At 41.3% G+C, this 72089-nt stretch overlaps 1 protein-coding gene across 1 annotated transcript; it reads right to left on the bottom strand.

Moving 5' to 3' along the window:
* Positions 1-41199: 41199 nt before the first annotated feature.
* LOC306789150 (dual specificity protein phosphatase CDC14AB-like) lies at positions 41200-60734 on the bottom strand (the record flags this gene model as incomplete). Its single annotated transcript, XM_079284956.1, has 17 exons — positions 60677-60734; positions 57511-57601; positions 53767-53842; positions 53493-53585; positions 53307-53386; positions 49555-49621; positions 49212-49274; positions 47541-47628; positions 47084-47314; positions 46761-46899; positions 45026-45230; positions 44761-44834; positions 43929-44060; positions 43339-43348; positions 42044-42120; positions 41602-41742; positions 41200-41380 (listed from the first exon to the last, which is right to left on the bottom strand). The coding sequence occupies exons 1-17, from the start codon at positions 60720-60722 to the stop codon at positions 41200-41202; spliced, it is 1794 nt and encodes a 597-aa protein (XP_079141082.1). The 5' UTR covers positions 60723-60734.
* Positions 60735-72089: the final 11355 nt, after the last annotated feature.

The raw sequence follows: 72089 nt of genomic DNA, 5'->3' as shown, positions 1-72089 counted from the left end.
GCGAGAGAACTAAATAGAGAACTTCTATTTACCAGCATCTGTTGCCTCTCACCCTATACTCAGTCAGTCAACCAGTGCATTAAACCAGCTGTGGCTGTATCCTTGCGTCTACTGACTTAGCTAGTTTAACTCGTCGGCTATCCCCGAGAGGTTGAAACGCAAGAAATTCCTGTGTTTCGTAGCCACCTGAAAGTATGCGCCCTTTGACTTGAAGATGGTGAAGGTGGCAGGGTTTGATTAACAAACCCCTCCATTTTTCTACCGTGAAACTTGTATACTTAGTTCATGCAACTGTTTGGAGTTTTGACCATACTAAAACATGCATGTCCACACGGGCATTTCAACGCCTGAAAACGAATATGACATGACTATTCACGTACACTGGGCATGCGGGTGGGTGCCGGTATAAACAGGAGGTAGATTTGTTGCTTAGTTAAAAAAAAGAAAGCAAAGCAGTCTTTAATAATGAAAGGTCGTGTTTGATACTTAAGATCTTCCTCTAAAATCTTCCTCTATAAACTCAAACAGACACATTTAGTGGAAAGTTTTAAAAGTAGAAAACATGCTTCCAATACAACTATAGTACCCCCAGTCAGAGTAAGCTCTGGCACAGAGATATTATTTGAATCTCACATGGTGGTTTGGTCAGAAAAGTTACAAAACTCACTTTATTCAAACAAACTTATTTGTAAGACATGTCTTTCACAACACTCTCTAGTCATTGGTATTGATTATGTAATGTTGTTTTACACTAATAAGAATAAAAAAGATGGTTCTGTCTATTTTGTAATAGGCATGCGGTTCTATGCAAGCCACTTTAATAAAACTGGGATCCTAAAAGCCACTAGTTGATTTGTATACTTGACCTGCAGAGTCCTTGATCAGTAATTTAATTGTTGTGTTATAAATGCTGAACAAGAGTAATATGTATCATCAGGACAAGGCAGCTCACTGACTGTGTCAAGGTCAAGGTTTAGGGTGACTAAGAAGCTGTTGTATTACTTTCTCAGTTTTCAGTTTCTTATCTGGTAATTATATAGTAGTCCGACCTTTGCACCTTTGTCAGAAAATACCTGGGTATACATTGGTAACCTTGAATATTGGCTTTGCATGCATCATTTAGAGTTGACGGGCTGTATGGTTCAGCCTTGGGATGCTGGATTACTGTAATGTTATTCTGTGTAGTGACATTTAAAGCTGGTTTCAATCTTGTGTTTGGAGCTTTGGATATAGGCTGCTGTGTTACTATGTTAACACATAGTTCATCCTTTATCTTAGTAACAGTAACAAAATCACAAAGTAAAACTATTTCATTAAAATTACTAGTGATTATTAAGCATTAGTAGCGTTTAGGCGGATTAGGAATTTGCAATTAAACCACTACATCTTCTGCCTTTCATTTAAATGTTGGGGTAGGGTAAAGGTGAAATATAACATGCAAAATTTACAACAATGTACACATAGAACTATTGAGGACAAATATATATATTTTTTGAGGATGGATGGTGTCATGTAATTTAATAATGATAATAATAATTGAATCTGGCTGACTGATTCAACAACTATCCAGTTGTTGTCCAGTTCAAATTAGTGTGTACTGTAGTAACCTGGAACTCCCCTTCCCTTTTCAGGTCACTACTGGCTACATGACATCTGGTACCACACATTGTTTGTAAGTTAGTGAAGTGTGGTGAAGAAATGTGGTTTCATGCATGTTGATTTATGCGTAATACAGTATGCCCATGTTTGCATACAAACCACTCATTTTTATGTGTATGCATAACGCCACACAATCACATTTTCAGGATTTCAGCATTTCCTCTTTTGGGTTCTGTCGTGACAGGCTCACATCTACTCTCACACTCAGACAAACACATAATAATCTGTAATAGCAAGAGGAGAGGTTTTTCTTTGACACAACTGCTGAAAATCAAATTGATAAAGAGATAATGAATGACCACATAAGGAAATACAGTAGGCCTTCAACTTTCCACTATGCCGACTTACATCAAACACATTTTTTTCTACAACAATTGTTGTTGCTATGCAGTTATATTTTTCAAATGTTCTCTCATTCAAAAAGTTAAGACATAAATGTCTGTTGAAGAAATCATTCAAGTCCAGTTCAGAAGTTGCTGTGGTGTTGTGAGTTTATTATAGCATGCCGGCAAACTGGTGACCTCACAGACACAGAGCAGATCTGTGCAGGTGGGTTGACCCTGAACAAATGAAGAAAGAAGCATTTTATGCAGGGAGCCAGAGCAGTGGTTAGACTACATGTCAATACTAGAAGATAGAGGTAAGGGGGGACTATGACAAAGGGCTGCATCCACACTAATACTAATACGAAAAACGATCTCCGTCCAGACTAAAACGCCTGAAAACAAATATCACGTGATTATTCACGTACAGTGGGCATGCGGGTGGGTGCTGGTATAAACAGGAAGTAGATTTGTTGCTTAGTTAAAAAAAATATGACAGAGTAATAAAGTAGTCTTTTAAAGGTTGTGTTTGATACTTTAGATCTTCCTCTAAAATCTTCCTCTATAAATTCAAACAGACACATTTAGTGGAAAGTTTTAGAAGTTTTATTTTTCAGACTTAGTTACAACTTCTTGCTCTATCTCTCTTTCTCTCACATCAAATATACTTTAAAATCAACACTTACACATAAAAGTTTACGAGATTATGGATCCATAAATGTGGTCAACACACGTCTCTCACTCGTTCCCTCAGTTTCCTTGTCTGTTCTCACTCGTAGCTCTGCTGGTGTCTGAAGTCTCTATCCTACTGGAGAGCAGTCAATGTTGTATTCCTTTACATTTTATCTGCGGACTTGACAATGGTTGTGAAGAACAAAATAAGCATTAATAAGGACAGGAAAGTCCTCCGTTTTGTGTCCATCACCCTCCCTAAAGCCGCTAACCGTGACTTCAGACGTCTGCTCAGTAGGTCTGATAACGCCGCTGGTCACGCCGCTCGCTAATCGCTCCAATAACAGCTGCTTCCTCTGTAATAATGCAGACTTTACCTGAACAACAGCTGCTAGTAAAGACAACAAGGTCAGCAACGCCTGTAATCAGTTGTCCATGTTTAATTAACCTGGTAGTCGGTATCAATGTTGTTGTTTGTGATCTTCCGGGAAAGGGTCACGTGATAGGGGTGTGACAAATCAGAGAAGGACACGTCATGACTGCTAAGAACCAATCAAGTAGCGAAATCAGGTGTGGGCGTGATCGTTTCCAAACATCCATTTTCGACCGTCCACACGAAGAGGCAAACTTATCTGACCTCGGGAGCGTTTTCAAACTCCTCCGTTTTCGGTGCTTGAAATCTCCGGCGTAGTGTGGACGCTCAGTGTAAACGTAGCAAAACATATGCGTTTTCAAATGGAAACGTTGTAGTGTGGACATGGCCTCAGACCTTCAGGAAGGACATACAGTTGGCATTTGGTCAATCAAGGGGTCGACACAGCAGGGGCCTGAAGTAGCACCTAGGCATCATTTGGTTCGGAAGTCTGGCCCCAATGTGTATTCTTCATCGTGTCGTAAAGTCTTTCTGAGGCCATGTCCACATTAATCCGTTTCCTTTTGAAAACGCATATGTTTTGCTACGTTTACACTGAGCGTCCACACCTAGAAGATCTGGGGGTGAAGCAGAGGGTGGGGGAACATCCGGAGGAGGCCGTCTCCCTCACACCACCTCACAAAAGTGTACGCTTGGATACGCTTGGAGAATTAGTCACGTTATGTTCACATTCTTTGTCATTTTCTTGTTTTCTGTCATTGTCTTGTCTCTTGTATATTGTCTTGTCTCTTGTCATTGTAGTCGTTTCAGTCTTTGTCTTTTCTGTTCCCTTTTTGCGCCTCTGATAACCAGATTTTTACTTCGGTTAAAACCTCTTTTCTTTCCCTTGCTTTGTCGCTCTATCTGATCAACCAAGAGTTGGCATCCCGTGACTGGCAACTTCTCATTGAAGCCATATTGCTCTTTCCATCTCTTTCCATATTTAATGCTATCCACATTTTTCATCTTCATGTACTTAGTCTCTCCCTTATAAGTCTCATCTTCACTGTCTTTGCTAGCCCCTGACCCCATTTTTCTCAAAATCTTTAATTATTATTATCTTTAAATTTTTTTTTATTTTTGTAAGAATAATCTCAAATCTTATCCTCCCCCCCTTTTATTTTTATTTATTTTTTATTTGATTTTTGTAGTAAAAAGGAGAAGAAAAAATCATCCTTAGTCCTCCCTCAGTTTTACTAATTTTGTACGCACTCTCTTTTTAGGTCTAGTGTCATAAAATGAATGCGTGTGTCTCAGCGTTCAGACTCAGTTTCTTCCTTTTTAGGTCTAGTGTCATAAAAAAGGCATACGTCCGTCTTAGTGGTGAAACTCAAGTTACCTCTTTTTTAGTTCTAGTGTCATAAAAAAGGAATACCTCCGGATTTTCCAAAATGAATGATTCTCACCAGTCTGGTTCACCAAAAAAGATCTCGTCACGCCGTTCTCTTCAGCAAAATTCCTGGCCTTTCAATTTACCAAAGGATTCTCGTGTGAGAATCAGACGGAGGTCTTTGTCAAGAGTCCTGGACTCTCCCGTGCACGGTTTCAGGTTCAAAGCTGAAGAGAACTGGAGGTATTGAGATCCGGCTCGAAGGACCATTATGTTAGAAAAATTCACTCGAGACTGGTGTAACAATCATTCATCATTGGACATTTATTCTTTGCAGAGAAGGAGACAGGGTTGATTCACATACAGAATGTACATCAAGACCGCTCGAAGATCTGTCTCCGAGTCTCTGGTATTTATACTCAGTAAACAACATGCAGTGGGCTGCACAGGGTAACACACACACATTTCGCGTTTTACACAGGCGTCTACGTATCTGGACACTTTAACTATTCATTCTAGTACAAAGGTCACTTTCTATCGCAAATGAGCCCTGCGTAAGTATTGACGCTTTCTACACGTTTGTCATCATTCTTATTCAGGACAAACAGCTGACGTGTTCTTTCGGCAATCAACTGCTTCTTAATAGACTAAACATTTGCTGAAGACCGAGTGTCAGTGAAAGTTCCCACAAGCAGAGTTTTAACACTAGCAGAGGACCTGAGCCTCTGTTTAAATGCACATATTCACTGATTATTTAAATGCATAGTAAGAGTCATTTAGATTTTTCCCAACAGCAGCATACTCCCATGCAGCCTCATTTCAAATCGTATGAATCAACATTTTAGCATGATATGCTTGTTCAAGAGGTGGCTGACACAACAGTGACACAACACAAAAGTGCATCAGTGGACACCTGAAGACTTGAGTGGCAGGATCAGTTGACAAGCTTTTGATCATGAATTTCTGCCATTAGATGATTTCTGCTGTTTTTATACAAATGCCAAATTCCACGTTTGCTTCCAGGACTGTTCTGTGATAATACTCTGGGTTGGTAAATATATTCAAGGTCCCTGCTCTTCTCCTGCGTGTGTGCATATGTGTGTTTGTGAGTGCAGGTGGGAGAGGAAATGAACATCATTATCGTATGGTATGTGACAACAGACAAGTATTACCTGTTAATACTTGCCGGTGTGCCAGTGGAGACGAAATCAAGTTCATCGAGAAATACAACATTAGAAAAGGACAACAGATTACATTATTGAGAAGCACCACACAGTGTGTGTGATAGTGAATCATCCACCTGGAGACAATTATTCTCCAAACATAAAGTATTTGTAGATATGAAATACCCGCATGATAGCAGTGATCAAGGCAGTGGCGTAAGTACAATGTGCCCCAGTGCAAACTATAATGATGAAATGCATGACTGCTTGCTCGGCTTGTCAGTCTTGACAGATTTTACACCTAAACTAGCCACAGTATATCATATCGTCTTGTCACACCATCAAATAGAGACTTGACATTCGACAACATCAACACACACATTACCCAGCAATCATCATTGTATATCTGTATATGAGAAAAATACCAAAGAAAATAAGTATTATGTATTTCATTGAATATTTTTGTTTTTCACAGTTGTTATACAGTAGTTGTTGAATACCCATATATAGATTGCTACTGACTATTTTACAAAAACAAAATCTAACTATTACAGAGATGGGTTTGTTTTTTCGAGGGTTTATATAACAAATGGCGTGTGTCAGTAAAATGGATACGTTTATTGACCACAGGGCCTTGCTTCATGGAGAGATCATAGTTGACGACCCCTGAAACAAACCCTCCAATCCTATTTAGTCACTGATAGTCTCTGAGTGGGCGACTGTGCCTCACCTTTTATTAAGATTTTATTTGGCTTTTAAAAAGCAGGAAATGTTTCGCAGACTGCACGGACCCCACCCGTTTACCTCTCAGTGGTTTCACGCCCTCTTGAAACCATTTTACTCCCCCGTGAGTTTGCTTCATTCATACTGGTCAGTGTTTACGTTCCGCCACAGGAGCGCACGCTCGCCTCCAGATACAAGGTGTGTCTCAATTCAGCGGCAGGAACAGCTGGTGACGCAAACAGGAAGTCCTCTGTACCGTAGACCGTCTCATTTCGGAGACTGGTCGGTCCAGCCTTCGCGGTCCTCAAAGGACGCGGCTGACGTAGACCGCAAAGGCTGGTTCCTCTGAAGGATGCAGCCGCTGAATTGAGACACACCTACTGTGTGTGGAGCAGACCAACCTGAATTCTTTAGTTATTGTCCTTGGCGACTTTAACAAAAGAAACACCAGCCATGAACTCCCCAAATACACAGTTTATTAAATGCTCAACCAGAGAGGAGAACACTTTAGATCACTGTTACACCTATCATGCCGTCCCTCGTGCTGCACTGGGACTCTCTGACCACGTCATGGTCCATTTGATTCCTGCATACAGGCAGAAATTAAAGCTCTGTAAGCCTGTTGTCAGAAAATCAAAGCAGTGGCCCAGTGAAGCCATGGATGATCTTCGTACGTGTTTAGACTGTACAGACTGGAATGTTTTCAGGACTGCTACCAACAATCTGGATGAGCACAGAGGATGTGATACATCAGCTTCTGTGAGGACAGCTGTATTCCAACAAGCACCAGAGTGAGTTATAACAATGACACACCCTGGTTTACAGCAGAACTCAGACAGCTAAGTTTGCAAAAGGAACAGGCATTTAGGAGTGGGGACAATGAGATGTTTAAAGAGGCAACATACAGGTTTAGCAAGGCGGTGGGAGACGCTAAACGACAGTACTCTGTGAAACTGCAACACCAGCATGTGACTCTGCTTGTATCTGGAGAGGTCTCAGGCAGATAACAAACTACAAACCTTAAGCACCCCACTCCATGAATGACCTATGCCTGGCAAACAAGCTGAACGAGTTCTACTGTCGCTTTTATGGACAATGGGACAGTCCCGACTCCATTTGGCCCACTCAAAAAAGATTTGAAACCGAAAAAATAAGATTTTACCTGTAAAATCTCAATCTGAAAAATAGACCTCAAACATCTAAATATATATGAAAGTGAAAAATTTCAAGAAATATTTTATTCAAAACAATTCCAGAACTGATTCAAAGTTATATTTAACCTCAAAAACTTTTCCGACACTTATTTTTAGTCTGAATATAAGTTCAAGACCAAAATTTGGTCAGTTAAAATATATATTTTTTCAAATTATCAAACCTATTGGCTTGAGATATGAACATAAACATTATTTAATTTGTTCAGCATTGAACTGAAATAACAACATGAACGTTTAGAAACGTGAAAGGCTAAGGCATGTCTCTTTTGAACAAGTGTGAACCTGATATCACATGACGATGTCAGGCCCAACTTCTTCAGTATTTGTCTGAGGGATGTAAACCTGGTTTGGTGTTACAGGCCATTCTTTTAGTGCTCTCAATTATATCACCAGACTGCTTTGTCCATCAGTAGTAGTTTGGTGTTTAAACTATTTTCAAAGCTAAATATAACATGATCATCATCAATGTCAAGTGCTGCACATCTGGACAGATATGACTGTATCACACCTGCACAGAGTACAGAAAAGTACTCATTGTATTAAATGGTTAGTGATCCTATTTATATCTTTGCTTTTCATTCAAATATATATTATTAGGCTGAATAATAACTATGATGAACAATATTCACAACAGTTATATGTTACAATGCACTAATCACATACTTGCAGGTCTGTTTGGCAGTGTGTCACAGCCCTTCAACCGTACTATGGTGTGAGACTGTTTCAGATTCGCCACAGTTCTACTACTAATTGACATTTTGCAAAGCATTAATCATTTCTTTAAAACAAGGCATAACGGAGGATGGGTGTGCAAAAAGAATACAAAGTTTTAGTTTTAGAGTTGACGCATAAAGCCTTGCATGGCGCGTGGTCCTCCACCTAACAAGCATTTATCTACAAATATCATTCCCAAGCCTCCACTGGCATTCATTTGCTCTTTTGTAGTTGGACAGACAGCTGTTATTAAAGAATATAATTGCCACCAGAAGGGCTACTCCTGCTATCCTTCAAGCTATGTACCTCATGTGGAGGTGCGGCATGTGACTCCACTTGAAAAAAGACTTGCACATATGGTATACCTGTTTCATCAACCATTGGTTGTGGACTGCCATTTTAAAGCTCAAGCTCTGCATTTTGACCTTGACATCTTGTTTTTGGCAACTAGTAGTGATACAAAAAGGTGGAGCTAAGTACAACCAAATGGTGAATCAGACATTTTTAGGCGACCAAAATGGTTGCAATTATTTTTCATGAATTAAAAACCCACTGTGAAAGAGTTAAAGTTGTATGACGAACATGCGGACAACTCACTGGCCAGACCAGACAATTGCGTCATCAAACTGGTTCAGTATAGGCTAGCTGTATCAAACTCTCACACACATAATGCGTACATATGTGTGCTAACAAACACAGAGAGCGAGAGCGAGAGAACTAAATAGAGAACTTCTATTTACCAGCATCTGTTGCCTCTCACCCTATACTCAGTCAGTCAACCAGTGCATTAAACCAGCTGTGGCTGTATCCTTGCGTCTACTGACTTAGCTAGTTTAACTCGTCGGCTATCCCCGAGAGGTTGAAACGCAAGAAATTCCTGTGTTTCGTAGCCACCTGAAAGTATGCGCCCTTTGACTTGAAGATGGTGAAGGTGGCAGGGTTTGATTAACAAACCCCTCCATTTTTCTACCGTGAAACTTGTATACTTAGTTCATGCAACTGTTTGGAGTTTTGACCATACTAAAACATGCATGTCCACACGGGCATTTCAACGCCTGAAAACGAATATGACATGACTATTCACGTACACTGGGCATGCGGGTGGGTGCCGGTATAAACAGGAGGTAGATTTGTTGCTTAGTTAAAAAAAAGAAAGCAAAGCAGTCTTTAATAATGAAAGGTCGTGTTTGATACTTAAGATCTTCCTCTAAAATCTTCCTCTATAAACTCAAACAGACACATTTAGTGGAAAGTTTTAAAAGTAGAAAACATGCTTCCAATACAACTATAGTACCCCCAGTCAGAGTAAGCTCTGGCACAGAGATATTATTTGAATCTCACATGGTGGTTTGGTCAGAAAAGTTACAAAACTCACTTTATTCAAACAAACTTATTTCTGATATCTGATCCTGACCGCTTTAGCACGATTAACATAAATATGGTTCTGTTAAGGCAGGGATTCCCAAAGTGGGGTGCGCGCACCCCTGGGGGTGCGCGAGCTGCCTCTAGGGGGTGCGCGAGAGGAAAAGTGTAATGGCGGTCTGATGGTGTAATAATATTAAATATAAAAAAAAAGTAATTTTAATTTAAAAACTGTCAGGTGGGACATCTGAAGCTATCAGTCGTAAAAGAGGAGAGGGACAGAGAGAGAGAGAGGAATCGGAGGCGAGGGGAACGGAGAGGTGCGTTGGGGAGAGACCGGGAGAAGAAATCCAGCCAGAGTCAGAGGAAGATGAGACGGAGGAGACCGGAAAGGAGGAAGGGATAGCACAGACAAATCGGGAGCACATCGGCCCATCGCGGAGTCAAGGTGAAAAAAGAGGAAACGAGAGTGAGCATCAGACTGGGAAAAAAAGAGGAAAAATGATGAAAAGTATGTGTGTCTGGGCTTCACTTGGATTGGCAATGCAGATTCCCCAAAGCCACAGTGCGTGGTGTGCAGCGAGGTTCTGGCTAACAGTCTGAAGCTCTTATTTACGTCGCCACCTGAACACCAAGCATGCCAGTGCAAGTCAAAAGCCCCTTATATTGTTTATATCGAAATTGGAGGAGTTACAAAACAGCCAAAAACAACTGGAGTCTCATTCATGTGTTGGGTCTATAAATGACGCACTACGGGCTTCATATCTGGTTACAGAATAGCGAGAAAGGGGCTACCGCACACAATCGCCGAAGACGTGAGCTTGCCAGCTGCCAGAGAGATGGTGGAATGTATGATTGGGGGGAAAGAAGCAAAAAAGTTGGACATGATCCCGGTGTCCAACAACACTGTGTCGCCGCATCGATGCTTTGTCCGAAGACATCCTGGCTACATTAGTCGCTCATTAATTGTAAGTTAAATGTGATAATCTGCCTCTGAGCCTGTGCGTGTGTGCTCACATCAGTATTGCTCTTTAAAAGTGACGCCTTGTGTAACTGAAAGTTATTGAAACTTTGTTGCAGTGTTTCAGGGTGTTTTCACACCTTCAGTTCGTTTGCTTTGTTGCAGTTGCTCCTTTGCTCGGTTTGTGTTCACACTGCAACATTTAACAGCGGACTAAATCTTGTAAACAAATGCCACGCACGAGCAAACTGTTCCCTCATTGGTCCGATTCTTATGCGGCTATGAAGGCTTAAAAGGCTCTGTTGCTTATTTATTTATTTTTTTTAGTAAGGGGGGGTGCGCGAACCCGGTCGGGATGTAGAAGGGGGTGCGCGGCCTAAAAAGTTTGGGAACCGCTGTGTTAAGGTAACCCAAAGCCAAATAAAGATTTTTATTTGCCACTTGAGGCAGTACAACCAGCTGTAAATACAACATTCACTTGTTGTTATTACTTTAAATGCGGATTTGATTACAATTAGTCATCTGACAAATTGGAAATAAACAATAAAATACTCTGCAGCTACTGTATGTTAGTGGCTCTGTGCAACCATGCTATGACGGTGGCTCAGTAGTAGAGCAGGTCGTCCTTCAATCAGAGGATCAGCGGATCGATCCGCTAGTCCTTGTCAATGTGTCCTGGGGAAGACACTTAACACTAATTTGCTCCCGTAGTTCGGCCTACTGTGTGTGAATGTTGTATGAATGTTAGATAGTCCTGATGGGCAGGTGGCTCCTTGCATGGTAGCTCCAGTATGAATGGGTATGAATGGGTGAATGATGACATGTAGTGTAAACGCGGTTTGAGTGGTCGGAAGACTAAAAAAGCGCCATGCAAGTATAGTCCATTTACCATGCCCACAATTATTTATATTATGTAACAAAACCAGATATACTGATATCAAATGTGGCATGTGGAAAAGGTTCATCCAGCTTTAAACTACCTCTGTGTTGACCGGTATCAGTAGGCTGGTATGGCCTTAAACTGAAATTAACTGTGAAGGTGTCGATGAAGTTCAGCAGAGGGACCGTGACAGACAGAGGACGAGAGATAAACAAAGGTCAAGGGAGATAAGAAACTAAATGACAATCAGTAAGCCACAATTAACAAATACTTACCTATAATCAATGTTCGGTCTACACAGCCTTGAAACTCCTGATAAGCTGCAGTAACACAGTAATAGTGAATTGACTGCATGCTGCAAAAAGGTTGATAAAATATATTTGACTTATTTTAAGTTTGTAATAGTATAGCTTTAGTTTAGCTATTTAAGGTAGTAGACAAAAAAATCACTATTTAATTTAATAAACTATTTTAAAAGTGCATCAGTGGACACCTGAAGATATGAGTGGCAGGATCAGTTGACAAGCTTTTGATCATGAATTTCTGCCATTAGATGATTTCTGCTGTTTTTATACAAATGCCAAATTCCACGTTTGCTACAACAGGCCACTGCAGCCACATGGTATTCTGCTGGGAAGACAATTTAAATAATTTTTGGTCACTGTTGTGTCAGCCACCTCTTGAACAAGCATATCATGCTAAAATGTTGATTCATACGATTTGAAATGAGGCTGCATGGGAGTATGCTGCTGTTGGGAAAAATCGAAATGACTCTTACTATGCATTTAAATAATCAGTGAATGTGTGCATTTAAACAGAGGCTCAGGTCCTCTGCTAGTGTTAAAACTCTGCTTGTGGGAACTTTCACTGACACTCGGTCTTCAGCAAATGTTTAGTCTATTAAGAAGCAGTTGATTGCCGAAAGAACACGTCAGCTGTTTGTCCTGAATAAGAATGATGACAAACGTGTAGAAAGCGTCAATACTTACGCAGGGCTCATTTGCGATAGAAAGTGACCTTTGTAGTAGAATGAATAGTTAAAGTGTCCAGATACGTAGACGCCTGTGTAAAACGCGAAATGTGTGTGTGTTACCCTGTGCAGCCCACTGCATGTTGTTTACTGAGTATAAATACCAGAGACTCGGAGACAGATCTTCGAGCGGTCTTGATGTACATTCTGTATGTGAATCAACCCTGTCTCCTTCTCTGCAAAGAATAAATGTCCAATGATGAATGATTGTTACACCAGTCTCGAGTGAGTTTTTCTAACATAATGGTCCTTCGAGCCGGATCTCAATACCTCCAGTTCTCTTCAGCTTTGAACCTGAAACCGTGCACGGGAGAGTCCAGGACTCTTGACAAAGACCTCCGTCTGATTCTCACACGAGAATCCTTTGGTAAATTGAGAGGCCAGGAATTTTGCTGAAGAGAACGGCGTGACGAGATCTTTTTTGGTGAACCAGATCAATCATTCATTTTGGAAAATCCGGAGGTATTTCTTTTTTATGACACTAGAACTAAAAAAGAGGTAACTTGAGTTTCACCACTAAGACGGACGTATGCCTTTTTATGACACTAGACCTAAAAAGGAAGAAACTGAGTCTGAACGCTGAGACACACGCATTCATTTTATGACACTAGACCTAAAAAGAGAGTGCGTACAAAATTAGTAAAACTGAGGGAGGACTAAGGATGATTTCTTCTTCTCCTTCTTTTTACTACAAAAATCAAATAAAAAATAAATACAAATAAAAGGGGGGGAGGATAAGATTTGAGATTATTCTTACAAAAATAAAAAAAAATTAAAAGATAATAATAATTAAAGATTTTGAGAAAAATGGGGTCAGGGGCTAGCAAAGACAGTGAAGATGAGACTTATAAGGGAGAGACTAAGTACATGAAGATGACAAATTTGGATAGCATTAAATATGTAAAGAGATGGAAAGAGCAATATGGCTTCAATGAGAAGTTGCCAGTCGCGGGATGCCAACTCTTGGTTGATCAGATAGAGCGACAAAGCAAGGGAAAGAAAAGAGGTTTTAACCGAAGTAAAAATCTGGTTATCAGAGGCGCAAAAAGGGAACAGAAAAGGCAAAGACTGAAACGACTACAATGACAAGAGACAAGACAATATACAAGAGACAAGACAATGACAGAAAACAAGAAAATGACAAAGAATGTGAACATAACGTGACTAATTCTCCAAGCATATCCAAACGTACACTTTTGTGAGGTGGTGTGAGGGAGACGGCCTCCTCCGGATGTTCCCCCACCCTCTGCTTCACCCCCAGATCTTCCACAGGCGGCGAGGCTTGCTCAGACTTCACGAGCTCCCAACAATCCGAAAACTCCTCTCTCTCCCGCCTCCCACTGTCCCGGAGGCTCTCAGACAAAACAAGGAAACAACAACTGAGCTTGTGACGGTGCTGAGAAAAGTCATGAGCGAGACTTTTGGCAGACCGCTCTACGAGCCAGAATCTAACAGCTGCCTACCCATTTTCCCTTTGGTGTAAACCACCTTCACCTTAAGAAATACAGAGGACCAGACACTGTGTTCATGCATTCATTCTAGGCAGTTCTAGATAAAGTCTGCTCCGTGTCTGTGGATGGTGCGAGATTTGGGTTTGTGCAATTTTAAGACAAACATTTTTTTTCTTTTTTTTTAAACCTTTATTTAACCAGGTAGTCCCATTGAGATTAAAAATCTCTTTTGCAAGATGTAAGTAACAATACAAGATGTAAGTAACAATACTACATAACATTAAGGAGCAGTTTTAGTTTTTTATGCTTATGTGTTGCTAAGAAGACACCCCAGAAGATGGGTCACTCAGGTATAGTTTCCCAACAGCAGCATACTCCCATGCAGCCTCATTTCAAATCGTATGAATCAACATTTTAGCATGATATGCTTGTTCAAGAGGTGGCTGACACAACTGTGACACAACACAAAAGTGCATCAGTGGACACCTGAAGACTTGAGTGGCAGGATCAGTTGACAAGCTTTTGATCATGAATTTCTGCCATTAGATGATTTCTGCTGTTTTTATACAAATGCCAAATTCCACGTTTGCTTCCAGGACTGTTCTGTGATAATACTCTGGGTTGGTAAATATATTCAAGGTCCCTGCTCTTCTCCTGCGTGTGTGCATATGTGTGTTTGTGAGTGCAGGTGGGAGAGGAAATGAACATCATTATCGTATGGTATGTGACAACAGACAAGTATTACCTGTTAATACTTGCCGGTGTGCCAGTGGAGACGAAATCAAGTTCATCGAGAAATACAACATTAGAAAAGGACAACAGATTACATTATTGAGAAGCACCACACAGTGTGTGTGATAGTGAATCATCCACCTGGAGACAATTATTCTCCAAACATAAAGTATTTGTAGATATGAAATACCCGCATGATAGCAGTGATCAAGGCAGTGGCGTAAGTACAATGTGCCCCAGTGCAAACTATAATGATGAAATGCATGACTGCTTGCTCGGCTTGTCAGTCTTGACAGATTTTACACCTAAACTAGCCACAGTATATCATATCGTCTTGTCACACCATCAAATAGAGACTTGACATTCGACAACATCAACACACACATTACCCAGCAATCATCATTGTATATCTGTATATGAGAAAAATACCAAAGAAAATAAGTATTATGTATTTCATTGAATATTTTTGTTTTTCACAGTTGTTATACAGTAGTTGTTGAATACCCATATATAGATTGCTACTGACTATTTTACAAAAACAAAATCTAACTATTACAGAGATGGGTTTGTTTTTTCGAGGGTTTATATAACAAATGGCGTGTGTCAGTAAAATGGATACGTTTATTGACCACAGGGCCTTGCTTCATGGAGAGATCATAGTTGACGACCCCTGAAACAAACCCTCCAATCCTATTTAGTCACTGATAGTCTCTGAGTGGGCGACTGTGCCTCACCTTTTATTAAGATTTTATTTGGCTTTTAAAAAGCAGGAAATGTTTCGCAGACTGCACGGACCCCACCCGTTTACCTCTCAGTGGTTTCACGCCCTCTTGAAACCATTTTACTCCCCCGTGAGTTTGCTTCATTCATACTGGTCAGTGTTTACGTTCCGCCACAGGAGCGCACGCTCGCCTCCAGATACAAGGTGTGTCTCAATTCAGCGGCAGGAACAGCTGGTGACGCAAACAGGAAGTCCTCTGTACCGTAGACCGTCTCATTTCGGAGACTGGTCGGTCCAGCCTTCGCGGTCCTCAAAGGACGCGGCTGACGTAGACCGCAAAGGCTGGTTCCTCTGAAGGATGCAGCCGCTGAATTGAGACACACCTACTGTGTGTGGAGCAGACCAACCTGAATTCTTTAGTTATTGTCCTTGGCGACTTTAACAAAAGAAACACCAGCCATGAACTCCCCAAATACACAGTTTATTAAATGCTCAACCAGAGAGGAGAACACTTTAGATCACTGTTACACCTATCATGCCGTCCCTCGTGCTGCACTGGGACTCTCTGACCACGTCATGGTCCATTTGATTCCTGCATACAGGCAGAAATTAAAGCTCTGTAAGCCTGTTGTCAGAAAATCAAAGCAGTGGCCCAGTGAAGCCATGGATGATCTTCGTACGTGTTTAGACTGTACAGACTGGAATGTTTTCAGGACTGCTACCAACAATCTGGATGAGCACAGAGGATGTGATACATCAGCTTCTGTGAGGACAGCTGTATTCCAACAAGCACCAGAGTGAGTTATAACAATGACACACCCTGGTTTACAGCAGAACTCAGACAGCTAAGTTTGCAAAAGGAACAGGCATTTAGGAGTGGGGACAATGAGATGTTTAAAGAGGCAACATACAGGTTTAGCAAGGCGGTGGGAGACGCTAAACGACAGTACTCTGTGAAACTGCAACACCAGCATGTGACTCTGCTTGTATCTGGAGAGGTCTCAGGCAGATAACAAACTACAAACCTTAAGCACCCCACTCCATGAATGACCTATGCCTGGCAAACAAGCTGAACGAGTTCTACTGTCGCTTTTATGGACAATGGGACAGTCCCGACTCCATTTGGCCCACTCAAAAAAGATTTGAAACCGAAAAAATAAGATTTTACCTGTAAAATCTCAATCTGAAAAATAGACCTCAAACATCTAAATATATATGAAAGTGAAAAATTTCAAGAAATATTTTATTCAAAACAATTCCAGAACTGATTCAAAGTTATATTTAACCTCAAAAACTTTTCCGACACTTATTTTTAGTCTGAATATAAGTTCAAGACCAAAATTTGGTCAGTTAAAATATATATTTTTTCAAATTATCAAACCTATTGGCTTGAGATATGAACATAAACATTATTTAATTTGTTCAGCATTGAACTGAAATAACAACATGAACGTTTAGAAACGTGAAAGGCTAAGGCATGTCTCTTTTGAACAAGTGTGAACCTGATATCACATGACGATGTCAGGCCCAACTTCTTCAGTATTTGTCTGAGGGATGTAAACCTGGTTTGGTGTTACAGGCCATTCTTTTAGTGCTCTCAATTATATCACCAGACTGCTTTGTCCATCAGTAGTAGTTTGGTGTTTAAACTATTTTCAAAGCTAAATATAACATGATCATCATCAATGTCAAGTGCTGCACATCTGGACAGATATGACTGTATCACACCTGCACAGAGTACAGAAAAGTACTCATTGTATTAAATGGTTAGTGATCCTATTTATATCTTTGCTTTTCATTCAAATATATATTATTAGGCTGAATAATAACTATGATGAACAATATTCACAACAGTTATATGTTACAATGCACTAATCACATACTTGCAGGTCTGTTTGGCAGTGTGTCACAGCCCTTCAACCGTACTATGGTGTGAGACTGTTTCAGATTCGCCACAGTTCTACTACTAATTGACATTTTGCAAAGCATTAATCATTTCTTTAAAACAAGGCATAACGGAGGATGGGTGTGCAAAAAGAATACAAAGTTTTAGTTTTAGAGTTGACGCATAAAGCCTTGCATGGCGCGTGGTCCTCCACCTAACAAGCATTTATCTACAAATATCATTCCCAAGCCTCCACTGGCATTCATTTGCTCTTTTGTAGTTGGACAGACAGCTGTTATTAAAGAATATAATTGCCACCAGAAGGGCTACTCCTGCTATCCTTCAAGCTATGTACCTCATGTGGAGGTGCGGCATGTGACTCCACTTGAAAAAAGACTTGCACATATGGTATACCTGTTTCATCAACCATTGGTTGTGGACTGCCATTTTAAAGCTCAAGCTCTGCATTTTGACCTTGACATCTTGTTTTTGGCAACTAGTAGTGATACAAAAAGGTGGAGCTAAGTACAACCAAATGGTGAATCAGACATTTTTAGGCGACCAAAATGGTTGCAATTATTTTTCATGAATTAAAAACCCACTGTGAAAGAGTTAAAGTTGTATGACGAACATGGGGACAACTCACTGGCCAGACCAGACAATTGCGTCATCAAACTGGTTCAGTATAGGCTAGCTGTATCAAACTCTCACACACATAATGCGTACATATGTGTGCTAACAAACACAGAGAGCGAGAGCGAGAGAACTAAATAGAGAACTTCTATTTACCAGCATCTGTTGCCTCTCACCCTATACTCAGTCAGTCAACCAGTGCATTAAACCAGCTGTGGCTGTATCCTTGCGTCTACTGACTTAGCTAGTTTAACTCGTCGGCTATCCCCGAGAGGTTGAAACGCAAGAAATTCCTGTGTTTCGTAGCCACCTGAAAGTATGCGCCCTTTGACTTGAAGATGGTGAAGGTGGCAGGGTTTGATTAACAAACCCCTCCATTTTTCTACCGTGAAACTTGTATACTTAGTTCATGCAACTGTTTGGAGTTTTGACCATACTAAAACATGCATGTCCACACGGGCATTTCAACGCCTGAAAACGAATATGACATGACTATTCACGTACACTGGGCATGCGGGTGGGTGCCGGTATAAACAGGAGGTAGATTTGTTGCTTAGTTAAAAAAAAGAAAGCAAAGCAGTCTTTAATAATGAAAGGTCGTGTTTGATACTTAAGATCTTCCTCTAAAATCTTCCTCTATAAACTCAAACAGACACATTTAGTGGAAAGTTTTAAAAGTAGAAAACATGCTTCCAATACAACTATAGTACCCCCAGTCAGAGTAAGCTCTGGCACAGAGATATTATTTGAATCTCACATGGTGGTTTGGTCAGAAAAGTTACAAAACTCACTTTATTCAAACAAACTTATTTCTGATATCTGATCCTGACCGCTTTAGCACGATTAACATAAATATGGTTCTGTTAAGGCAGGGATTCCCAAAGTGGGGTGCGCGCACCCCTGGGGGTGCGCGAGCTGCCTCTAGGGGGTGCGCGAGAGGAAAAGTGTAATGGCGGTCTGATGGTGTAATAATATTAAATATAAAAAAAAAGTAATTTTAATTTAAAAACTGTCAGGTGGGACATCTGAAGCTATCAGTCGTAAAAGAGGAGAGGGACAGAGAGAGAGAGAGGAATCGGAGGCGAGGGGAACGGAGAGGTGCGTTGGGGAGAGACCGGGAGAAGAAATCCAGCCAGAGTCAGAGGAAGATGAGACGGAGGAGACCGGAAAGGAGGAAGGGATAGCACAGACAAATCGGGAGCACATCGGCCCATCGCGGCGTCAAGGTGAAAAAAGAGGAAACGAGAGTGAGCATCAGACTGGGAAAAAAAGAGGAAATATGATGAAAAGTATGTGTGTCTGGGCTTCACTTGGATTGGCAATGCAGATTCCCCAAAGCCACAGTGCGTGGTGTGCAGCGAGGTTCTGGCTAACAGTCTGAAGCTCTTATTTACGTCGCCACCTGAACACCAAGCATGCCAGTGCAAGTCAAAAGCCCCTTATATTGTTTATATCGAAATTGGAGGAGTTACAAAACAGCCAAAAACAACTGGAGTCTCATTCATGTGTTGGGTCTATAAATGACGCACTACGGGCTTCATATCTGGTTACAGAATAGCGAGAAAGGGGCTACCGCACACAATCGCCGAAGACGTGAGCTTGCCAGCTGCCAGAGAGATGGTGGAATGTATGATTGGGGGGAAAGAAGCAAAAAAGTTGGACATGATCCCGGTGTCCAACAACACTGTGTCGCCGCATCGATGCTTTGTCCGAAGACATCCTGGCTACATTAGTCGCTCATTAATTGTAAGTTAAATGTGATAATCTGCCTCTGAGCCTGTGCGTGTGTGCTCGCATCAGTATTGCTCTTTAAAAGTGACGCCTTGTGTAACTGAAAGTTATTGAAACTTTGTTGCAGTGTTTCAGGGTGTTTTCACACCTTCAGTTCGTTTGCTTTGTTGCAGTTGCTCCTTTGCTCGGTTTGTGTTCACACTGCAACATTTAACAGCGGACTAAATCTTGTAAACAAATGCCACGCACGAGCAAACTGTTCCCTCATTGGTCCGATTCTTATGCGGCTATGAAGGCTTAAAAGGCTCTGTTGCTTATTTATTTATTTTTTTTAGTAAGGGGGGGTGCGCGAACCCGGTCGGGATGTAGAAGGGGGTGCGCGGCCTAAAAAGTTTGGGAACCGCTGTGTTAAGGTAACCCAAAGCCAAATAAAGATTTTTATTTGCCACTTGAGGCAGTACAACCAGCTGTAAATACAACATTCACTTGTTGTTATTACTTTAAATGCGGATTTGATTACAATTAGTCATCTGACAAATTGGAAATAAACAATAAAATACTCTGCAGCTACTGTATGTTAGTGGCTCTGTGCAACCATGCTATGACGGTGGCTCAGTAGTAGAGCAGGTCGTCCTTCAATCAGAGGATCAGCGGATCGATCCGCTAGTCCTTGTCAATGTGTCCTGGGGAAGACACTTAACACTAATTTGCTCCCGTAGTTCGGCCTACTGTGTGTGAATGTTGTATGAATGTTAGATAGTCCTGATGGGCAGGTGGCTCCTTGCATGGTAGCTCCAGTATGAATGGGTATGAATGGGTGAATGATGACATGTAGTGTAAACGCGGTTTGAGTGGTCGGAAGACTAAAAAAGCGCCATGCAAGTATAGTCCATTTACCATGCCCACAATTATTTATATTATGTAACAAAACCAGATATACTGATATCAAATGTGGCATGTGGAAAAGGTTCATCCAGCTTTAAACTACCTCTGTGTTGACCGGTATCAGTAGGCTGGTATGGCCTTAAACTGAAATTAACTGTGAAGGTGTCGATGAAGTTCAGCAGAGGGACCGTGACAGACAGAGGACGAGAGATAAACAAAGGTCAAGGGAGATAAGAAACTAAATGACAATCAGTAAGCCACAATTAACAAATACTTACCTATAATCAATGTTCGGTCTACACAGCCTTGAAACTCCTGATAAGCTGCAGTAACACAGTAATAGTGAATTGACTGCATGCTGCAAAAAGGTTGATAAAATATATTTGACTTATTTTAAGTTTGTAATAGTATAGCTTTAGTTTAGCTATTTAAGGTAGTAGACAAAAAAATCACTATTTAATTTAATAAACTATTTTAAAAGTGCATCAGTGGACACCTGAAGATATGAGTGGCAGGATCAGTTGACAAGCTTTTGATCATGAATTTCTGCCATTAGATGATTTCTGCTGTTTTTATACAAATGCCAAATTCCACGTTTGCTACAACAGGCCACTGCAGCCACATGGTATTCTGCTGGGAAGACAATTTAAATAATTTTTGGTCACTGTTGTGTCAGCCACCTCTTGAACAAGCATATCATGCTAAAATGTTGATTCATACGATTTGAAATGAGGCTGCATGGGAGTATGCTGCTGTTGGGAAAAATCGAAATGACTCTTACTATGCATTTAAATAATCAGTGAATGTGTGCATTTAAACAGAGGCTCATGTCCTCTGCTAGTGTTAAAACTCTGCTTGTGGGAACTTTCACTGACACTCGGTCTTCAGCAAATGTTTAGTCTATTAAGAAGCAGTTGATTGCCGAAAGAACACGTCAGCTGTTTGTCCTGAATAAGAATGATGACAAACGTGTAGAAAGCGTCAATACTTACGCAGGGCTCATTTGCGATAGAAAGTGACCTTTGTAGTAGAATGAATAGTTAAAGTGTCCAGATACGTAGACGCCTGTGTAAAACGCGAAATGTGTGTGTGTTACCCTGTGCAGCCCACTGCATGTTGTTTACTGAGTATAAATACCAGAGACTCGGAGACAGATCTTCGAGCGGTCTTGATGTACATTCTGTATGTGAATCAACCCTGTCTCCTTCTCTGCAAAGAATAAATGTCCAATGATGAATGATTGTTACACCAGTCTCGAGTGAGTTTTTCTAACATAATGGTCCTTCGAGCCGGATCTCAATACCTCCAGTTCTCTTCAGCTTTGAACCTGAAACCGTGCACGGGAGAGTCCAGGACTCTTGACAAAGACCTCCGTCTGATTCTCACACGAGAATCCTTTGGTAAATTGAGAGGCCAGGAATTTTGCTGAAGAGAACGGCGTGACGAGATCTTTTTTGGTGAACCAGATCAATCATTCATTTTGGAAAATCCGGAGGTATTTCTTTTTTATGACACTAGAACTAAAAAAGAGGTAACTTGAGTTTCACCACTAAGACGGACGTATGCCTTTTTATGACACTAGACCTAAAAAGGAAGAAACTGAGTCTGAACGCTGAGACACACGCATTCATTTTATGACACTAGACCTAAAAAGAGAGTGCGTACAAAATTAGTAAAACTGAGGGAGGACTAAGGATGATTTCTTCTTCTCCTTCTTTTTACTACAAAAATCAAATAAAAAATAAATACAAATAAAAGGGGGGGAGGATAAGATTTGAGATTATTCTTACAAAAATAAAAAAAAATTAAAAGATAATAATAATTAAAGATTTTGAGAAAAATGGGGTCAGGGGCTAGCAAAGACAGTGAAGATGAGACTTATAAGGGAGAGACTAAGTACATGAAGATGACAAATTTGGATAGCATTAAATATGTAAAGAGATGGAAAGAGCAATATGGCTTCAATGAGAAGTTGCCAGTCGCGGGATGCCAACTCTTGGTTGATCAGATAGAGCGACAAAGCAAGGGAAAGAAAAGAGGTTTTAACCGAAGTAAAAATCTGGTTATCAGAGGCGCAAAAAGGGAACAGAAAAGGCAAAGACTGAAACGACTACAATGACAAGAGACAAGACAATATACAAGAGACAAGACAATGACAGAAAACAAGAAAATGACAAAGAATGTGAACATAACGTGACTAATTCTCCAAGCATATCCAAACGTACACTTTTGTGAGGTGGTGTGAGGGAGACGGCCTCCTCCGGATGTTCCCCCACCCTCTGCTTCACCCCCAGATCTTCCACAGGCGGCGAGGCTTGCTCAGACTTCATGAGCTCCCAACAATCCGAAAACTCCTCTCTCTCCCGCCTCCCACTGTCCCGGAGGCTCTCAGACAAAACAAGGAAACAACAACTGAGCTTGTGACGGTGCTGAGAAAAGTCATGAGCGAGACTTTTGGCAGACCGCTCTACGAGCCAGAATCTAACAGCTGCCTACCCATTTTCCCTTTGGTGTAAACCACCTTCACCTTAAGAAATACAGAGGACCAGACACTGTGTTCATGCATTCATTCTAGGCAGTTCTAGATAAAGTCTGCTCCTTGTCTGTGGATGGTGCGAGATTTGGGTTTGTGCAATTTTAAGACAAACATTTTTTTTCTTTTTTTTTAAACCTTTATTTAACCAGGTAGTCCCATTGAGATTAAAAATCTCTTTTGCAAGATGTAAGTAACAATACAAGATGTAAGTAACAATACTACATAACATTAAGGAGCAGTTTTAGTTTTTTATGCTTATGTGTTGCTAAGAAGACACCCCAGAAGATGGGTCACTCAGGTATAGTTCCATCATTGTTCAAAGTCAAAGAATAACTTTATGATGTTAGTTGTAATGAATACATATATTTTAAAATCAAGTACATTTCTCTGGCATTTATAGTTTTCTACTGAACCGAAACGTACCGAACCGTGGCTCCACTGTATCGAACCCAACCCAACAGTGAATTTTGTGAACCGTTACACCCCTAATGAATTATAATATATACATACATAATCTAATAATAAATATATTTTCTTCTCTTGTTTCAAGTAAAATAAGGGCTGGATTAAAGAATAAGTGACATAACATAAAGCTTTTGAAAAATGTGCGTCTTAAAATAATAAGTATTTCATTTTAGAAAAATGAATTTAACTGAATTGTCCTTCACCTTTATATTCAGGTGTGAAGTGATTTCAACCTAAACAAAACATGATAATATATTATTCTCATCTTCTAATCAGAGAAATTTGTGTGCAGGGACTTTATCTGTGGTTATTAAACCACTTGTTTCAGCTCTATTCCTCTCTGTTGAGATCATTATTGGTCAGTGAATTAATGTGTTAGGATTCTGATCATATTTGCCTCTTGGATTGTTTATTTTCTGTGCCTTCATTTTGGATGTGAGTGGGTACGTTTGCTTAAAAGAGTTGTGCTTTGTGTCGTAGAGCTTCACAATGCCGCTTTTAATAAACCTCACGGTCTCTGGACATATGAGACATCCTGATTTTGAACTGTCCGTGGGAAGAATTCACCTACAAGAGTCTGTCCATTCTTGGTTAAAGACTCTGGTCTCTCTGACCACATGAGAATGTGAAATCACTTCTCCGACTCACGTATTATTCTCCGACTACTAGGTCTCTCACCCCGTCCTCCCGTGTGTGTAAATCTCACTCGAATCGGGAAGCTTATCGGAATACACATATTTGATTGGCTGAGTAGCATCACGTGATCTGATTTACAACGCATGTGTGTTTCCTGGACCGCTGGACGAGTACTGGAAAAGTTGTGCCAGTTAAAATAGAAGCGCTCGGTCAAAATGGTCTGCAGGTCCAGATACAACAGCGTCTGGACCCAGACCGCCGTCCACCTATTAGTGATCTGTCCTGAAAACTGGATTGTTTCTTTACTCGGGTTGGTTTTTGTTACATTTACAGTTTTACCCCCTAATCACCTCACTCTGTTCATGAAATGCAATCTGCCTTTGAAGTCCTGGCTCTATTGACCTTGAACTTTGGTGTTAGACACAAAATGATCATCCTTATCTACAGTTGTCTAGTCCATGAAGGGATAAGAAACTCAGTGTGTGTGTGTGTGTGTGTGTGTGTGTGTGTGTGTGTGTGTGTGTGTGTGTGTGTGTGTGTGTGTGTGCGTGCGTGTGTGTGTATGTGAGTCGAAATTTGTCAGGTAAGGATGAGAGAATGGCTGTTTTTCATAAAACCCCAGTTGTTTCCTAACTTGACCCTTTCTTGACACCATTTATTTAGGAAATTTCAATTCACAATTTGGTAACATGTATAAGAAACACAGATACTTTATTTCTGGATTCAATAACTTTGCTACTGTAATTTGATTTGCTCTCATTTCATGAAAAAAATATTTGAGCACATTCTAATTCTGAATACATTTTTAATTGAAAATTGAAACGTTGAAAAGAACTTCAGTAGAGATGTAAAGTCTATGACCTGAGGTGTTCTGCAGTTAGAATTATTAAACTCTTGAATGTAAAATAACATTAACTGCTAAAAGGCATCAGTGAGGTGATGTTGAGGTTTTGCAGTACACCGTTAGCAACATATGCTGAGCACCAGGCTGGTTGACGTGTGAAGGTTAGGGTTAAGAGATGAATAAGTATTTTGGAACCCCCTGTAACCTCTCCCCTTGTAACTTCTTCTTATGATAGCCCATAAGCCTAATTGAATGTGCTTTGAGTCTGTGAAGTCTCGTTAAAAAATAGAGGTTGGGGTTAGGAATGGTTGGGTAAGGAGACTGTCTCCAGGCCACTGCCACAAGTCACTTCATTTAAAAAATACACCTACCGAATTAAAAATAAAACCCACTGTAAAAAACACCAGTTGACAGGTGCGTAGGAGAATACCTCGAGTAGACAATATAAAACAAGAAGGTCCCGCTCACTGTCTTCTTCACTTGCATTCAGAGATATTTAGTGATGTTTCGGTCCATAGACCTTCATCAGCTTACTTTACAAAACAATGAGAGAGCATGTCTTAAATATGTTGGTTTACCCATGTAGTAGCCTACAATCACACTACACAATGACATCGCTCAGTCAATCAAGAATCATTAACATCACATCGAGGCACCAAAGGCCGACAACATCAGCATGAAAACATATACATCGTTATATATAGAAAGAGTGTCTTCAAAATGGTTCAAAATGCACATCAACGTAATCAAGAAAAGCTGTCATACCAAGATAAATGTTTATTATATGTAGTTCAGAATTGGAAAGTGGAAGTTTGAAAAATATGTCTTCTAGAGTCGGTTCCACCGAAAGGAGAAAGGAGAAGAAATGGCATTAGAGAGAAACATGTAAATAGGTTCTCAAGAAGCTCATAAAGAAGAAATCCGTTCTAAAAAGATTGCATAGTAAAATATGTAATCCATTTGGGATGAGTACAAAACAAACTGAGAATATCTGAGAACATTACATTGAGAAGCAGCTCATCATTCAAACCCTTGGGAGACAAGGCTTTTAGAGTGAAGATCCAGAAAGCTTCACGTTGCTTTAACAGCAAGTCAAGATCGCCACCTCTCGGTGGTAGGCTGAATGTTTCAATGTCACAAATACTTGTCTCGGGCCAGACTAGAAGATATATGAAATGATGTATATTTTTCATGCTGATGTTGTCGGCCTTTGGTGCCTCGATGTGATGTTAATGATTCTTGATTGACTGAGGGATGTCATTGTGTAGTGTGACCTGATTGGTCAACGTGGGTCGACCAACTTAAAGTAAAGTGACGGTCTATGACATGTTGTCACTAAATATCTCTGAATGCAAGTGAAGACGACAGTGTGGGGGACTTTTTGTTCATTAAAGCCCACTATAAAACATCAAGAACATAAAAGATAAAAAATATGGGTGCATGATTGGAAATACTCTGGTTAATCACATCATGTAAGCAGATGATCTGGTGATCTTTAGTCCTTCTAGCGCTGGTCTTCAGCAGCTCCTCACTATATGTACTGTGTACGGTGTGGAACATGACATCAGATACAACGCCAGTAAGCGTGCTGTCCTGATCTGTCCAACTAAAGAGGACAAATGTCTAAACTTCCCTGACTTCAAATTGTCTGACAATAATCTTGGTGTCTGTAGTGAAGTCAAATATCTTGGTCATTTTTTAACAGAACACATGTCTGACGATAACGACATTTCCAGGCAATGTCGTATGATGTATGCACAAGCAAACAGTCTCTCATGCAAGTCTGGTCTTTGTACAGATGGAGTGAAGATGTCTCTGTTCAGAGCATATTGTACTCCACTCTACACTGCACACTTGTGGTCAAACTACAAAAAAAAGAGTCTACAGAGACTTCAAGTAGCGTACAATGACGCCATGAGAATACTTTTAAAGAGACCGAGATGGACTTTATAGATTATTTTGTGTAAAGCACTCATGAAAAGTGACATATGATTAAGTCATATACATGTATATCATATACACACAGTCCTGTCTATCTACATAACAACATGAAATACAACAAATTAGTGCTGAATCCAATGTTCTTATCTATATACAAATGTGATGCAGCAGCTGTTTGCACGTCATCATGTCAGGATTATAGCTGTGAATTGGATGTAGTTTACATTCATGTCATTAGAATGTCATGAACAAAATGCGGTTAGAACGGAGCCTTATGAGGAGCTACATAAATTTTGAGCGGCAAACACTTTGATCGCTGTTGGGGTCTGACCAAATGGCTTCAATAGGTGCTGTGGACAAAGAGAATCAGGCCTTCACTTTTTCAAGCAAAGGTTTCATCCTGATTTATAGTTTGAGGAGAGCAAAGGAATTTCACACTCGGGTGTGAAAACCCCTGTGGTTCAGCCACTGTTCTACAAAACTATCTGCTTCCCCCACCTCCACGCTTTTTCCCTTCGACCTCGGTTGAGTTAGGGAGCACGCAACCGCTCTTCACCCGGACCTTCGTCCTGGACGCATGAAGATACATCGGCCTCTCCTCCCCTCTCCAGCACGACGGAGGCCACGAGGACGCAACGGCCCTTCTCCCCTACTCAAACCCTGACAGGTCACGAGCCATTTCGCTGGACGAAACAGCCCGCGATAACGAATCTGCTTCAGCGATCCGTTCTCCGCTTTTTGCTCCTTTTTCTTTTTTGTGCACACTCCGGCAGGAAGACGCCTAATCCTCTCCTGACCGATGATTCTCGGTAAGACGCACGGATCACGCCGTCAGCCGAAGTTAGATCATCCCTCCTGCAGCGAGGATTGATCACGTCTGCGTTTCGCTCCAGAACGAGCTCACGCCACGACGGACCGAAACAGCGCCAGCTCAACCGCCGCGCTGAGAAGCAGCCCCCCCCCTTCCTCTCGAGGAAACAGGACAACTCTTCCACGAACACTCTTCCCTTGCTCCGAAGCATCTCAAAGTAAGAGTTCATGGCATCTGGGCATAGCTTAGCTTAAATTAACGTAAGTTTAATTCAGGTCATTCATTTATATGTTGATATTCCCGTGTTTTTCTGTGTTTAAGTTACTGTCGCGTGATATTGAGATATTACGCAACTCTTTACGGAGCAGAGAAGCTCCGCTGTATTCGTGTATTAACTATGACTGTTTGCTTGGGATTTATTTGATTTCTTTTCATTTGTTTTACTACACTTCGTGTAGTATTCTCTCCTCATTAAATCAGCTCTGTGAGTGAAGTGTGGAATCTCGGCTATCGTACATAACTGCTGGCAGTTCTACCGACAACGGCACGTTGTGTACGATACGCCAGCGATCCCCATTCTCACTGCAACGCGGACCGCACGCAGAAGCTTGATTCATGACCCCCACCTTTGCTCTCTCTTTCTTATCTCTGCCCCTGGGGAAACCCCGTTGAAACGATCGCCTCACAACACATGTGCTGCATCGGCACACGTGATTACATACAGCAGTCTCACCGCCATTTTGTCCGAGTCACTTGACTCCGCCATCTGGTGGTAGTTTAGCTGTAGTATCTTAAGGCCCCTCCCCTTTTGGCCCGCGTCACTCGACGCCGCCATCTTTGTAGTTTTTAGTGGTAGCTGTAAGACTCTCCTTCCTGTTCACCCACAGACCCACACACACACATACACATACACACACAGACATACACCCTCATCCATTTTATTCATTCTTTAGTTTAGGCATATAAAATTGTATGATAACGTTTGTTGGTTGCAATATTAATTGATCTGATCATTTATTATTTTGATTTAATAAACTCTGTTATACTTTAAGGAGCAGTCGTCTGTGATTACTTATGCATATGTATTTGATAAGACTGTATGTAGTAGCCTGTGCTCGAACTTAAAACCTTCACTGTCACTGAATGTATAGTCATACGCAGACTATTGACATTATGAGTGACTACTAATTATGAGACTTAGTTTTATCGTTTGGTTATTGGTCCCTGTTCGCAGGGTGGTGCCCCGTTTTTATTAATAATCATTAATAATTGTTACATACATCAATAATTCTATTGATGTCAAGAATTCAGTTTCTTAAATGCTGATAACCCAAACACGCTCCTTTAGTTCCCAACATAATGGTGCCCCGTGTGAGGCTACGTTATTCCAGTTTTGTTACAGTATATATGCACATTAATCCATAATTATTTTTCGAATAATTGATTTTCCAAACAAATATTTTTTTTCGAAAAATTATTTTTTTTTGAAAAATTATTTGTTTTCGAAAAATTATTTTCTTTCTTCTTTTGAATGATCCAAATTCCTGAAACTTATTTCCCAAAATAGGTAGGCTTTGATATTCAAAATCTTTTCTTATTGTAATTAAATTTTTGATTTAAAATCCAGATTTTTAATCTTAATCTTTAATTCCCTTCTCGAAATTTTATTTCGTTTCCAGGTTTAATTATTCGTTTCATTTCTTAAAACGAACAGCCAGCTGTGTAGTAGATTTGATCGTTTATTTGTAATACCTTGCTTGTTTTCTTAAATCCCTCCAAAGAAGTTACACACAGCTGTCACAGGCCCAAAGTGCTAAACCACATTAGCATTTCGCACCTCTGGCTGCAAAGCAGTAGTGATACCTCAGAGCAGCAACAGTAGAAACGTAAGTCACAGAGCTAGACATTTCACTGTGCGCCTGCATGAACCGTAACACTAACAGTAATTAACATCTAACAGTAGAAATCATAAGTTACAGAACTAGACATTTCACTGAGAACCGTAAACAATAACAGTTTCCGTTCTAACACTAGGGAATTAACAACTACTGGGAGTCGTGTTCATTAGAGAGAATGAGCAACGAGAAATCCCCCATTCCTGGAGCTGTAGCTCCAGAAGACAACACCTTACGAGATGCGGTGGCTGATGTCCTCGGACTCACAGCAAAGGAAAGAGAGTACTTTGCAAAATACACTGCTGTCCTATGCGACGAGCAATTAGAGCAGCTGGTGGCTTATGTAAATAACCCAGCAGGTAACAGAGAGCGCCTGATTCAGAACGTAATCGGCGAAATACTGCTCATCTACCATCAGAAAATGCAGCTGCAAGCTGCCCGAACCCGGGCACAGAGCGACGAGCAGCAACGCGAGATCTGGACACTCCGAACAGAGGTTCAGGAGTTGTCACGTGACTGTAGAGCCCTACAGTCAGGAAATAGTAGCCTGCGCAGTGACCTCAGAGAGGTCAACCTAGAACTCTCTAAAGCAGCGGTTCCCAAACTTTTTAGGCCGCGCACCCCCTTCTACATCCCGACCGGGTTCGCGCACCCCCCCCCCCCCCCCATTAAAAAAAAAAAAAAAAAAAAGACGCACCAGAGCCTTTTAAGCCTTCATAGCCGCATAAGAATCGGACCAATGAGAGAACAGTTTGCTCGCGCGTGGCATTTGTTTACAAGATTTAGTCCGCTGTTAAATGTTGCAGTGTGAACACAAACCGAACAAAGGAGCAAGTGCAACATTGTATCATATTAATCCCTGAATCGGAACAAAGCAAACGAACTGAAGGTGTGAAAACGCCCTGAAACACTGCAACAAAGTTTCAATAACTTTCAGTGACACAAGGCGTCACTTTTAAAGAGCAATACGGATGTGAGGACACACGCACAGGCTCAGAGGCAGATTATCACATTTAATTTACAATTAATGAGCGACTAATGTAGCCAGGATGTCTTCGGACAAAGCATCGATGCGGCGCGACACAGTGTTGTTGGACACCGGGATCATGTCCAACTTTTTTGCTTCTTTCTCCCCAATCATACATTCCACCATCTCTCTGGCAGCTGGCAAGCTCACGTCTTCGGCGATTGTGTGCGGTAGCCCCTTTCTCGCTATTCTGTAACCAGATATGAAGCCCGTAGTGCGTCATTTATAGACCAACACATGAATGAGACTGCAGTTGTTTTGGCTGTTTTGTAACTCCTCCAATTTCGATATAAACAATGTAAGGGGCTTTTGACTTGCACTGGCATGCTTGGTGTTCAGGTGGCGATGTAAATAAGAGCTTCAGACTGTTAGCCAGAACCTCGCTGCACACCACGCACTGTGGCTTTGGGGAATCTGCGTTGCCAATCCAAGTGAAGCCCAGACACACATACTTTTCATCATATTCCCTCTTTTTTTCCCAGTCTGATGCTCACTCTCGTTTCCTCTTTTTCACCTTGACTCCGCGATGGGCCGATGTGCTCCCGATTTGTCTGTGCAATCCCTTCCTCCTTCCTCCGTCTCATCTTCCTCTGACTCGATTTCTTCTCCCGGTCTCTCCCCACGCACCTCTCCGTTCCCCTCGCCTCCGATTCCTCTCTCTCTCTCTGTCCCTCTCCTCTTTTATGACTGATAGCTTCAGATGTCCCACCTGACAGTTTTTAAATTAAAATTACATTTTTTTTTAATATTTAATATTATTACACCATCAGACCGCCATTACACTTTTCCTCTCGCGCACCCCCTAGAGGCAGCTCGCGCACCCCCAGGGGTGCGCGCACCCCACTTTGGGAATCCCTGCTCTAAAGCATCAGAGAGTGATGACAAACTGAAAGCGCTTCAAGGTGTTCCAGCAACCCCGGTAGGTACTGCTACCCCCTACCGAGCCTTTCAGCCCAGTAATTTCTTGGTCTCGGATCCCTCATTCCCCGAGACCCGAACCACCTTGCATTTCTTGAAAGCGACATCCCCAACCAGGAGGAGAGAGGACCAACACCAGGTCCTAGTCGGCCCAGGTGGCCTCAAAACCACCTCAGGCGAACGCAATCCTCCACGCAGTTCACGCGCGCGGCAAGAACTCACCACTTCCCCCTCAGGGAGGGAGGATGATCGTCGTTACCACCATCGCGAGTATGGAGACTCGGAAGGCTCAGGCCACATCAACCCTGGAGGCCTGCGGACTCGACAGATTGAATCTCTGGTAAAAGACGTAGAGCGCTTCAATCCCGATAATCACGACTCGAGCATCGATGACTACCTAAGGGAGATCGATCGCTGCCTCCTCGACCTATCGCGCCCCTCATCGCGCGAAAAGCTCAAGCTAGTGTGGAAAACCACTGTGCGAAGCATCCACGCTTTCATGGAAACGCTCCAGCCGAGCATCCGCGACTGCTATTCATCCCTTTGTCACGCCCTTAGGGAGGAGTACTCCCTGTACAACGACCCAGCTTCTGCCACCCTCGGCGCCTTTGCCATTTCCTAGGAAAGGCTAGAGTCTCCGAGAGACTACTTCAGGCGCTTGAGATCTGCGTACTTCCAAGGACGTAACGCCCCAGGTCTAGAAGACCATGCCTTCAAGTCGCTATTCTTGCACAATCTCCACGACAACGTGAGATACGCTGTTACTATGCACTGCAGAACGAGTAACCTCACCATGCCAGAGATTAGGAAGTACGCGCAACTTGCATGGGAGACACGCAGACGGCCGACAAATCGGTACGAAGACACCGCCATAGTCTTAGGCATCCAACAGTCGAGCGACTCCGACCTAGCGTCGGAAGACGACGAGAGGACTTGGCCTAGCGAGCCCTGGTCACCCCCGAGGAACAAACGACCCTGGCGATCGAAAGACCAACGGAACCAGGGGGGTTGCCCTCAAGGGCAACACATCAGGTAACGCTGACTCGCAGCCCACCTGACTAAGCCAAGTGACCTTTCCCCCTGCTGCCAAGTCGACGTGGTAGGGGGGGGGAAAGAGAACTCAGCACACGTCCGGAAACGACCACTCCCATTTTCGCACCGCGTTCTTCAACCTTCTTGGGCGACCTTGCTCGCAAAGGCAATGCCCGTTATGTATAAATCTATACATATTCTTCAGTCCTACTGGGGGGTCATAACACTCTTCCTCTACCCGACTCCGGGTCAGAAACGAGCCTCATGTGTTCCCCCACCTTCTCGCATACACCTCTAGGGTGCCACAACCTTAGAGGCCCTTCGAGCACCCTAGCTCGTAAAACCTTTTGTCAACTAAGCCTTCTTCTCCTGCTCTGTCAGCATGATCCACCTCCAGCTTGTTCAACGAAACCACCGCCTTCTTTCAGCCGAGTCATCACCCGGGCCTGTCAAGTCGCCAGTGCCGTAGGTAATTGAACTTGACCTGTGCGCCGGACCTATCTCCATCTCTAATTAGGAGGGTGGGGGGAGGGAGATATCACCAGCCCGCCATGACACACTCCAGAGTGAAACTGTTCGTGACGTTTCCCTGAGTGCTGACGGTAACGTGGGATATCTGCCCTCGCCACTTAAACAGCGCGAGGGGGTGGGATCTCTGACAACAGAAACTTAGAGAGATGCACTTCACAGGAAGTACACTCTAATCTCGCCAGTGCCGAAACCAACCGGCAGAATGCAGCTTACTATTGACTACTGACGTTTAACTGCATGCTTCAACTCACCCTGTAGACATGCACTAACCGCTACCACAGCCTACTTCAACCAGAACAGTTGCATGACCTGACAAACCATTGTGACTGTAAACTGATGCTCCACTCTCATAGAGAACCCTTTGCATGCTTTATAGACTCTACCAGAAGTAACCAAAGAAGACATAACCTCTGCCGTAGCAGTCAGATTTAACCCAGGACCTCATCCGAGAAGGCTCAGCTGTCAACAGCTGGAGCAGCGAGAGACCAGCCTAGCTAGTCACACTAGCCGTGCTAAGAAATCTGTAAATCTGCTACCACTACTGTTATGCAACCCTCACAGGTACCTCTGGCCTATAGTCTTGGCAACGCAACTCCAATATCGATAGATTCTAAAACTTAGACACAGGACTCGCTCTAAATCTACCGATCAGAGAGAGATAGACGCACATATCATGTACTAATAGATCCAGAAGCGACAGACTAAACTGGATTCCCTCCTATTCGTAACACCACGTAGCCAACCTACGACTGCTCCGCCGACGGACTCCAGTCCTGTCTAGGAGTTGAACCAGTAGCCACTGTTTGCCCCTCACCTGCTTCTTGTCTTTCTATTCTTTCCTTCTCTCTCTTTTGTGTTTTGTTTTGTTTTATTTGGTTTTTACTTTCTTTGACACTATGCTAGATTATCACAACATCATAATAGCGATTGAATTATTTGGGAATAATGTTTTGCTCACCTATGATTTGAATTGTGTATGATAGTAGATGTAGGTAGAAGTAGTTAAAGTCATCTGCCCAGATGCTACCTTAGTCATCTGCCCAGATGCCAATGAACTCTGAATTTGAACACCATGAACTTGACCACTATGAACCTTGAACTCTATGGACAATGAACACTGCCTGTTTTAACCACTGCTTTTGGTCTCAGGAACACTTGGACTGTCTCACCTCTTCAGGTTTCCCCACCACATGGATGCACATGCCAGCCCTTGGTTTGCTCTAAAGACCGAAGCCAACATCTCGCTCTTCAGAACAAAGGGGGGATGTTGGGGTCTGACCAAATGGCTTCAATAGGTGCTGTGGACAAAGAGAATCAGGCCTTCACTTTTTCAAGCAAAGGTTTCATCCTGATTTATAGTTTGAGGAGAGCAAAGGAATTTCACACTCGGGTGTGAATTCCCCCCCCAAAAAACTATGGTTCCTGAAGTCACCTGGGTGCACCGCTGCAGTCTCATTGGCCGAGAGCCAAGGGGCTCCGGGACCCCCTGTGGTTCAGCCACTGTTCTACAAAACTATCTGCTTCCCCCACCTCCACGCTTTTTCCCTTCGACCTCGGTTGAGTTAGGGAGCACGCAACCGCTCTTCACCCGGACCTTCGTCCTGGACGCATGAAGATACATCGGCCTCTCCTCCCCCCTCCAGCACGACGGAGGCCACGAGGACGCAACGGCCCTTCTCCCCTACTCAAACCCTGACAGGTCACGAGCCATTTCGCTGGACGAAACAGCCCGCGATAACGAATCTGCTTCAGCGATCCGTTCTCCGCTTTTTGCTCCTTTTTCTTTTTTGTGCACACTCCGGCAGGAAGACGCCTAATCCTCTCCTGACCGATGATTCCCGGTAAGACGCACGGATCACGCCGTCAGCCGAAGTTAGATCATCCCCCCTGCAGCGAGGATTGATCACGTCTGCGTTTCGCTCCAGAACGAGCTCACGCCACGACGGACCGAAACAGCGCCAGCTCAACCGCCGCGCTGAGAAGCAGCCCCCCCCCTTCCTCTCGAGGAAACAGGACAACTCTTCCACGAACACTCTTCCCTTGCTCCGAAGCATCTCAAAGTAAGAGTTCATGGCATCTGGGCATAGCTTAGCTTAAATTAACGTAAGTTTAATTCAGGTCATTCATTTATATGTTGATATTCCCGTGTTTTTCTGTGTTTAAGTTACTGTCGCGTGATATTGAGATATTACGCAACTCTTTACGGAGCAGAGAAGCTCCGCTGTATTCGTGTATTAACTATGACTGTTTGCTTGGGATTTATTTGATTTCTTTTCATTTGTTTTACTACACTTCGTGTAGTATTCTCTCCTCATTAAATCAGCTCTGTGAGTGAAGTGTGGAATCTCGGCTATCGTACATAACTGCTGGCAGTTCTACCGACAACGGCACGTTGTGTACGATACGCCAGCGATCCCCATTCTCACTGCAACGCGGACCGCACGCAGAAGCTTGATTCATGACCCCCACCTTTGCTCTCTCTTTCTTATCTCTGCCCCTGGGGAAACCCCGTTGAAACGATCGCCTCACAACACACGTGCTGCATCGGCACACGTGATTACATACAGCAGTCTCACCGCCATTTTGTCCGAGTCACTCGACTCCGCCATCTGGTGGTAGTTTAGCTGTAGTATATTAAGGCCCCTCCCCTTTTGGCCCGCGTCACTCGACGCCGCCATATTTGTAGTTTTTAGCGGTAGCTGTAAGACTCTCCTTCCTGTTCACCCACAGACCCACACACACACATACACATACACACACAGACATACACCCTCATCCATTTTATTCATTCTTTAGTTTAGGCATATACAATTGTATGATAACGTTTGTTGGTTGCAATATTAATTGATCTGATCATTTATTATTTTGATTTAATAAACTCTGTTATACTTTAAGGAGCAGTCGTCTGTGATTACTTGTGCATATGTATTTGATAAGACTGTATGTAGTAGCCTGTGCTCGAACTTAAAACCTTCACTGTCACTGAATGTATAGTCATACGCAGACTATTGACATTATGAGTGACTACTAATTATGCGACTTAGTTTTATCGTTTGGTTATTGGTCCCTGTTCGCAGGGTGGTGCCCCGTTTTGATTAATAATCATTAATAATTGTTACATACATCAATAATTCTATTGATGTCAAGAATTCAGTTTCTTAAATGCTGATAACCCAAACACGCTCCTTTAGATCCCAACATCGCACATCTGACCATCTTAAATATCCAGAAACTATGAATAGAAAAAGGAACAGTTACATTTGTCGTGTTCTGCTATGGGTTTAGATTATTCCAGCTGTGTGTCACCTATATTTTATAAGTCACGGGGCCGCAAACACTTCTTGAAAGGATACAAGGATACAGCCTCCTCGATCCGTGCTCCGCGAGATGCACGATAGGAATTGGGATGTCCTTGAAGTGCTGGAATCGGTTTCTGGGTCACAAGCCGGAGGAACGAGGAGCGAGGTCTCGAGGAGGCACAAAATCAGGAAATGAGAAAGACCCCATGATTGACAGCCCCAAACAATGAGAGCAAGGAAATTAGGAGTGAGCATGACGAGAGGAGGGAATGGCAGGATGTATGAGAAATAAACTACAGGTCTAAGCATGCAAAAGTATATAATGCTAAAAATGTTATCATTCAAAAAAATAACTTAGAGTTTATGATTTGTAATAAAATCATTAGTCAATTAACATTTGCCTAACAGGATTATTCAGAAAAGCCATGCATTGTGTCAGGTACAGAACAACTTGGCGAAGAACAACTGTCCGGTTTAATAATTGTGCTGACTAAGTTGGATACACCTCTATCTCTAATCATGACAGTTACTTATGATCAGGTCTGATATCTGACATGAAGTAGTGCTTTGTGGGGGACAAGTGATGACTGTGGCTCAGTAGAAGAGCAGGTTGTCCTTCAATCAGAAGATCGGCGGTGGTCCTCTCGCTTGCCTCTCCGCTGCCCCGATCTAGCCTCGCACCTATTTGCTATGTCAATGTAATAACAACTATTATGATGGTTATTATAATTATTGCTTATATTATTAATATTATGATTATTATTATTATTATTATATGACTATTATATGATAACATGTCACTATTATAGAAGACTAGAACAGCTTTATACAAGTACAGTCCATTTACCGTTTATTTACCATGGTACAATTACAGGTAGGTAGATCCCTGGCCCTGCAGTCGGCATGTCGTAGTGTACTTGGCAAAGATACTGAACCGCAAATTGTGTGAGTGTGCGGGTGAATGTTTACCGCTCCTGGTGAGCAAGTGGCCCCTTGCATGGTAGCCTCTGCCACCAGTGTATGAATGTGTGTGTGAGAATAGGTGAATGATGACTTGTGTTGTAAAGTGCTTTGAATGGTTGGACTAGAAAAGCCATATACTGTCAATGCAGTCCATATACCATATACCTGATTGTAGGCAGGTTTTACTTGTCCAGCAAGATAAATGTTCATAGAAAGTGGTGAAGGCAGTCAATTAAAAAAGCAAATCTTTTTTTAAATAGTCAAATGTTATGCTTATTCTACAGTAACTATAACAACTGTGAATACAAGAAAGAAAGAAGAAAGAAACTATTTTTATTGTCATATACATTTTACACATACACAAAATTTGACGACTGCATTTGACCCATCCCTGTATATAGGGAGCAGTGGGCTGCCATTGATCGGCGCCTGGGGAGCCGGGGGTTCAGTGTATTGCTGTTCTTTAATTATTCAGTTATTCAATAACTGTTCAATGAAATTAATAATATCTTATTTTCTTATACTGTATATATAAATAGACAATGATGATTGCTGGGTATTATGTATGTTGATGTCCAATGTCAAGTCACTATTTTATTATGTGATGAGACGATACAATATAAGGTGGCTAGTTTAGACGCATTTCATCATCTGTCAACATTGACAAGTTCAGCCGAGGGAGCAGCAAGAAAAGACAGGAGGTAGCAAAGCTGCCTGAATTAGATTCAACAGTCACCGTGTGTGTGCTTCATAACGAGTAACTAGAGTGGGCTAGGGCCCGGCATAATAGTTTGAACTGGTGGCACTTCAGATGATGAAGGGGTGCAGCAGTCGACGGGTCACGAACACAAGGCCGGAACAAAAGGTAGAACTGGCAGAGCAACGAACGAGAGATCTGGCATCCAGGACACAACTTCCTTCAATCTTAGTCGGGGCGTATTAGGCCAAGACGTGGAAGAGGCATATTCTGAAGTTCTTGCTTTCAGGTCGGCTTTATGGCGATTATGGCGATCTCAGACTGTTGGGATGTGCCGGGCTCACAGTGGGCCTCCGGTCTTCAGGGTAAAGTTGTAGAGATCACAGTTATGCGTCAACGTCCCGAGTAAAAGAGCCACTTCTTCTGACTTCTACTTATCTGCTATTATATAATATGATATTATCTTCTGAGAAAGGGGCGCTGTTCAGTGGTGCACACAACATATCACTCTTATCTTAATACCTATATTGATTCTTTCATGCTGCAGAACGGTACTAAACAGTTTGATATAATTCACCTGATCAGCTGAGAAGCGCCTGTTGTAAAACCTGATCAGTTGAATTATAATTAATTAAATAATTACATGTAATAATAAAAACGACAACCTTGTTATAAGGTATACAACAGACATGCCGATATATGTATGTACATATATGTTCCTATATGCATAGTAAATACATGGATACAATCAATCTCAACATGTCAACACAATCAGTCTTCAAGATTAGAGACAAGAGTGGAAAGGGGAGGGGTCACTCTGCCCTCTTGGAGTGGTCCCCCTCCTGTGACCTTCGGTGAGAGAAACATACATATATTTTATAAAAACTACGTGTATGCATGTACATTGACACACACACACCTATACAATTAGGCACATACACATTCAGTGCCAGGAATATGCAAACATACCCACATATACAAGATATGCAAAATGATGGTAATGTAGGGGTGGGGAAAAAAATCGATACAGCATAGTATCGCGATATTTTGCATGGCGATATTGTATCGATACACGGACGCCAAGTATCGATCTTTTATTATATAAAACTATTTTTTTTTTTTAAATTGTTTTTTTTGTTTTTCAAAAATCAAATCAATTGCTTTTCCAGTCCACTAGATGGTGCTGAGTTATTTTCTGGTGAGGTCAGCAAAGGTCCCGGGTCAGCGTGATTGGTAGGAAGTTGGTCAAAACAAAGAGAGACATCTGGCCTCACAACGGGGTTAAATCTGCCAACAGCAGCCGGCTCATGGGGAGAGTGCAGCGCATAACTGTCTCTCTGCCCTTGACGTCCACGCATCACAAGTTATACTGAGTTATATAACTCTTATATCCTACTTATATAAGTTATAGTTCATATACTGAGTCCACACGTTTGCATTTAGTTAAGTTGGATTATGTAGTCATACAAACAGTTCAGTTTGTCAGGTTCATGCAACATTTATGACATTGTTGGTCAGTCTGTCTGCTTGACAATCCTATTCTGCTGCAATAAAAATGATTGAAGTGAGATGAACAGACTGAAAACTTTATCTTATTAATAAAACATGTTGACGCAGTTTTCCTTTGGGGACATAATTTGAAGTTGAAAAAAGTAATAAATCGCAATATAGGCTTATGGTATCGCAGTATCGTGACAATATCGTATCGCGGGACCTCTGGTGATTCCCACCCCTGTAATGTATTTTAATGTATGATGTTGTATTGTGTATTTTATTTCTTAACCAAGCATAAGGTCTGCACATTAGCTAAGGCTAGTCCTTTATACATCGTTTGCACTTTATGTAAATGTATTTATGTAAAATAAAACAAATAAATGACATTAAAAATATTTATGACAAGAAACTTAAAGAATTGTAAACAGAGTTGATTGAAGATTTGGTATACCTCAACTTGGCACTATTAATGTGAAAAATATTTCAGTGAACTACAAGGAATGTTATATTATACATGTTTCTAAACGTATTATTTACAGACTTGCGTTGCACCACTAGCTGCGTTAAGCAAAGCCTAAACCAGTAGTGCCCACCTCGATGTGTGTTGAACACATCGGCAAGCGCAACACTGTGTCCCGCATTAGAGGCCAGCTAGCTTTAAACAATACTAGATCATGTAGCTCCTTAGGGTTATGCAATGAAACAAAGGCCCACATTCACCCATTCTACAAATCTGGATACAAAATAAATGGTAATATGAATAATTGTATCATCAACCTTTATTTTAAAAATAATCTCTGCAGCAATTCCAAAGACATATTACAATAGTACATTGAATATCTCATATGATAATTTTTGAATCACATTTAAAACAAAACTAGCTATGATGGTCACATATAAACTACAACCAGATTCATAAATTTCATAATAAATGGAACAACATTTGCATTGCACATTAGAGTTAAAAATGAATTTGCTCACGCAGATAGAACTGTTTTAACATGGCTACACACAAACCAAACAATTTTCCTTTTCCCTTATGAACGACTTTCATGACTAACCTTTTTGGCTGCCAAAATTATTGTTTGCAACTAAAAATATATGGTTACTGTTGTATTGACTGGGAAAGGACTGTATATTTTTACTGTGGTTCATTAAAAGTTGTGGCCACCAGGGGGCATCGATCAGAATGCACTCCAGACAAGATGTTCCTTTTGAGAGGTTTACTGACAACAGTTAAACAAGCAATTGTGTTTGGTTCTGAAACAGACATACATGAAATAATAATTAGTAAATACCTCTATACAACATTGGTTTCTAATTAGGACATACAAGGACAGAATACAGGCCGTGATAAACAGGTCCGGGACTCCTACAGCTACCAATTAGCAAACAAGGAACGAGCTACTAACTATCAGAATAGATTGCCGTGCAAATGACACAATATAACACTTATAACTACATTAGACGAACACCAAACTTTACATCTACTTACTGGTTGTTTGCACGCACACAGTCTTGAGAGTCAAACTCCGAACAGCAACATGAACTAATCTATTTACAGACACGGCCGGCATTTCGCGCCGCCTAGCTCGTTCAAGCCTTTTCACTTCCTTCACGCCGTTAATATTAGTCCGCGAGCAGCTGACTGCCGTCCTCTTCCGCAACGGGCGTAGTGCGGTTCCTGCTCCGCTGCTTCTCCGAAACCCGTCTGAGGTCGTCCTTCGTCACAGTTACATTGTAGCCTTGGCTCTGGAGAATTTCTGTGAACAAACTTTCTCTCCTGTGACCTTTCAGCCTCTGGGCATCTCTGAAGGAATCAAGGATCATTCTCGTTCCGTTTGTATACACAAACATTGCCACCATCCCTCACAGGGTTATGGCAGACTTCCCAGATTCCATCTAGGTCTGCAAAAATGACATGACTTTCAGGGCTGCAGTTGAGTAGGGATCAACTTGGTGAGCCCCCAACGGTATGGGTAGGAAGCCCTAGTGGATGGGGCTCTCACTACAGGCTCTGGAAAGCCTAACGCCAACAGGCTGTCCCTTTCAGGGGCCAGGCCACTAATCTGAGCCCTGCCGGTAAGGGGTGGAACAGGGTCCTGCTTGACTGATTCAGCAGGTCCCTCCAAAGCAGTAGCTCCCATGGCATTCTGTTTAGAGGTGGAATTGCTGAAAACCACACCATGTGGAGTCAAATAGAAAACAGCCTCACTCCTTCTACCGGAACGCGTTTGAGAAGGCAATGTTTCAACAATGTGCCTACTATCTGGAAGGTGACTGCCAAATACCAAGGGGGCAGCAGGTGGCCATTGCAACCTGAGGATGGAGTCTCCCATCTCCTGAGTTTGACCTCTTGACATGATATCTGCTGTCGTGTTTAACGGCTCTGGCACATGCAAAGCCCTGAGTGAGCAGAAGAGCAGCCACAGTATGCCGGTTTGCATAGGTTGGGGAGCCTAGGCCTCCCTACCTGTCAATGTAGGCCGCCATGGCTTTGCTGCTGTCAGCTCTGACAATGATGTGCTGAGCTCTCAGTTTTGGCAGCAACTGTCAAAGTGTGAGGAGCACAACTCACAGACACATCCCTGACAGACTGGCCACATCCGGTGACATCACAGCCTTTGTGGACAGCACCCCAGTTTGTCTGGGAATGCGTCTCAGTAGATCAGCTGGCTGTAAACCACTGGTCCTAGAGCACTCTCCTTTACAACATTGCCTGAATGTAAAGCCTACTTAGGCTACCTGTACTATGAATGCCGTTAAGCTCATGAGACAAAGGTCAAGTACCTAGTTGACCCAATACTGCAGACAATCGGCAGTGGTATTGCTCTTGTGCTTTCAGGTTGCTAGATAATTGAGAAACTTGAACTTCTGGTTGAAGGTCTGGTGATAAACCGAAGGCAGGACTCGCCAACCTTGTTAACAAGGTTGGCGAGTCCTGCCTTCGGTTTATCACTAGATAAACTAGTCTGCAATACAATTTGAACCTGTAGCTATGGGTTATGGTGAACACAACTGTTGTGGAATATTTCTTAAACTATCCGGGAGAAAAGTGTAAAGTGTTTTCAAATCAATGTCAAATGAAACAGAGTCTTGATGAAGGATCAAAGTTGTAATCGTCAATTTATTTGCTTGCAAGCAAAAGAGAGAGCAGTTCTCAACAGACACGTATCGCAGAGTCTTGTGAGGAGTACCCTAAAATCATCTTCATGCATGCTACCTTTATACCCACAGACAAGAGAAAACAGCTGAAACAGCCAATGTCTGCTGTATTCCCTGCAACAATAAAAGTAGGCCTGGTTCTATGTCGAGGTTATATATGGCCTGCAATTGTCTTCTCCTGTGCTCTTTGATCTATGTGGATGTTTAGGTTCAGCTAGAGGTTTATGATACAGCTGTGTGGATGCTTATCTTAAGGTAGAGGTTTATGATAGATCTATGTGGATGTTTATGTTAAGGTAGAGGTTTATGATAGATCTATGTGGATGTTTATGTTAAGGTAGAGGTTTATGATAGATCTATGTGGATGTTTATGTTAAGGTAGAGGTTTATGATAGATCTATGTGGATGTTTATGTTAAGGTAGAGGTTTATGATAGATCTATGTGGATGTTTATGTTAAGGTAGAGGTTTATGATACAGCTGTGTGGATGCTTATCTTAAGCTAGAGGTTTATGATACAGCAGACACTGTCAGTCTAAGGAGAACTAAGCAGAGAGCAGAATATAAACATTTTTTCCTATTACACAACACACAGGTTCAGAACCTTCCAGTGCCTGATGGGACAGATAAGTATTAGAGATAAAGGCTCCAGAATCAGCAACATGGGACTGCGTAGCCATAGGTCTGTGGCATCTTAGCAAGTAGAGGGCAGGTGGCTTTGCCAAAAATGATGCTAGAGGGAGAAACCAGCAGAGAGAGGGCTTGATAAATCTGAGGGCGTAACCAAAAATCGACCTGCTCTCTACCCTGCAGACCACTTGTGCAAGGCTACCAGTAAATACAAGTGTTTGCACAAGCAGACCTTTAAAATCAGACAGGAGGTGTACATCCACATTCTCCCGAAAAAATGAACTTGTGCAAATTGTGACGTCAGTGAATGGCAGCAGGCCTGGTGGTGAACAGACTGAAGGGACTGGGGAGAGAGTAAGAGAGAAAGGAATTTGCGTTACAATTATTTCAATTCATTGATTCTCTGCATATATAATCTGGAGGATGACATGGGAAATAATATGAATGTCTGCACAATAGTGTTGTCAGTCAGTTACCTGTTTCAGCTTATTTAGCTTTTAGTGCTGTATAGTTTTAATGCACTACACTTCAAAAATGCAACTGAAATGGTTCATGGACACTCACCTCTTGATCTGCGTGGTGAGGGAGGACGAGCTTCGTATAAGCTTCTTAGAAGAGGAGGGGAAGGAGATGGAGTCTTTAGGGGGCTTCGGGGGTGGGAGAATGGAGCCATGAGAGGCCTTGGACAGGTTTAACCTGAATAACAAACACAAAGGACAAACAATTGATTAGAACATATGTCATTTTGATATTTTCTAAATCATCGAATATACCTAACAATCATAACTGTATAATGTAAAAATTTGATCAGAAAATATATAGAAACAGGAATTACAGAATGTATGCAAAATTAGTAAATATTATAAATTTGATGACACACAAATATAAAAAATCACATAAATTAACTTATGAAAACACAAGTATAATGTTATGCTGCTTACATACAAAACATGACTGAACTGTATGTGTCATAATAAAAAAATTGGGGTCGTGAAACTTCTGCACAGGTTGACGTTATGTTTAGCTGTGCTGAAATGACGTGAGGTCATCATGAACAAATAAGAATGATAACAGTTTGATGCAAAACTAAATTGGATATTAAACCAATGTCAACCAAGTCTGTACACACCCACATCCCTCAGATGAAAATAAGTGCAAAGAAGGACCATGTGTGTGCAGAGCATTGAATTTGATTCTATTTATTGTCTGTATATTTTCTGCAATAGCCATTCAATCTATATACACTGAGTTTTCACTGCCATTCAAGTTGTTTTCTCTCACACACACACACACACACACACACACACTAAATGGCAAACTTACTTTAACAATTACATACCTTACCCAAACCATAACTCTAATGTTGGCCAAAAAACAAATTACAACCAAGTTCTACCTTGAGGAGGAGGAGGTTGATCTAGGCGGTCGTTTTCCCTTCAGGGCTCTGAGTTTGTCTCCCTGAGTGAGACTCTACACACATACAGTATACACAAGGAATGAGTGAGAGAGAATATCATCAGCATAAAAAGAAAACGTTTTTCAAATTGAAAAAGAAAATGCGAAGTCATCACATTGATGACATTGTAAATATAAACCACATTACAACAATCCTCATTTTCAAGGGAGCAACGACAAAGATGCCAGAACATTCCGATACTCACCTCATCCAAGCTGTATGATTTGTAAAGGCTGGTGTTGACTGATAGGTCATCCATGCTGGAGAGTAGGTGGGACATGCCTCCCTCAGGGCTGTGAAGCTGCTGCTGTTGACGATGTTGCTGTAGCTGCTGTCGACTCAGTCTTTGCTGAATGAGCTTCTGTTTGGCGCGATAAACGTCACCCTGGACCCACAAACTGTGTTGTTTCCTACACACACAAGGAACAGACAGCGCGGTTCATTGACCAGTCAAATTCTCGAGTCAGATATTATTGCTGGTCAAAAGTCTTTTCGGTAATGGAGCTGTGCTGACAAGCCGCAAGCTATCAAGTCTCCTGCAGTTGTCAAATGATAATTCTTAATACCCACTCATCATTTTGTTTTCTGTGATAAGTTAACATAGGTACCAAGTGACAATACCACAGATAAAGAAGAAAGAAACTCAAGAGGAAAGCGAACTGTTTTACTGTTGTTGAGCTGTAGGTTGTTCCCTGAGCACCTTTTTCTACAGCGTGTTTCTCCTTTTTGGTGCTGGTGTGTGGTGAGAGGCCCAGATCCCACATCATGTCCCGTGCTTTTCGTCCTAACCCACCTTCAAACGATGGTAAATACCAAGAAGACTATGGGAAGAGATCGCCTCATCAGAATGAGGCAAAAGAAGAGTCTCACCGACTCTGCCCACTGTGCGCTTTGTCTCAGTAGGTTGTACGCACGGTTAACATAAGGCAGACACAGAAGCTATCCATTCATTTCAGAGCGTGCTCGTAAGGCATGGCTCTATCAAAACAGGGTTCGTCTAATTGGCTGTGTCACACCATCACACAAGTCTACAGTGCAATCAGAATGGAGCCTCCACAGGGCGTTATCCTCAGCCATGGACCTCATCAGAGGGATGACGGTGGCAGACATCTGTGCAGTGACATCCTGGGTTTCTCCATGCCCTTTCATCCCTTTCTATACGATGTATCTAAGTCCTCCCTGACTCATTCGATGCTAAATGTGCTAGACAGCATATGAAGTGTTGCCTGATGTCTAACGGTGCACCTCTAATCTGATCATCACAGATTAGTGTGCTGCATAGGGTACATTATGGTACATAATTGACATCCCACTCTTTTGCAGCAGCAGTACTTTTTTTCTTCACACAGGGCTGACATGACGTTAACCTCCTTGCCTAATTACGCATGGCATTTACTGTTTGTGAACTGGTGTGCATTGTCTAAATTGGGAGCAGAACTATGGTCGCATGGTTGTTGTATGTCGCAAGGCCAAAACCCTAAGAAGGGCCGAGCAAGCGCTCTCTTCAAGGAATTGTACGTATCTAACATTTATCAAGTTCACCATCCCAGTTTAGCATATTAACCTCCCTTTTTACCAGAAATCATATTACATTTGGAATCAATAGTTCTTATTTACATACATTCATTGTTGATTTGGGTATTGTCATGGTATGTATTGACAACAGAAAGCATACAGTATAAAATGACCTAATTTTTAATGTATACGATCATAGATTCAAAATTTTGAGTCATTAGTGCCACAGTGAAAAAAAAGAAATAAAGTCAAGTCATTATGATTCATCCTCTCCAGACCATGTATGACCATATAAAATTCCAGGACAATTAATTCAGCTTCTTTCAATGCATTGCACTCTGAACCAACATGACTAGTCCCAGAATTTTCAAAGATTATCCTCAAGGTCATCTCGTTTATATCGTGGAACCAAAATTGAGACTCACTCCTCTAAGAAGTTTTGCTGGGGGCCGATGATGGAACCAGGCCGGCAAATTCTGATCCATGCAATGGCCTCAGCTGCAGTGAACCGAAAGTGCTTCATCAGGTAGCAGCCAATCAGAGTGCCTGTACGGCCAAGGCCAGCTGCGATTCGATGAAATATTTAAAAGGAGAAAGTCAGGAGATACAAATTTGAAACAAATGAAGAAAAGGTTTAACACCTTGACTTGCAACACACTTCTATACATATTATTTTCTGCCTATCTGCTAGATGCAATGTCTTTCGCTGTGAAAAACAAAATCAATACACACACAAATGTACTCCTACCTTTACAGTGCAAAGCCACAGCTCCTTCAGTACTTTCACATATGTGCAAGAAGCGCCTGATGATGAGGTCAGAGGGCGTGGTCCCATCGAGGAAGAAGAGGTCATGGTGCTCAAATCCTGCATCCTCAAACCGCCTACTGTCATACAACTTCCTGTTAAAACGGACCACAGCTGTGACGTCATTTTGGCGAAAGTAATCAAAATACGCCTCTGGTGCGTGGAGAGGGTAACCTGGGAAAAAAACATTACTATTTGTTAGAACTGAGTAATGGCACTTTAAAGTTATACCATGAGACATTTACAAATACTCTGTACCTGACTAATAACAACCATGTAATAATGGTGAAAATGTGGACTGTGAGACTTCTGATCAGAATAGACTCATGACATTCTCATGCTGACTTTAAAATAATTATTTCAATTAAATACAATTCTGGGTGATTTAAGTCTGACTCACCATTCTCTATCTTACTGTGGTGGTGAGGACTGCTGAATGCCAGAACCTTTCCTGGAATGATCCAGTTCATATCCCCGTTTTCCACTCGCTAAAAACACAGACAGAAAAGAAGGAGATGCAGTGTGTGGCTGAGGTGCTCCAACTACTGTATGTGTAACATAACAGGTAATGTAACACATTGACTTTGCTCACTGGTAATTGTCCTTTCACTCTTTCATTATCTCTGCTGGAAGAACAGTGCTCTCTTGCTTTCTGTGTTCAGGAAATCCAGCAGATGACCCTTCATATCCTACCTTGTGGCTCTCAGTGTAAAGACAACATATTTTTATATTGTCATTATTTATACACAGTTTATATTTTTATGAACGTAAGTAAGTACATTTACCCAGGTACGGTACTTCAGTACAAATTCAAGGTACTTGAACCTTACTTGAGTATTTCCTTTTAATGCTACTTTATGCTACATTTCAGAGGGAAACATGACTCGTACTTTTAACTCGATTACGTTTCCTTTAAGATTTATTTATAAAACACATGATCAGTTTACAGAACATCAGCAGATGAAACTGCCTAACAGTATGTGAAGTGGTTGCACCTTGACCATCGACAACATCATACTACCACTTATATATTACTTTAAAAGATCAATAATAATGATGCCATCCTGCATAATGAATACTTTTACTTTTGATACTTTTACTAATACATCTGTACCTTACTCAAGTAGAATTTTGAAAACAGAATTATTACTCGGAATAGAGTATTCTATGTAGTATGGTACTGCTATTTCTAGCTAAGCCAATTATTTGAATACTTCTTCCACCAATAATTTCACAAAAGGTGGCACTATAGTTACAAAGTACAGACAGAAAACATTGATATAACAAGGTAATAGAATGGAATGGAATATAAATTAACAAGCGTGATAAGCGTAAGACCAGCGATTTCACACATAAAGGTCAGTCTACTCGTCATGAGGAGTACTAATCTTCTTGAGAAAACCGTTGTATAATGTTCCGTGTGGCTCAAGAGGAAGGTATATCCCTAATGAGGCCTTAGTGATGTCACCAGAGTTATCTCCACTTGGGCTTGGAGAACAAATTCATGACAGAAAGCCTGCCTTACTAACTGGGGGTGTGGCGTATGCGAGACGAGGGCGTTTATCAAACAGGTAAAATAGTCTGGTTGCATTATGGGAAATGTAGCTATCTCTATACAGTATTAGGAATTAAAAATCCGGATATTATGGCCTCTGTTGCTTGAATTCTGACATCTGCACAGCTCTGTTTCCAACTTTGTGAAAGAACAGAACTAAATGGCTGGAATATAACTTTAGTTTGGTCTGGGGTGGAAGTATTGTGCATGGTGTTCTATTGATGCGTATGTTCATGTAAGAATGAGTGCGTGTGGCAATATGTCTGTCAGTGCCAAAGCAGGTGGGTTGTGTCGGTCTTGCTCAATCCGAGCAAAGCTAAGTACTTTTCTCCGACTTCTACTTCGATCACTGAGCAGGTGCACCCACACTGTCTCAACACATTCAATGCTCCTTGTCTTTAAAATACATATTTTATTGTTACATGGAATGAAATTGCCCATAATTGTTTCTTTTAACTGTTATGCAAGTGGGTCTGTGTGAGTTGATGATAGTTACTAGTGTCTGTGTGCCCTCACCTCATAATGTTCATATTCCTCCACATCAAAAGTTTCAAAGTCAAAGAAACCATGCTGTACTGCCTGGAGGAGAGAGAGAGTTCAGCTTCAGTGAGAACGGAAATCCCTAGTTTTCAGGGCAAATGTTGTATTATCCTACACTGTATATCAGAATAGCTTACATCGTTCAAATATGATATAACAACAGGGGTTAGAATTGTTTCCTCAGGTGACTGGATAAACTTAAGCTGACACACTATTGACTAATTGCTGATAACGAGTCTGCATGTACGAGGGGTTAAGTAAGTGCTTACTCAATTTACTAACTTAAGTCACTGCGGTTCATGTTGTTGTGGTTGTTTACCTTCCGTATTCCTTGTAAGCAATCGAGGAGAGTAAGGTTGAAGAAGCACTCTCCCACTGCTGCATCCCTGCAGGACACACATGCACATATGAACACAGCAGTTTACTAGTGGTGTCTGCTTTTTTATACACTGATATTGATCCTGTTCATCGTGTTGTTGTGTTGGGCAGAATTAGCCTGTCAAAACATAACACAGCTAGGTGCATGGCCAACAAGAAAGAATGGATATTTATATTATTTATACTTTTTGTGATTGTATTTTAGTGCAATGCAGATACATGTAATTATAGTTTACCATAACATTTCTAGTCAAAAGCAAAGTTGCAATCATAGACTCTGAATAAGAAGTGGAAGTAGTCGCCGTGATGTCACCCAGTGGTTTGTGGACTGACGTTTTTAACCTCAAGTTTGGCATTAGGCCGTCGCCATGTTGGTTTGTTCCTGTCGCCATCTTGGCTTTTTGCAACCACAAACTACATGAGAGGTTGGAGCTAAGTACAACCAAATGCTGAATAAGACATTACAAGGCAATCTAAATGTTACTTAATTAACACATTTTCATTAACTGAAAACACACTTTGAAAGGGTTGAATCACATCCTGCTTTATGGTCTATTTGACTCTAAATGGACCATCATTTACTAAATCAACATCATGCTGTGTTGAAGAAGACTTGAAACTAGAGATTGAGACATAAACTCATGTTTACTATGTTTACTGAGGTAATAAATCAAGAGAGAAGTAGAGTCATTTTCTCATAGACTTCTATACAACCAGAGGAGTCGCCCCCTGGTGGTCACTAGAGAGAATGCAGGTTGAAGGCATTGCAAAATATGACCAAAATATCAAATCATTTTCATATCAGTGGGTTTCAGCTGCAGAATCTTTGCAAAAAACCCAACACATACATGATAGTTTGCACAACACAAATGTGTGTGTGTGTGTGTGTGTGTGTGTGTGTTTACATGTAATGCGAGTTGTGTGTCTGGTGTTTATACAGTATTTAACTGTAAAGTGTATGAGACTCTGTGAACTGGAAATAAACAGAAGTTGAGTATGATGTTTGCATTTTGGAAATGCCCGTTTGCTTCCTTATTGAAAGAGAGATGAAACAAATTGATACTCTTCTCATATCTCCAAAGAGTCAATTGGCAGAAATGGAATATAGTGTTCATGAATCTGTTTTCATTTGTGTATGATAACCTGAAACTAAGAACTGTTGTGTTTTTGTTATCTTCGAATAAGCCCTTCATATCTACATGTTGTCCATGCTAAACTACCAGGTTTCTACAGTTTTTAGCACTAGATGCAACAAAATCCTACATACTGGTCCTTTAAATATGAAGTGACCCCCAGCTGCTGGACAGCATAAAGACTGGCTCTAATAAAATTGACTTACCAGCACATCTAAAACTCACTGCTTAAATTGTTATATTTTGTTTGTTTTATCTGTACATAAACTGAAGTGGGAGTGTCTCTGTACCCTGCCTATAGGCTTGGGAAATGCACTCACAAAGCTATTCCATCAGGCGTTTCTTGGACAGGGGATTACAAGCCCCACCCTGAAGCACATAAGCAGCTGTTCAGTGTGTCTGATGGGGGCCATGCGTTCAACATAACATGCCAATGCACAAACTGTATAAAGCAGATGTAACTTTGCCTCCCTTAGCCCCGCTACGGTCACCACGAAGCAGCAAGCGGCTTGAGTGCACCAACAGTGCTGTTAGTTCACACACTCTCTTAGCTGAGGGCAGTGGTAAAGGTTATGTGGTAAATGGACTTGTACTTGTATAACATCTTTCTAGTCTTCCCCTCACATTGCTTTAACACTACATGTCATTCACCCATTCACACCCATTCATACACTGATGGCAGGCTACCATGGAAGGTGCCACCATCCATCAGGGCTAGTTAACCAGTCACACACTGATGGCACTACTACAGGAGCAATTTGGGGTTAAGTGTCTTGCCCAACTGGCCTAACTTCAAGTCCAGCCATGTTCCGACTGTTACATTCCTGCAGCTGCAACTTTTATGTTTCAGTATTTATGAAAACATAAACAGCAAAGCCGTCTTGAATGATAACACCTTCAGAGACGAGGGCTCCAGTAGCTCCAAGAGCCCCTTTACCAAGGACTAATGTACTTTCCATTGTGGAGAGAGAGAGCGGATTACTGGGCTTTGAGAAGGTGGTCAAAGACCGGTCTGTTGCCAAAACCCAGTGGCATGAGACAGCCCTCTATCCACCAAACACTGCAAAAAGGAGAGAATAGACCCAACAGCACAAGACAGGGGATCTAGCCTCCTTTCCTGGCACCAGTGTTGGAACCTTGACCACTTTGCCTTGTAACAATAGCGATCCCACTCTTGCTGCCTGGATGGCCTATGCAACCTGTACAGACAGTCGATCTCTCCTCAGCCTGTCCCCCTCAGGAGCCAAGCCTATAGAGCAGCGGTTCCCAAACATTTTAGGCCACGCACCCCCTTCTACATCCCGACCGGGTTCACGCACCCCCAATCCCCCCCCCCCCCACACTCCTTAAAAAACTCTTCCTGCACCGTGCCTTCTGAAAGGTAACGGACGTTCATCAGAAGATTGGCCAGTCTACAGACAGTCTTGACGAGTCTACTTGCAGAGAGTAAAACTCACTCTTCTTCACGCGACCGACTAATGTAGCCAGGATGTCTTCAGACAAAGCATCGATGCGCGCGACACAGTGTTGTTGGACGCGGGATCACATCCAACTTTTTCGCTTCTCTCTCTCCAATCATACATTCCACCATCTCTTTAACATTTTTTTCCCTCTCCACCACCTCCTCTCCTCCCTATTACAACATTGTAATATATACCTCATAACACCCCGCCACTCTCGGCTCATGCCTCCCCAGCAACGAGCACATCACCCGGTCACAATACCTCCAGAATATCCCCCGGGTGAAATCCGGGACTTGGTGTTATGGTTCCGAGTGGCCGGTGCTCACCCGTTGGCACCGGGACGCGAGGTCTCCAGCCGCGAGGCACCCGATCGTCAGGTCTGTCAGCCCTTGGAACAGGCCGCGGGTCAATAACTTGTGGGTGGCGGGGTAGAGGCCAGGCAGATCACAGAAAAATAATAAAGACTAAAGTATGGCAAAGATATGTTGATGAGAAACGTATTTGTAATGCGTCAAACACAAACGTAATCAGGGAGAAAATACGTTCATGGTAAAACGTAATTGAGAATGCATTTTAGTTTTGGGGGAACGTCATTTTTAGGAGACAGGACTGCACCGCCATTACATTTTTCCTCTCGCGCACCCCCTAGAGGCAGCTCGCGCACCCCCAGGGGTGCGTGCACCACACTTTGGGAATCCCTGCTATAGAGGATGGCCCAGAGGGGGCGATGTGCTTATCACACCCAACTCCTGAGACAGAGCCACCGGAGACTGGGGGATGGTCCACGGCTAGTCTGCCATCATCTGTTCCATGTCTGTATAACACAGAGTGACCAGGGAGGAGAGCCGAGATGGAAGCTAAGCTAACCCAGCTAGGACCTGATGCTACTCCATTACCCAGCCGGTGTCTGATAGATCTGGTTCCATCGTTCATCCCGGATCAAGTTTCACTTGATGGGCGGACCGCAGGACAGAGAGCAGGACTCTGGTGGGACCAGAGGAGGTGGACATCATGATGCTTGGTGCTCAAACATCCTTGAATCCTTGACCTGGGGCTACCAGAATGACAATTGTGTGTTTGGGTGTGTTTAGTCCTACCTGAATGGCAGGTAGCATGTGTTGTTTCCTGAGATCAGAGTTCTGTAGGCTTCTTCTGGGTTTCTTTTCAAATAAATCACCTATAGGGAAGAGGTTAGACTGCTTTATTAATAATGGACAAAAGGACAGACGGATAAAGTAAAAGGATAAATAGAAGGATAAATGAACAAATATAGAAATACTTACAGCATAGGCACCGATGAGAAGAGCAGCATTTGCTCTCTTCTTCTGGTCATAACTGGTATAGTGAACCAGTTTCTTTCTAGACATCGTGAAGGACTGAAGTGACAAAAAAAGTCAATATCTGATGAAAAATCAGTAACAACAAAACCGCACAAGTTTTTTATTGCCCAAAGTCCATGTAATGTAGACAATGAATTTACATCACAGAGCTTTATGTCAACTTAAGAAAGTGGGTGATTTGGCTGTGGCTATTACAGGTATGGGATAAGTCTGTTACCTTGAGCTTCATTATGACTTTGCAGCAGTATCTGTACAGCATGGCCAGGTTGAGCGGCCCAAAGTCTGCATAGAAACTGCAACACATAAAGAAACAGATGAATGTGTCGTGTCATCCAACGTAAATCTGCCCTCAAATCAAACATAATCAAATAAAATGTTTTTATCATTTTATGTATTTCATGTGTGTCTAAATTAAACTTCACCTAATGAAACTATTCTACTCTAAAGTTATTACTGCCGAGCTGAGGGGCTTGAATCACTGGTCAGTGAACAAATTAAAGAGTACCTGGCCACCAACTCTAGACTATCTACATTTCAGTCAGAAAGACATAGTACTTTGAATGCTGCCATGAAAGTCATGAACGATACAACCGAACCCCGAGATAACATGCAAGGCTGTCGTTCTCCGTTCATAGACCTCTCTGAGGCTTTTACTACATCTGCGACAATTAGGGAAATGTATCGATATAATACTGAATCTGTGATATGAGACTCGGGGTGGGCGATATATAATCGTAGAATTATATTATATGACTGTGTTTTTTAGGGGGTTTGTGGTGCTGGTGTTATATCACACTACAATTTGTTCAGAAGTTCTCCTCCACACCAGCCCTCTTTTGCCTCTCAGTCAATGAGCTTGTAGATGGCTTCAATTTTAAAGTTAAAAATATTGTTGATGCCATTGCACCCACTAAAGTGAAGGTTGTCTCGGGTAAGCAAAGATCTCCTTGGAGAAATGCTATGCTGGTCAAAATAGAGAAACGAGAGTGTCGGAAAGCTGAGCGCAGATGGCGAAAAACGAATCTCCAGGTTCACTGTGACATCTATAAAGAGAGACTTCGCAATTATAATTTGCTTGAAGGACCAAGAATACTTTGTGTCTGTAGCTAATTACACATCAGAGCTGACTAAAATGACATGTGGTGTTCCCCAAGGTTCAATACTGGGGCCTCTTCTGTTCAACATCTACATGCTTCCACTAGCTCAGATTATGCAAAACAACAAAGTGTGTTATCATAATTATGCAGACGACACACAAATCTACATAACTATGTCACCAGGGGACTATAATCCCATACAAGTGCTTGGTAACTGCATTGAACAAATCAACAACTGGATGTGCCAGAATTTTCTTCAATTAAACACAGATAAAACAGAAGTAATTGTTTTCGGTACCAAGGACGAACAATTGAAAATCACCGCTCAGCTTCAGTCACTGATGTTAAAACCCACAAACCAAGCCAGAAATCTAGGTGTAGTTATGGATTCAGAGCTCAACCTGAACAGCCATATCAAGACAATTACAAAATCAGCCTAATATCACCTGAAGAATATATCAAGGATTAGAGGACTTATGTCTCAACAGGATTTGGAAAAACTTGTCCATGCATTTATCTTCAGCAGACTGGACTCCTGTAACGGTGTGTTTACAGGTCTCTGTAAAAAGTCCGTCAGAAAGCTGCAGCTCGAGTCCTCACTAAGACCAGGAGGGTGGATCACATCACTCTAGTTCTGAGGTCTTTGCACTGGCTTCCTGTCCAACAAAGAATTGACTTTAAAATCCTGCTGTTGGTTTACAAAGCACTGAATGGTTTAGGGCCAAAATACATCTCTGATCTGCTGCTACCTTATGAACCATCCCGACCCCTCAGGTCGTCTGGGACCGGTCTACTATCTGTTCCCAGAGTCAGAACTAAACATGGAGAAGCAGCGTTCAGTTTTTCTGCTCCACATATCTGGAACAAAGTCCCAGAAAGCTGCAGGTCTGCTGAGACCCTCAGCTCATTTAAATCAAGATTGAAGACCTTTCTGTTTGCTGCTGCCTTTAATTGAACCACATTCAATTAATATATTCATCAATTTCCTGCATTTCTGCATTTTACTACTGTATTTTATTTCTTACACTGTTCTTAATTGCTTTTAAATCTACTTTTCTTTTGCCTTATGTTTGATGCTTTTAATGGTTTTATGTGAAGACAAGTAAAAGAGCTGCACAATATATCGCCATTTCCTTCGGGACCGAGTTCGTGCAAAGCGTACACTATAAAACGCAGATCGGCAGAGATCTTTTCCAGACGTGGTTTGTGTGCGAGTAGTTGCAGAATTGCGGCAGTGTATGGTTGATCGAATACAGCGTAATGTAAATCTCCTTTACTTTTGCCTTTATGCTTTTAATGGTTTCATGTGAAGAACAGGTAAAAGGACTGAACAATATATCACCATTTCCTCCAGGGGCCGAGTTCGTGCAAGCCGTACACTATAAAACGCAGATCGGCAGAGATCTTTTCCAGACGTGGGTTGTGTGCGAGTAATTGCAGAACTGCGGCAGTGTATGGTTGAAAGAAATTAAAATGGGATACTTCCTACTTAAAAGGTAACTTTTACTTCATGGCAAATTGAACATATCTTAAGAAAGAAAAAAATACAAATGTAACCCAACAAAACGGACGTGTTTATCGGCTCCAAATAAAATTGAAATAGGCCATATACAGGTTTTTATGTGTTTTGGAAGGAGTCTGCCCCACAATTTGAATGTAATGTGATGCAGAGTTAGTGGTAACAGCCATGCTGTTGTTTTCAGTTGTTAGTGGACTGTATTGCTGAGCTACCTGGATGTCAGCAATAAATAATACATTATTGGAAATATTTTATTTTTTCCACATATCAACTGTTGTGTTATTATTTCAAGCCTTTGTCACCTCTTTTCACCACTCTCGGCTCATGTTTTTGAACAGTTCATGCGTAGTGCTCGAGTGCCAATGTGTGAGCACCGAGCCGATTTGCCACTGACCTGGGGCCTTCGCCAGGGAGCTCCAAAAACTGTGGAAAATCACCTACATATAAACTTTTAAATTTGAAATGAGGAAATTACATTCTCCGTTTGCAGTACTTTGCGATTTGTTGTTCCCAAAGTCAGAACTGAATTGAGAAAGAAATCTTTTAGATGGATGCAACTACTACATGGAACTATCTACAGACTGATCTTCAGCCAAAACAAGTTTTAAACTATGGTGAAATCTAGTCCAAGATGTCTGTGTGCAAATGTTTTATCTGATCATTTATAATGTTACTCAAACCTACATGCTTTTATGTTAAATGTTGACACTCCGTAATGCCGGTAACCTTGGCCAGGTCTCCCTTGTAAAAGATATTTGATCTCAATGGGACAAACCTGGTTAAGAAAAAGTTATATATATATATGTGTGTGTGTGTGTTTGTGTGTACGTGTGTGTGTGTGTGTTTGTGTGTATGTGTGTGTGTGTGTGTGTGTTTGTGTGTATGTGTGTGTGTGTGTGTGTGTGTGTATCGGTGTGTTGTGACAGAGAGAAAATAAAAAATGGATAACCGTAAGTGAATAAATATTAAATGATACTTTGTATCGAATAAATGTGTATTCGACATAAACTTTACACAAAAGTTAGTTACACACAGAAGTGCGATTACAAAATGCTGCTAAAAAATACGAGCGGCAGGAAGAATTGAGAGTCCGCTATGGATGTTGAAAGAAAAAGTGAATTTCCAACACGGTCTATCAGGCATCTATAACTTATATTTTGAGTCATTATACATCTTTTAATGTTTTGGTGCAGTACCGTGTCACCATATCTAGATAAGGGCATCTGCCATTTGCCATAATTGTGTTTCTGTCCCACTGCCTTGCATTGCGTGGCGTTGAGGTTTCTGTGGCGGCCTGATCTCTGGTATTGTTAATTTGATCCAGCGGCTCATCATAGAGACTTACCTCTCATATATGACCTCCTCGTCCATGCTGAAGTAGTGTGTGTTGGCTGTATTCTTTGGTTTGACATGGAGAGTGGCAAAGTACAGCCGGTCTGTGGTAAACAACAAACACATACAGACAGACAGGAGGACAAGCAGACAGATAACACCGAATTATGATCGGTCCTGTATGCTTAGGTGGAACCAGTGGTGTATAAAGTACCCAAAAGCCATACTTGAGTAAAAGTAAAAGTCTTAAAGTATCTGATATTTATTGTACTTAAGTATCAAAAGTAATTTTCTGATATGTACTTAAGTATAGAAAGTACAAGTAAATGCTGTTAATAAAAAAGCAAAGGGTCAGAATTTTGAGAATTATGAAGTTTATTCTTTTAAGTGCTGTGGCCACCATGACCAAGGACATGGAGCTGTGTTGAACATAATTGGGTTGGCTGTGATCCATCCAGGAGCAACAATGTTCAACATAATGTATTGTACATAAGTATACTTTTGCATCTACTGTGAACTTATCATCATAATTCTCCGAAAAGCAATATGACACTATGAAGGAGTTGTAACAGTGCGTTTATAAGTCTGCTCATTAGACTAGAGGATGTAGAGGCCAATGCATAATATTATGTTCAGCAAAACATATCCACTTGATGCATCAGGTCAGTGTTTAGAGAAAGGACACCTGCCTTGTAAACTATGGGCCTGATTTGAACACAATAGGCAAAGGTTTTGCTCAAGCTGAATCTGCAATTGGGCGACTGCTACCATCATAACTCCATCTGATCATCCACAACATGATTTGATTTTGTAGCGAGTAACACAGGTTTCAGGGGAAATGTATCGGAGTAAAAGTATCAGCCAACAGAAATATAAATAGTAAAGTAAAGTACAGATATCCAAAAAAAACGACTTAAGTACAGTAACAAAGTATTTCTACTTCGTTACTATACACTACTGGGTGGAACACAGACAGTTTTGGTTTTATGTCAGAAACAGAGCAAGCCATGCTGTTCAATAAGCCCTGGATCACATAGAGAGAAATATTGATTCCTTTAGTTTGCAATGTACTCATGGATGTACAGACAACTACCACTGGGTTACTTTTAAATGTGATGAAGTTTTAAAGTAAAAAGGAACATCTTTTTTAACTTTCCAAGCTGACTCATGGATGTTTATTTGTCAGGGATAACGATATCTTTAGAAAATGTAACTCACACTTACTCTACAAATATGCACACTTACTCTACACATATGCACACTTACTCTACACATATGCACACTTACTCTACAAATATGCACACTTACTCTACACATATGCACACTTACTCTACAAATATGCACACTTACTCTACAAATATGCACACTTACTCTACAAATATGCACACTTACTCTACAAATATGCACATTTACTCTACACATATGCACACTTACTCTACAAATATGCACACTTACTCTACAAATATGCACACTTACTCTACAAATATGCACACTTACTCTACAAATATGCACACTTACTCTACAAATATGCACATTTACTCTACAAATATGCACATTTACTCTACAAATATGCACACTTACTCTACAAATATGCACATTTACTCAACAAATATGCACACTTACTCTACAAATATGCACATTTACTCTACAAATATGCATACTTACTCTACACATATGCACATTTACTCTACAAATATGCACACTTACTCTACAAATATGCACATTTACTCTACAAATATGCACACTTACTCTACAAATATGCACACTTACTCTACAAATATGCACATTTACTCTACAAATATGCACATTTACTCTACAAATATGCACATTTACTCTCCAAATATGCGCACTTACTCTACAAATATGCACACTTACTCTACAAATATGCACATTTACTCGACAAATATGCACACTTACTCTACAAATATGCACACTTACTCTCCAAATATGCATACTTACTCTACAAATATGCACACTTACTCTACAAATATGCACACTTACTCTACAAATATGCACACTTACTCTACAAATATGCACATTTACTCTTCAAATATGCACACTTACTCTACAAATATGCACACTTACTCTACACATATGCACACTTACGCTACAAATATGCACACTTACTCTTCAAATATGCACACTTACTCTACAAATATGCACACTTACTCTACAAATATGCACACTTACTCTACAAATATTCACATTTACTCTTCAAATATGCACACTTACTCTACAAATATGCACACTTACTCTACAAATATGCACACTTACTCTACACATATGCACACTTACTCTACAAATATGCACACTTACTCTACACATATGCACACTTACTCTACAAATATGCACACTTACTCTACAAATATGCACACTTACTCTACACATATGCACATTTACTCTACAAATATGCACATTTACTCTACAAATATGCACACTTACTCTACACATATGCACACTTACTCTACAAATATGCACACTTACTCTACAAATATGCACATTTACTCTACAAATATGCACATTTACTCTACAAATATGCACACTTACTCTACAAATATGCACATTTACTCTACAAATATGCACACCTACTCTACAAATATGCACATTTACTCTAAATATATGCACATTTACTACAAATGTGCACACTTGTGCAAATTGTGTCAGTTAGGCTTTAAAATGGTTCTAAAGAAGGCTACCTTATAGATGTATCCGAGCTCTGTCACGGTCACTGCTGCTGCTTCAACTGTACTGGTAAGCAGGCCAAACTACAATAAGTAATTTCCCATTGCTTTAGTTCTGTTTTAGAGAATAACCGAAACAGAATCAATGTATTTGAAAATATTTGAATACTACATCTGTGCTTCTAGTGCAGTTATTGTAATCTACTGTAAGTGGTATTTTACTTTTAAGTTATCAATGTGATATAGACCCTCATGTGACTCTTTAGTTACTCGACAGGTTATACATTTTTTAAATAAATATGGTATCTATAAATTAAACATCATGTTTTCCAATGGAAGTCTCAAAGTTCATGTTGAATTTATTAGCTACCTGATTAAAGTTAGCATCACCTTAACCTCACAGGATGGATGTTGGTTGACATATGTCTACAACAAGCTTTACAGTTGATTATATGATTATTACTCGTTATAAAATACCATAAATGATATGTAACTTACCTTTAATGAATTCTGAAGCATTGTACTGTTCATTATCTTCTGCCATTTGACATGTGATTCCGGTAAAAAGATCTCCGTTCCAAAATAATTTGCTGCTAATGTTCTAGTCTATATGAAATTGAAAATGGTTGTCTCTTGAGATGTTTCCAGAAAATCACGAGTTGTGTATAAAATATCACAGTAGCCTACCAGGTCTGTCATTACTTGGAGTTAAAAACGCCCGATTCCAAATAAAGTGATATTTACTCTTCTGCAAACAAACTGTTAAAACTGCAGAACGATCCAAAGTCAACAAAACCCAACATTCACCTCCTCTCCCTCAGATGACTCTTTACTGTTTGAACTGAATAGTTCCACTCAAAATGATTGAGCCGCATCTTAATATAAATAACATTTCCCGGAATATTCCAGCAAACAGTCGGAGAGTTGAGGACACGCACCAAACCGCCCAGAGTCAGATTGAGCGCTAATCTCTCTGCTGCTCTGCATGTCAGTGGCTTCACACAGGCACGGACACGCGCATGTGCGCGCGCACACAGATCGGTTGGCTAAAACCATGGTGGACTCATTAATGGATGAAACAGTGCCCATAGTATATTGCTGTAATCCCTGATCTGCTGTTATGTAAATGTCCTTACATTTTTTTATTTCTATATTTTAATTTTTTTTCCCTGCCTACCAGTGCGCCGGTAGATCTCTTATTGTATGGTATTTAGTCCCTCTCCTATATTGTCTTTAGATTTACTATAATAAGACTTGTCCTGTGGTGTATCACAGGGCTCATTTATAAACACTGCAGATTGACTTGTCTGGCCTGAGGAATGTAGTTTGCTCCTGTCATTCAAGGGTGTGGAACCAAGCCTGGGTGCCAAATTTCTAAGCTCTCCGATCGCCAGGCTGAGCTGTGAGATTCACACGGGGACTAAATCTGAAGTTATATCACACTTTGTTTGAGATGGCGCTAATACGGTCGGTGTTTTTGAAACTAGGGCCCTCTTTGTCGAAATTTAAAAACCAAAAACATTTACACCCTGCCTATACAGTGCCACACAAAAGCTTTTTTTTGCTTCCGCACGTGTTGCGGACTTTGGCTCATTGTGTCAAAACTGTACACAGAAAGCACTTGGGGATGAACATCTCACTTCTATGTCAAAAGGAAACTCTTTCAAAGCAACAACAACAGACTGATGTACTTTACCTATTTCCTTTTATCATGCTGACTTCTGTGACGGCCCACCAACCTGCCCGACCAAACGCCACCAAACTGCCCCAGGGATGAGAGGGAGGACAGCCGAGATGGAAACCACTACCCAGCATGCTCCTGGCTGTCTGATGTTCACAGGAAAATAAGATGGATGAAATAAGACTTCTGGCAAACCCAGAAGTGGGAGGTCAGTGACTGTTGAGCCCACATCCTCACAGAGACCTGGATCCATCGTTCATCAGGATCAAGCTGCACTTGACGGGTGGACAGCAGGACCGAGAGCAGGACTCTGGTGGGACCAGAGGAGGTGGACTTTGTGTTTACATCACAATGCTTGGTGCTCAAACACAGTCAAAGTTGATGTACAATGTTTCCCTGTTGTCTAATTTTTAATGTTCAGATGTCGGTCATATTATCTGCCCAGATAACTGTTTTATTGCTGCTGTTTACATTCCTTCTGATGCAAATTCAGAAAATGCTCTACAGGAATGTTTTTCTGTTTTGGTTTTGTTTGTCATGTTTTTCTTGTGTTACAAATGGGCTACAACTGCATTTTGTTATGCACCCCTGTGTTGCATAATGACAGTAAATGATCCTTGCATCCTTGAAAGAGGTAGAAAAGAGGTGACCTTATCTGAGGTCTACTTGTCCTGGGGATGACAGAGTCAGTGGGGGACCCGGGCTTTGTTAATGAGCCCGACTGAGGACGGGAAGAAACTGTTTGTGTGGCGTGAGGTATTGGTTCTGATGGACCGCAGCCTCCTGCCAGATGGAAGGGGCACAAACGGATCATGTCCAGGGTGAGAGGGGTCGGCTACGAAATGTCTTGCTCGCTTCAGGGTCCTTGAAGCGAACAGGTCCTGGAGGGATGGCAGATTGCAGCCAATCACCCTCTCAGCAGAGCGAATGATGCGCTGTAGCCTGCTCTTGTCCTTGGCTGTGGCTGCAGCGTACCAGACCGTGATGGAGGAGCAGAGGATGGACTCAATGATGGCAGTGTATAAATGCACCATCATTGTCTTTGGCAGGTTGAATTTCTTCAGCTGCCTCAGGAAGTACATCCTCTGCTGAGCCTTCTTTGTGATGGAGCTGATGTTCAGCTCCCACTTGAGGTCCTGGGATATGATGGAGCCCAGGAAGCGGAAGGACTCCACCACGTCGACGGGGGAGCCACACAGGGTGATTGGGGCTGGTGGGGCTGCATTCTTCCTAAAATCCACAACCATCTCCACTGTCTTTAGAGCGTTGAGCTCTAAGTTGCTCAGACCAGGTCACCAGATGGTCAGTCTGTAGGCGGAGTCATCCCCACCAGAGGTGAGTCCAATGAGGGTGCTTGACGGACTGGTGACTGGAGGTGCAGGTTACAGGTTATCGAACCGTTACACCCCTAGTCGTGAGGTCTTGGTCCTGATGGACCTCAGCCTCCTACCAGATGGAAGGGGCAGAAACTGTTTTTGTCCAGGGTGAGAAGGGTCGGCTACGATCCTTCTCGCTCGCTTCAGGGTTCTTAAAGTGAACAAGTCCTGGAGCGATATACAATAATATCTAACTCGTGCTATATATGGCACTAAATAGCACGAGTTAGATATTATTGTTATGTTTCGGACCTTTGCCCGAGGAGATTTTCCTGGTGTACAGGGAGAAGAGCAGAGGGGAAAGAACGCAGCCTTGGGGGGAACCGGTGCTGATGGTCCGGGAGGCTGAGACGTGCTTTCCCAGCTTCACGTGCTGCTTCCTGTCAGACAGGAAGTCTGTGATCCACTTGCAGGTGGAGTCGGGCATGTGCAGCTGGGAGAGCTTGTCGTGCAGCAAAGACGGGATGACGGTGTTGAAGGCAGAGCTGAAGTCCACAAACAGGATCCTGGCATAGGTTCCTGGGGAGTCCAGATGCTGGAAAGTATGTAACTCCTTAATACTTTGGTTTAAGATCAAATACATGCAAAGCTAATGACTGAATAAATGGTTGCCATCAGAATCAGGTGTTCATTTTTAATGCTACAAATGTTAGCATGTTAATGTTAGTGTGCATTAAAGGCTACATAGAGATGATGGCATAGCTGTCAATTCTTAGAATTTCTTAGAATGCCTTACAATTCTTAGATTAGTTTAATTACTAACACCTCATTTGGTCAGTGAGTGTAACCTTGATGTGGCAGAACAAAATGCCATGAGACGGTTCGATAGCTTCAACAAACAGAAACCGGCCTTCATACAGCTTTTCTCCACTTCACTCATTTCAATTTAACTCTCATCTCAATGTCAACTTTTTCAAGAACTTGTGAGATACCTCTGGTTTCAAGTTGAGATACACAGCACATTTAGCACAACACGACACAAGTTATGCAAAATTCAAGTTGCCAGTGTCATAGATATTATATTATTGCCATTTCAATTGACACTGACTGTTTGAAAGGTTGATTTCAAACTGTGAATTTCTGTAACCCCCTATTTCCTTTAACTTGGTCATGTTATGCTAACCTCTAACTGTGACACCCTCAGACATATACGTCTTTGTCTGTGGGAAGTCTATTCCTGGTCTAGCTTCATCTGCTCTATTTAGCCAATTAGACGTGAGATTATCAGACTGAAGGGAGTGAGCAGAGTCATCACCGAGGACACCGGTACCATGAACACAAACTGAAATACAGGATGGTTTATAATCAATTTACAGAGAATGAAACAACGTATGGACAATGTCATCATTCACATTTCAAAATACATTTTTTCATGAGGGTGATGTATATCATTCATAACCATTTTCAAATGCAGAGGTGAAATGTAACACTATTGACTGCCACACTGTTCAAATGATCCTAATTAGAAGAGATGTGAGGATATGGGGGTGGATATAAGTTTGGTCATCCCTCGAATGAGAGATTGCCCTCTAATGTTCATACACATCATAACATCTGCTCGAGCTGCTACTGTAAATGCTGTTTGCAAATCATAATACTTTAATTTATACAGCACCTTTAAAAACAGTTTACGAAGTGCTTTGACAGACAAAGGACGAAAAGCAAGGCAATAATAACAACAACAGTGAGGCCCACTAAAGCACGACAACTAAACAGAATAGATGAAACGGGAAAAAAAATGCAGATACGATTAAAATAAACTACGAAATGATTAAAATAAACTACGAAATGAATAAAATAAAATAAAAGAATTTAGAAAAAGAATTTAGTAAAATCAACAAATAAAAATAAAGCAGTAAAGCGACGACATCACATGAAAACCAGTCTGTAAAAATAGGTTTTAAGAAGTGATTTAAAAGAGATAATGTCTTCTAAAAGTTGTTTTGGAAATTAGAACAAGCTGTATGCTTGTCCAGCACGATCCACATGTAAGTTTACTACGTGTTATATTTCCTGGTCGAATGTCAGTAATGTAAGTAGCATTTCACTGCTGGTGGAGCTAGATTTAATTACTTTATATACAGGTAGCCAGTTTAGTCCAGAGGTATCCAACCTACGTGTTGGGCCCCTCAAAAGGGTTAGAGCAGGGGTGCGGCTCGGGAGCCGAATGCGGCTCTTTAGCCTCTCTGTTGCGGGTCCCCAACTGGCGCACCGGATCCGGACACAGGAACTAAAAACCGATAGATAATTCGGAATTATATTGGGCACCGAATTTAAACTTTAACCGGCGCCTCTTATTCAGCCGTTACGGAACTTGTTCGGTGGTGCAGGAAACACCCTGACCAATGCATTGCAAATCACATCACGTGATGCAGCTCAGCCAATAAAATATGAGTATTCTGACAAGTTTCCTGATTCGAGCGAGGTTTACACACACGTGACACACGGGGCTAAAACGAGGAAATAGAAAGAAGAGCAGGGAAATTGCGCTAATCGAAGAAGTTATCTCACATGACTCTCTCCAAAAAGAGAAACGTGTTCAGAGAGAATGTAATTTATAAGCAAGAATGAACAGAATCTTATATGTTAATTATTCCCACAGGCAGTTAAATCCTCTACCCCTGTCAAGCGCTTTTCCCTGCAGGTGGCTCATCATGATTTTCAGACCCACGCCCTCTGTAAACTATCAATGGATATATCCAAATAAAGAAAAGTCACCGAGGAAAATAGAGAGTTTAACTCTGCGGGGACGTATTAATTTGCTTTCACTGCCAACGATGCTGCCTTACCTGTATGCTTCCAGAAACACAGCATTTGCTGAAAAGTGTCACGCTGGAGATGAGCGACAAAGAGCGATTTCTCAGCTGCTGCAGCAAACTCTCCTCTTCATAAGAGTTTGACATTGTTTTAACAGGTAAAATTGCAAAAAATATAATGTCAGTATATATAACACTTTATAAGCTGTGATATCAAATGGCTTTTGCAGCTCCAGGCGAATTGTATTTGGTGGAAAATAGGGCAAAATGGCTCTTTGGATAGAAAAGGTTGCCGACCCCTGGGTTAGAGGATAAATCTAAGGAGTCTTGAGATGATTAGTGGGAGAGGAGAGATGAAAGAAACGTACCTTGTTGGGCCTCATTTAAATAAAACCTTTGGTGGAACTACTTACAACTCATAGACGTATGAAACATGAAAAGGGCAGAGTGTTGAGGTCATAAGCGGAAAATGTTTGGAACACTTAATCTTTAACAATGTATTTTATTGTATAAGATTCCGTTATTTCTGATGTAAAACATGAATCAGAAAATTAACATCTGTCAAATAAATGTAGTGGAGTAAAAAGTCAAATATTTGAAGTATAAAGTAGCCAAAAACAGAAATACTCATGTTAAGTACGAGAACCCTTCTCCTTTTACTTAAAGGAACAGTTTACAGGATTTCGGGGAATATATTGGCAGAAATGAAATCGAATGTTTATAATTAATAAATAAAATAACTATGTTTTCATTAGTGATGACCTGAACCTGAGAATCATTGTGTTTCGTCAGCTTCCATGTAGTCCACCATGTTAGCAGCCCAGAACGGACAAACTAAGCACTGAGAGCCTTTAGGGTTTTTACGCTACCTGAAGGTAGGGATGGGTCTTGAAGCTCGGGCAGTACCGGTTCGCTTACCAGTACCTTTTCGTACCAGTACGTTTTGGTATCATTTATTCGTCCTCTGCTCTCAGGGCTGAGCTCCTCCAATCAAAACCTAATACCGAGGACCAGATTTTGGTATTTTCTGACAAAATAACCTTGACTTGGGAGCAGCAAATTACAGATTACAACACAACAGATTTTTGTAAAGCACTTTTCATGCTGGGAGAGCAAACTGGATTTTGGGGTAAAGTGTACTTGGATTCGGGTCCTGGTCCCATATGTGAAAGCACCCAAAAGACTCAGGATGTACTCAATAACGCCTGAGTTAGAACTTCTGTGAATTGTTTGTTTTTTTAAAGTTGAGCCAGAGTGTTCATGCGAGAGAAAATGCATGTAGTCAAAACTGCTGTGCCAGCCTCAATGTGATTAATGTGTTCGGGGACGTAACACATCAGAGAGTGATGGTACATGGAAGTGCCATTGAACTTTCCAATCTGTTCGTCTCTGGCCTCGCTGCCAAAACGCCGCTTCCTATTGATTCCATTTCAGAAGCATGACGTAAAACAAGTTACTGCTTGACCAGTAATGTAACACCATCTGTCTGATACTGTCTGTTGAAATGACAAGAAGCACATCATCTTTTAAATGATGGCTTTGTCATTGTGACACAGTCCTCAGTCAAATTACATTTTCAGTTCAGTTGTGGACTGATTCCCAGTCCTGCAGCAGTTCCCTCATCTCATGAAGCATCACAGCTCTCAGAGACTGTTGTCCCCTCAGAGGTCTGAATAGATCAGTTCCCAAAGCTATTTCTGCTTAAATGTCCTCTTACAGGAAATCAGTTTCATTCAGAAGATCTGGCAAAACTCCTAAAAGAGTGGAAAGACAGCAGCAGAATTACTGTGGAGAAACAGAAGTGTGAGAAATGTGGAAGCAATTAGGGCATCATCAAATACTGTTACTGTGAGAGTGCTGCATGTCACACTGCCATGCCACAGTCTGTCAAATGAGAGCACATATCAAAAGGAAAACTGGGACGGAGTTTTGGTTGTTAGTAGTGAGCGACTCGCTGTTCCAAAACTAATTTGGTGCAAAACAGCAAATGTGGAAATCGGTTTGCACTGCACTTTAAAACATTCGGTACCGTCGAGGTTTGGTGGAATAAACTCTGTTTTATCATTAACTTCATGTAAATATATATTTTTTGTTCATTTCAATTCAGTAAACATGAATTTCTTAACCTGGGGCCCTCTTTGTTGAAACTCTACACTCAAAAATATAAACATATGCACAAAACATAAAATATCTTCATTTAAATCTATATAAACTGTTCTGTGGTATTTTTGCATTACAATTTTACACACAAAACCCAAATAAATATGTCTTTCCACATGCCGACTATAACACACTGTTAGCCTTTTTTTCATTTGTAACATGCTACAAATACAAACCAAAAGGACAAATGCAATATGTTTATTCTCATCATTCAGTATAATCGAAACTGTTTCAGACACAATGAATTTAATTAAAGATGACATGAACATAGTTACTGTGTTATCCTGGAAAACAAATACAGTACACTACAATTAGAGTCCTCTCTTTCTCTAACATTGGCCTCCATTGTTGTGTTCTCCACAGAGTAACCCGGAATCCTGTTTAGTGTTCAAGCTCTGATTTCTAAGTGATTTCATTGGTTAAAGGTGATTCATATTTGAGTGTAGAGTGTTTAGAAAACAACACACACAGGCGTTTCGTTTTGAATGATGTGCCTAGATTACCGTGATTACCGTGTGGAGTTATTTGCAATAACAGCAGTGTGTTTTAAAATGTCAAACTTAGTGTAAAGCAGACAATGTGCTGATGGTTTAGCATACCTGGTCAATAGGTAAGCTACATGAGTGGTTTCAATGATTTTGCCACAAGTACCAGTTTTTGTGTCTCGGCAATTGCAAGACTTTAATACATGTTAAGATAAGTCACGATAAGTACAGTTCTTGAGTAAATAGGCTGCATACTCTACAGCATATACTGTATATAAATATATATGTATATATATATATAGGGAGAAAAACTCTATAATTCAGACACTAAATGTATTATTTACATTTGCAACACATTTTGGCTCCAAAAGAAGAAGAATTCAATGTCCCCACAGTGTTACATGCCAGAGGAGGAAACTGTTGTGACCATTTTTCCCCCAAATACCTTTCAATTTTGAAATTGTTTTCCAGTCCAGGAAAGCATCAGTGACCAAAGATCATTATTCATTATTGAACCACAAACGGTCCTTGTATTTGCTCTAAATATTTTGGGTAGCCGTTTTCCTTTGGGCCCTCCGCAGTCTACTCAGTGGTGAGATTGAAGAGGTTTAAACTGTGAGTTATCAATCCATAGTATATTCAGATGATATGCAATCCAATTCAAATAGTGATAAGCCTACACTTGTCATTTCTATTGCGGCATTTTAAGAATAACTTTGCTTGAGCAACACACCGGTTAATATTCCAGCTTGTTTTGCTCTTGACACTGAAAGGGAACTTGTTTAAATCTGCAAACATTGGTTGTCTTTTCTGCCCTTTCAATTTCAATCTGGTTGAACCTTGCAGTGTTTGGTTCTCCATGTACAAAACTGTTCACAAAATAACATCTATTTCTTATCATCCCTATAATTAGCCATCAAGCCCACCTTGTGCAATTTCTGTAGTTGTAGAATATCAACTGCCCCTCAGGTTGTTACAAAGAAAAGTTAAAATAAATATATTGTACTGCCATTTTATAGGCTATTTATAGAAGTTATTTTATTAATTATCTCTTTTAATAGTAAAGAAACAAACTTTTGTATAATCATGATCATATTTTGTTGACAAACTCTCTTGTGTCAAATTTGATTCGTGGTATATAAAATCCATTTTCTCACTAACGTGATAATCATGCTGTATTTCGCGCTGTGCTTTTAAACAGCTGAACAATGAGGAAACAGAGCAAAGTGACAGATCCAAATAGCAGCATCCTCTCCACAGGAGGCCTATCCCGCTCTCAAGGGCAAAGAGGGGGAGGTGTGGTGGTGGAGAGAGAGAGAGAGAGAGAGAGAGAGAGAGAGAGAGAGAGAGAGAGAGAGAGAGAGAGAGAGAGAGAGAGAGAGAGAGAGAGAGAGAGAGAGAGAGAGAGAATCTGTCTGCATGGTGACGTCACCCTGCGCTAGCCGCTTGAAGCCTGTGCGTAATCCACTGTCCGGGAGCATGAATCCAAACACTTTGATTTCATTTAACAAATCCGTCTCGCACATAAATAAAAATGAAGCAAGATCATTTTCACCATCGAGGGAGTGCGAAGTAGACGCTGAAAAAAGACGGCGCCTCATCGACAAGTTTTTTTTAAATCAGAAATATTTGTTGTTTTCTGCATGAAAGGATTTGGAGAGAAGAGAAGAGGAGGAGAGATTTGGAGAGAAGAGAAGAGGAGGAGAGGGAGGATGTAAGGCTTCGGGATGGATCCTGGACGAGATAATGCGACAAGGAGGCTCGCAGCTCCGTGTTGCTCTGCAGATGTCGACGCTCTTCATATTTCGGCAATTCATTCTTGTTATTTGAAACGATATCTAATGATGAGGGACTGCCTTTGTGCGGAATTAGACTGATATATATATAAGATAATATGCATAATTCCTACGAAAAATGTATGTCTTTTTATTCTCTTTCAATGCATATTTAGGGCTCTTATTGTTCAGCAGTTGTTCATGCTGTGGTGGAGCAGCAGGCTAATGCTGCATGGCACGGCCTACATACTGTAATACTGCTCCATATAATGTCGGGAGGGTGGCATTAAAAAAATCACTCTTACATAACATTCGTAAAGGGGCATTTTGTGTGTCAGCGCTTGTCAATATTGAGTTTCTTGAGACCTATTCGTTTATGATATGTATATTTGATAATCACCACAATATTCCAGCAGGGCCATTGTGTCTGTAGTACAGTGGTGTGTTTACAGTACTGCGGTGCCTGTGGGATGCTTTTTCCTTCTTATTATTTTTACCTGCCACTATATCATGTTCATTTATATCAAAATAACATTTTAATATAGTCATTGTTAATAAATAATTCATTTTTTGTTGCATTTTTCACGAGGAAAGTGTGTCACCATTTGGCATAGGAAGTGGTTCCTATAACATTTAAATTATTTTTAAACAACAACCTTTTTGCACAATTTAGTGCCTGAAAGTCGTCTCTCTCACCACGATGACGTGATTCAGATGCTCAGTTTACATCCAAATCTGGACTTAGCCTCATTTAGATCCCTGCAGCATGGGCTGACTCTGTAATGGCTGCCTGCTGGATGTGTCCTTGACATGTCATGAAAAAGAGGGATAGAATATTATCTGTCTGTGCATGACTTTTATCTCTGAATACATTCTATTAAGGCAGGCAGCTGTAAACAGTTGATGGCTGTGATGAAGTTTAGAGCAAAAAAAAGATGATCAGCAGGTTTATGTGTGACCTTTAAATATTGTCTGTCAGGAAGTGTATTTTGAAATCATTCAAACTAAAAGTAAAGACAATGTTCCAGTTTTACATATGTTGATAGTTATTGGGGAAGCTGTGAAAGTACGACAGAATTACAGAAATGCATTGCTGCCGCATGCTTGTAAGAGAAGAAAATTGACAAGCGATGCTTTAAAGCAATTTTCAATTTGGATATTTAGTTAAAAGTGTGTTACTTAGAACAATAATCATTTTGAAGGAATACAAAACGTATGTAGGTTTAACCTCAGCACACTCTCCCTCAAGGTCACTGTCCCTGTCTCTCTCCTCATCTGAGGCTTCCTCTCTCCGTGTTCACAGTGGACCTTGATTTAAAATCAGTCAATTAAGGCACGCGGTGAATGCCAAGAGAGACGCCTCGCTGCTCCAGAAGGGCTGGACTTTGTTAGGGCATGCTATATGTGAGTGCGTGCTGCAGAGCTCATGAACAGTGTGCTCTCTGGAATGTATATCTCAGCTAACTGTACCATAGTGCTGGAAAAATGTCCAAAATGATTTGTGGTACAGCTTAATGTTCAGAATAGCAGTTTATTTTCCATTTGTAATGCCTTTCGCAGAGAGGAATTTCATCAGCAGGGAACTTGGTTTTGCCTCCTCATTGATTGTGGTCTCACAGACCTCACTGCTGTATGTGTACAATTATTGCTAATAATTGCAAAATCAACCTTTTTCCCC

Source organism: Melanostigma gelatinosum (assembly GCF_949748355.1).
Source record: "Melanostigma gelatinosum genome assembly, chromosome: 15".
Lineage (NCBI taxonomy): Eukaryota > Metazoa > Chordata > Actinopteri > Perciformes > Zoarcidae > Melanostigma > Melanostigma gelatinosum.
This window is presented reverse-complemented; position numbering and strand designations above follow the sequence as displayed.